This window comes from Triticum aestivum, chromosome 2D (assembly GCF_018294505.1).
Source record: "Triticum aestivum cultivar Chinese Spring chromosome 2D, IWGSC CS RefSeq v2.1, whole genome shotgun sequence".
Classification (NCBI taxonomy): Eukaryota; Viridiplantae; Streptophyta; class Magnoliopsida; order Poales; family Poaceae; genus Triticum; species Triticum aestivum.
In genome coordinates this window covers 14,805,749-14,877,837 of record NC_057799.1, presented here as the reverse complement: position 1 = coordinate 14,877,837, position 72,089 = coordinate 14,805,749, and the positions used below count along the sequence as shown (strand labels likewise).

Here is a 72,089-nt window from a genome sequence, read left to right as displayed (position 1 = left end):
ATCTTGGCGAAGCCCTGCCGAGATCCCCGCTACATCCACCACCACGCCGTCGTGCTGCTGGATCTCCATCAACCTCTCCTTCCCCCTTGCTGGATCAAGAAGGAGGAGACGTCGCTGCTCCGTACGTGTGTTGAACACGGAGGTGCCGTCCGTTCGGCGCTCGGTCATCGGTGATTTGGATCACGACGAGTACGACTCCATCAACCCCGTTCATTAGAACGCTTCCGCTCGCAATCTACAAGGGTATGTAGATGCACTCCTTTCCCCTCGTTGCTAGTATACTCCATAGATGGATCTTGGTGATGCGTAGGAAATTTTAAAATTCTGCTACGATTCCCAACACGCGGTCCAATGAGTGTTGAGGCTCGCGGTGGGTATCGTTATTTTCTTACCTTCACAGATGATTTGAGCAGATATGGGTATATCTACTTGATGAAACATAAGTCTGAAACATTTGAAAAGGTTCAATGAATTTCAGAGTGAAGTGGAGAATCATCGTAACAAGAAAATAAAGTTTCTACGATCTGATCGCGGAGGCGAATATTTGAGTTACGAGTTTGGCCTTCATCTAAAACAATGTGGAATAAGTTTCACAACTCACGCCACCTGGAACACCACAGTGTAAGGGTGTGTCCGAACGTCATAATCGTACTTTATTAGATATGGTGCGATCCATGATGTCTCTTACCGATTTACCACTATCGTTTTGGGATTATGCATTAGAGACAACTGCATTCACGTTAAATAGGGCACCATCTAAATCAGTTGAGACGACACCATATGAACTGTGGTTTGGCAAGAAACCCAAGTTGTCGTTTCTGAAAGTTTGGGGCTACGATGCTTATCTGAAAAAGCTTCAACCTGATAAGCTTGAACCCAAATCGGAGAAATGTGTCTGCATAGGATACCCAAAAGAAATTGTTGGGTACACCTTCTATCACAGATCCGAAGGCAAGATATTCGTTGATAAGAATGGATCCTTTCTAGAGAAGGAGTTTCTCTCGGAAGAAGTGAGTGGGAGGAAGTAGAACTTGATGAGGTAATTGTACCTTCTCTCAAATTGGAAAATGATTCATCACAGAAATCAGTTCCAGTGATGCCTACACCAACTAGAGAGGAAGCTAATGATAATGATCATGAAACTTCAGATCAAGTTACTACCGAACCTTGTAGGTCAACCGGAGCACGTTTCGCACCAGAGTGGTACGGTAATCCTGTTCTAGAAGTCATGTTACTAGACCATGACGAACCTACAAACTATGTGGAAGCGATGATGAGCCCAGATTCCGGTAAATGGCTTGAGGCCATGAAATCTGAGATAGGATCCATGCATGAGAAAGTGTGGACTTTGGTGGACTTGTCCGATGATCGGCAAGCCATTAAGAATAAATGGATCTTCAAGAGGAAGACGGACGCTGATGGTAGTGTTACTATCTACAAAGCTCGACTTGTTGCAAAAGGTTTTCGACAAGTTCAAGGTGTTGACTACGATGAGATTTTCTCATTCGTAGCGATGCTTAAGTCTGTCCGAATCATGTTAGCAATTGCCACATTTTATGAAATCCGGCAAATGGATGTCAAAACTGCATTCCTTAATGGATTTCTTAAAGAAGAGTTGTATATTATGCAACTAGGAAGTTTTGTCGATCCTAAAGGTGCTAACAAAGTATGCAAACTCCAGCGATCCATCTATGGACTGGTGCAAGCACTACTAGGAAAAGGCCTGCTAGTGGCGCACCTGTTTTGCCTACTAATGGCGCACTACAGGTGAGCCACTAGCATCACGCCATTAGATTTTTTTACTAATGGCGCACCACAGGTGCGCCATTAGTATACCAGATACTAATGGCGCACCAGGTAGTGCGCCATTAGTATACCATACGGTGCGCCATTAGTATGCCTCCCAGGGGGCCATATTTAACCATGTGCTCTAGCTTACTAATGGCGCACTTGTTGATGATGCGCCACTAGTGTGCATTTTGCAGTGCGCCACTAAAGTGTTGGGTGGTGCGCCACTAGTATGAATATTAGGGATTTTTTTTCTTTTCTGATATTTGCACAGGTTACAAAACATATTACTGCACAGAATATAGACAGCACAACATATAAACAGCAGAGTTATCGAATACAATAGAAGATTAGTCTCCGAATACAATTCATCATATTAGTCTTCGAATTCAAAAGACCGAACAAAGTTAGAACATTACAAGTCTCGAAACCGCGAGTAGCGAGTTTGTCTTCACATTACAAGTCGATATCGATCATCTAAACTACCATCACATAGAAGAGAGCTGCGGTCATCACGATTAGCATCATCGCGATGAAACTGGTCTTCATCCAGTTCCTCCTCCGCTCCCTCCTCTCTCCCGCTAGATAGCGCGCGTATCTAGCTTCCGCCTCCGCCCTAGTGGTGTACCCTTTGTAACTGTTACCGCTGAAACGGTGAACCTGTCTCCGACACTCCTCCCAGTCGTCGTAGACTCCGGGAACCTTACCCTTGTACACGACATACGATGGCATCTCTATGCACTAGCCAAACAAAACGTTAGTAGCAATTCACAGACAATACATAAGCAATATATAAGTATGCAACAAAAGGATCGGAAGAGAAAAGCAACACATTAATAGCACGATTCATGGTCCTACTAATAAATAGCATCGATTACATATAAGTTGAACGACTGTCCAAACCAAAGAGACATACAAGTTCATTAAAGTTTAATATTACAACATGAGCCAATCGACATTTCAGAACTACATAGCATCACTACTTTCGACTCGACTCAGGGACCGGAGCGTGGATGAAGCCGCCGTCTTTCGTGATGGTCATGAAATCGCGGGCGTTGTCAGCCTGCATTTGTAGCGTTGTTTCTATCTCACTGTTGGACGGTTGATGTCTGAGATAGAACTGCCCCGAGGTACGAAGGACATCTTGATGGATGATTTCCGCAAACTCCGACTGGATGCGAAAGAATTCTTGTCTGATGTCCGCGTCCTGGATTGCCGACAAGCGTGCGGCCCAATCTTTGAGATTATTTGGTAGCAGAAGGTGATTATGGTCCCGTACGATCGCCCGCATGTGATGGAGGGCGTAGTAGGCATCCTTCTGACCGCCAGGCGGCTGCTTGACGCAGGGGAACGTCGTATTGTGGGTGAAGATGTGCTTGCCGTACCTACGAACTGGCCTGCTGAAGGTGCCTCCAGATCTGGCGTAGCCGGGGAGAACATCATCAAGAACTTTCTTGATATTTGTGTAGTCTTTCTTCGACTGACGGTCCGGGTCGAAATACGTGGCCATGGAATATTTCGGGCTTAAGAGGATGAGTGTGCAATGTGTGTCACTGCACAAAACACGGAATGTTAGAAAAAAAAGAACGATCGAAATCTAAGAAATCATATGTTACGGGGCGGTGAGGGGATGACTTACTCGGGAAAGTAAGGCACGAGGAAGTTATCCTTATCTGGGTTTGCCAGAATGACGCCTTCGAGGTATGAACTCGCGACTTGCCGGTCCCCAGCGCTGCCCAAGATCTTGGCACGCATGTAGAAGGGGTCGACTATCACGATGTCCGGGGTCTTGTCTCTAATGATCCGCATCTCCATACTCAGCGAAAATAGCCGAACGAAGGTGTAGTGCAGCGGATGAAGGTTAAACATAGCGAAGATGTCATCAAACCGCAGGACGATCGTACCCCCGATGGCGCTATCCACAAAGCCCTTGCCCTCTGGCACCTTGGCCACGAAAACCGGGTATGCCACATCATTCTCGGAGAGACGCCGCTTCTCCAAAGAAAGAACACTGTCATGCAGACTCCGCATAGCACCGGTTGCAGCATTGAGCAGATTAGTCGGTAGCATCGGCCTACCCGCCACATGCACCCTCCTCGAGATATCCTTAGGTGAAGGTGGCCCGTCCTGAGCACGGATCGTACTCGGTGCCGGCTGGCTCGCACCGCCCTTGTTATTCTTTCGTTTCCGTCCCTTCTTCCTCATCTGCTGTAATGGGATCGAGTTCTGCTCAGAGACCGCCTTCTTGAGTGTGTTGGGGCTGATAATATTCCGCACCTCGGCTATCTGAGGCTCGGTGAAGGCGGCAGCTGGAGGCGTCTCCTGAGAACTGAACGCCAGACGACGCCTGTTGCAATTGGGTTTCTCCGCGGTACCAGCTAGATCGCGGTCGTCTTTTTCAGGGTTGGGTTCTTGAGAAGGAGGCCCGAAGAATTCGTCACCGTACCCATGTTCGGCAAAGTACTTATCGACGTTGGTAAATGTACCGTCGTCGTTGTCGTCGTCGTCCGGATCCTGTGCCATATGCATGTCCGGATCCTGTGCCATAGGGATGTCCGGCATGTCCGGTAGCGTTGCGGCGGTCTTGCCATGGCTTGGCGCCGGCACGACTGGCGGTGTTGTCTGTGGGGTAGTGTCCCCCGCCCCCAAACGAATCTGGCTCTTCGGCCAAAGCAGGGGCCAGCTTAGGCATGTGCTGAGGGTCATCACATCATCTTCGTCGGCCCCAGCGGGTCGAATCGGAGGTAACAACTCGTCGCAGCCTGGCAGCACCCGAACCAGTTCAACCCTATACACGGTGGGTGGCATCGGATTACCGTGGAACACGGGGTTGCCCGGTTGAACGATTCTGCCCTTGGCGACATCGATCAACTCGCCGCCCACGAAGTGCAGGAGAGTGCATGGAACGTCGGCGGCGCCCTGCGAAAACATGTAGGGCGTCAGGGATGCCCAGTCAAAGGCAAGGAGATGAAGTCATCGGCCGAGAGGCTTAGTTACCGTGATGGCATCGAGCTCGGCTAATGTCGAGGCACCGCCAACGGCGGGCGTGCAACTGACGGAGGGGCCGCTTGCTGCCGAGGTGCCGGCCGGCGTACACCCGGGTGCATTAAGCTCCAATGCCCGTGCCGGCGCCGGAGACACCAATACCGCCTCCGCCGGAGACACCAATGGCGCCGCCTGCGCGTTGTGCGAGTTGCTGGCCGTGAAGCTGGGAACCGGGGGCGGCCCCTGTTGGCCGCCCGCAATCCACGTCTGCAGCCCCTGAATCAAGGTAGGCACAATGGCGGTGAGCGTCGTTCCCAGTTGTTGTTGCACTTGCTCTTGGACAATCTCCGGAATCCGCGCCACTTGTGCCTTGAGTTCTTGAACCTCGCGCGACTGGCTTTCCGAGCTGGTCTTTTTCTCCTTTCGCCCACCAGCGTTATAGTATGACGACCATTTTGTGGACAAGCCTTTGCCGGCCACACGACCAGCTGACGACGGCTTACTGAGCTTATCCTTGTTTTTCATTATGTTCAACGCCCTATTTAGAGTGCTGTCCCAAGGGGAGCTCTGAGACGACCCCGCGCTACTGCTTTCAGTCTCCTGCGGAAGGAATGTGAACCATTTAGAAATTTGGCTTCATTAATTAGAATGCAACCATATGGAGCTAATTACGCGGGGGTGTATTCCTTACCAGAACACGCTCAAGCGCCTTGGTCTTCGGATCCGTGGTAAGCTCCTTTGTTACCGGGTCCTCCTTGTACCGGGCCCTGACATAGTTCCTGGTCTGCTTCTCACGGTATTTCTCGAAGCGGGGCGGTAGGCCTTGCTCGGCACGCTCCGCGTCCTCCTTGTCCCATATAGGTTCCGCCACTCTGTAACCGCCGGGACCGAGTTTGTGGACCCCTAAGTTCAAGTCCCGCATCTCTTTCCCCCACTGACTTGATTCCTCGGATGCGCCGCTCTCGCACTTGATCTTGAACTCCTTGTAGTCATCTTCGCTGATCGAAGGATTTTTCGCCTTGATCTTCTCATAACTATCACCTTTGTTAATCATTCTCTTCACCGCGCTTCTCCAAGTAGACAGGGCCGTGCTCATCTTCGTGAGGGCGGCACTGTTCACTTTATTCCCTGAGAGGCGTGTGTTTGCAAAGTCAGCGGGGAACTTGTATCGTTCGTGCAGCTTCGTGAAGAGGAGGTTGCGCAAATTCCCTCGGTCCTTATGCCTTAGGTTCTCGGTGTTGATCGAGACGGTGCTCCGGAGAATGCACCCGAGCTGAACCGAGTACCCCTTGACTAATTCTTTGGGCGCCGTTGGATCCCCGTCGCAGTTCACTTCAGTAAATTCCTCCTTGACGGTGCCGAGCACGTTCGGGCGCCGGTCCTTCCGTTGCCTCTTCGGTTGGCTGCCATCTGTGCGTGCGCTGCCATCATCAGTGGTGGCATCCTCGGCGGCACCATCAGTGGTGTCATCCCCGACGCCACTAGGGGTTGTGTAGTCAGGATCGGTGTCTTCCGCGGCGTCCTCATAGCGGTGAGGTTCTTCCTCCATCTCCTGGGACAGCTCCCAGAATGCCTTGCCGCCCGAACCGCCGGCCTCATCGTTGTGGGCCATGTTTCGCTCTAAATAGGAAAAAGTTTGGTCAAAAAGTTGGTTATTGTCAAGGAACAAGATCTCTAAGTTGACCAAATAACCTAATTCTCGAGGAATTCGCTGTTAGTGTGTTGTTGCTAAGGTCCAAGTCCCTTCCTAACCCCCTTCTTCTTGTCTCCTCTCACTATCTCTCTCACACACATGGCAAGCAAGGGTGTCTGAGTGTGTGAAAAAATACTAAACTAATCCAAGGGCTGAAAATTGATCATCTGTTTCAGATTGCAGTTTTCTTTCTTGGGGCTTTGGTGTGCGGTACAAAACTGAATTTTGGAAATCTACAGAATGAACAAGCTAAGGGCTAAGCTTTCATCATTTAGGTTTTTATCGACACCGAGGCACCCTAAAAGCCAAGGTTTTATCATTTAGGGTTTGACTCTTGGCTAACCAACCTCACCTCCTCCTCCTCCTCCTCCTCCTCCTCCTCCTCCTCCTCCTCCTCTTCTTCTTCGTCGTCTTCCTCTGATTAAATGGATTTCCAGGATGTAGGTGGATTCATGTGTATATATACACCTACACTAACTACTAGCCAGCCAGTGTGTTTAGACTAGATCGGGGGGTATTGTCTTCTGTTGTGTCATTTTCATAGTTTCTTTCTGATCACAGTGGATGAGGAGCTTGATTGGTTACTTTAATGGCAGTCAGGGCCAGGTAGGGGAGGTGGGCAGGCAGGACAGGAGCGAGGTCAACGGCCCATGGATGGCTCACACGTGGCCGCCCCCAGCTCCAATCGTGAGATTACGCAGGCAAATAAACAAAGAGGATCCTACTTAATTAAGTACTAAGATACCCCGGCCCATGCATTAGTCGCAAGTACCCCATATGTCCTATTTTTAGCAAAGTCATGCTAAAATTCACGGAAAATTTCAGCATGACCTTTGCTGAAAATAGGACATATGGAGTACCCGAATTTGCCGGAACGGAAGTTAATCGACATTCCGGCAAACTCAAGGGCCTCTCGGGGTACCTGCAAAATCATTATCCAATGAAGGAATTGCGCCGCACACTGCTGCCTCACACTGCTGCCAAAATCATTATCGACATGCTGGTACTGTGTTTCTCAAAAAACATCTTGCCAACTAGTAGACCATCATTTGTCAGGCCAAATTGAGGCCAAACAGAAAAGCACAGTAGACTGCGGAATCAAGATGATATTTCAGAACAAGTATAAATGCTCACTGCACATCAACATCGCAAGTCATAACAGATAAACAACAACACTAAACTTCCCCAAGTTGCAGGCTATACTGATCTTCATGGTGTAGATAAAGTAAAAAATGTATATCTAGCTAAACAACATACAAACATAAGAAGAAGAAAATACTGAATAGCAGTCACATGCTTCAGCAAGTCCATGAGTACAAGGCAATTAATAACATTCGATACTACAAAATGGACAAAGCAGCACACCATCTATGCTATCACATTACAATTGGGAAAAGGAGTGACAAAACATACCCTCAATGGCTTCCTTGGGAGTCTTGAAACCAAGGCCAACACTCTTCCAGAACCTGTTGCCCTCCTTGCCAGGCTTATTATTCCCCTTTGTGGTCTTCTTTGAGCTATAATTGCAAATCAAGTCATGATCACCAATTCAGGACACACATTTTACCATCTTACTTATATAATGAAAAAACAACAGTTCCTCGTACCAGAGGAACACCTTAGGCTGCTTCAGGAAAGCCTTCTCAGTCTGCAAAAACCAGCAAAACTGTTTAGGACATGTTGTTTGACAAAGCCTGAGAATACCTAAGCATCCCAACCATTTTGTCTAATATGGCTACCTTGTGACCAAGAAATATAGAGCCAGTAGCGTGGCAAGCTTATCCAAGAACTTTAGCTTATTGACACATGGGCAATGGGGATTAGAGGGTGACAGTGAGCAGAACAATAGCCTAACTTTCACAAGTTAATATAAAAAATCCATCTACGACAGAAACTGAAAGTCCGCCTGCAGAACATTGAAATTAGCAAATGCAAGGAGCAGTGATCAAACGTATATATGCCACTACGCTACTATTTTGGAATGTCCAGTCTCAGTCACTTGAAGTAACAAGAACAAGAACAAGAAGAGCAAGCAGGAGCATATTATGGGGCGGCTACTACTCGAACTTCTTGATGAGTGAGAGGTCGTTGAGCATCTTGTCGACATCAACAATGTCGCCAACTTGCCGACAGGCAACTAGATGTCATCACTTGAGCAAAAAAAATTAAGCCACTAAGCAACATTGAAACGGTAAGCACAGTTAGCAAGGAGAGCAGAGCACAAAGGCAGCAGCTCCCAGGCTCCCAGCTGATTTTACTCCAAGAGATCACATACTAATTAGCAACCATAGCCACTAATTAAGCAACAACGTCAACATGCTACCATAACAACAGTTAATAAATAGAGCAGCACACAGGAGGCAGTAAAGGTAATAAGTAATAACTCATGGCTGATTCGATTGCAAGTGACCACAACAACAGTTCAGTTACTAGTTCATCAACGGTTGAGGAAGAATATAGTCACCTCGCCAGCGCAATCCAGACTCTAGCAAGCTAGGGATGGTCGCACACTCACAGATCCACCACCTGCGCAAGAAAACCACGGGATATACCATCAGAAACAGAAGTGAAAATCCGAAGACGCAAATATGTATGTCACCATAGATCAAACAAGCAGCTGTAGCGACACAACGGGGCGGCGGCGGCGAGCTCCTACATCTAACCCTAGGTCGCCGCCCCGTGGGGCATGGGGATGAGCGGGGAAGAGAGGGAGGGAGGGAGAGAGACTAACCAGAGGCCGCGCGGGGAGGCTCGCGCCGCCGTCGAGGAGTGCGTTCGACGAGGCTAGCCGCCGTCGAGGGGCAGTTCCGACGAGGCAGCCGCCGCCGGGAGCGAGAGAGAGATTTGGGGGCGGCGGCGGTCTGGTGGGGTTCGGGGGCGTCGGGGGCGGTGAGGGTCGGCGTCGGGGGCGGTGGGGCGACGAGCAGCGAGGCGCCGGGGCGTTGGGGCAGTGGTGGTCGGGTGCAGGGCGCGGGGCGGCGGCGCAGTACGGGTCGGGTCGGGGCGGGGCAGTGGGCAGGTGAGAGATAGAAAGGGGACTGGGGATTTTAGTGGGGGGAAGGGTTAGCAATGGCGCACCCCCGAGCGGTGCGCCATTAGAAATTTTTTTTGATAGCAATGGCGCATCGACACGCGGTGCGCCATTAGTAATCTTTTTTTATAGCAATGGCGCATCCCAGAGAGGTGCGCCATTAGTAATCTTTTTTTTGGATAGCAATGGCGCACCCCAGAGAGGTGCGCCATTAGTAATCTTTTTTTGTATAGCAATGGCGCTCAGGGGGGAGGGAGGGGGAACCGAGCGAGGAGACAGGGGAGGGTGTGGGGGGTCGTCGGCGGCGGTGGAGCGGGCCCGGGGGAGGGTGCGGGGGGTGCTCGGCGGCGGTGGAGCGGGCCAGGGAGGGTGCGGGGGGTCGGCGGGGAGGTGCGGTGGGTGCTCGGCGGCGGTGGAGCGGGGGAGGGTGCGGGGGTCGGCGGTGGCGGTGGAGCGGGGGAGGGTGGGGGGGTGCTCGGCGGCGAGGGGGGTCTGGCGAGAGGGGATAGCGATCGAGATGGAGGGGGATCGAGATCGAGTGTCCTCATGAATATTCAATATTTTTTCATATTGAATATGAAAAAATATCATCAAATTTGAAAAAATATTCATGAATTCAAAAAGTGCCCATGAAATTTAAAAATATTCATGAGTTCAAAAAATATTAACAAATTCAATACTTTTTGTGAGTTAGAAATTTAATACCATAATAAACATAAATAAATATTCATGAGGACACTAGAACAGAAGAAATATCATTTCAATATGTCGAAATACAATCGAGAAATGAAGGCTACAATTTAAATACAATCGATCTTAGCTAGCTATCTGTTCACAATCTTCTTGCCCTTATTTTTCATAAATGAAGTTCTTCTCTTGAACGGACGTCCTTTAGGTAGGGTGGTCCTGCTTCTTCTTGTGGTGTATGCTGGTACTTCATCGTCGTCGCCATGTTCCATCTTCGGGTCGCCGTACTTGTCGAAGTCTTGCTCATTGGCGACTCCATCCATTCCGATGATCTTCCTTTTGCCTCTCCTCACGACAACACGACTGGGCTTTGACGGGTCGGTAATGAAGAAGCATTGGTCCACTTAGGAAGCCAGTACCCATGGCTCATTTTTCGCGGTGACGTTTGCGCCCGCGGTCTTGGATTTGGCTTCGGGTATAACCATGGTGGTGAAATACCGGTCTTCTTTTAGGACGCTCTTGGCCCATCTGACACGGAACATCGGGACCTTCTCTCCAGCGTAGCTCAGCTCCCAGATCTCCTCGATCCTTCCGTAGTATCTGTCCTTGTCGTTACCGGTGTAGGATTCCATCGTTACCCCGGAGTTCTGATAACCATCGCTCTTCATGTCCTTTCCCTCGGTGTAGAATGTGTAGCCGTTGATATCGTACGCCTCATACGTCATCAGGTTGTGCTCGGCGCCCTGTGACAAGGCGAATATGAGTTGTTCTTCCGCGGAAGAATCCTCATGTAAAGGGTACGACAAAAGCTTCTGCTTGAACCAACGCGTGAAACATGAGTTGTGCTCTTTGATTATATCTCCGTCCGTCCTCTGTTGGCCTCGGTCATTGTACGTCTTCTCAATAAAGGTTTTGTGCTCTACCACCCAAGGATCGACCACGTCTATGTGTTGTAGCGCGACTAGGTTTGCTCTTTCAAAGTCGGCGAGTCGACCCTCGAAGTCGACATGCATTTCGCGGCGACCCTCACGGTGACCCCATCCAGCGAGCCTGCCGAGGTGCCTGTTGACGGGCAGACCAACGGGGTTCTCGATGCCTAGATAATTCGTGCAGTAGGAGATGCACTCTTCGGTCAGAAAGCCCCTGGCTATGCTTCCCTCTGGACGTGACATGTTGCGAACGTATCCTTTGATGACACCATTCATCCTTTCGAACGGCATCATGCTGTGCAGGAACGTCGGCCCGAGTTGGATGATATCCTCCACGATATGGACCAGCAGATGCACCATAACGTCGAAGAATGCGGGCGGGAAGTACATCTCAAGCTCGCATAGTATCACCACGATCTCTTCCTGTAGCCTTCTGAGTTGCCTCACGCCAACCGACTTCCGAGAGATGACGTCGAAAAAGTTGCATAGGCCAAATAGCGTTTCACGGACGTGCGCGTCCATGATCCCACGGATTGCAACTGGAAGTATCTGCGTCATCAGCACGTGACAGTCGTGAGACTTCATCCCGCTGAACTTCTGCTTCGCTGAGTCTAGGTATCTGCTTATCTTCCCCGCGTAACCGTAAGGAAGTTTTACTCCTACGAGGCAGGTGAAAAACTGATCGATCTCCTCCTGACTTAGAGTGAAGCACGCGGGAGGGAAGTCATTTCCGGTCTTCTTGGCCTTTTTGCCTTTGCGACGACTTTCCGTGTCCTGCTTCGCCTCATCATCATCATCATTAGCGTGAAGCTCCTCCCTGATGCCCATTGATTTCAAGTCTGCCCTTGCTTTCGGCCCATCTTTGGTCCTCTCTGGCATGTTGAGCAGGGTACCAAGCAGACTCTCGCACACGTTCTTCGTGATATGCATGACATCAAGGCTGTGAGGCACACGGTGGATCTTCCAGTACGGCAAGTCCCAGAAAACAGACCTCGTTTTCCATACCTTCAGCAGCGGCTCTTGCGCCTTTCGCTTCTTTCCCGGCTCTGGCGCCTTTTGCTTCTTTCCCGGCAGTGGGCAATCTTTCCAATTTTTCAACAGCTCGTCTATTTCCTCGCCGCTCCTCGTACGCGGGCGTCTTCGGGTTTCGGTTTCACCATCGAACAGATCCTTGCGTTTCCTCCATGAGTCATCATCGCGAAGCCACCTTCGATGTCCCATGAACACGGTTTTCGAAGACCCGGGATCTCTATCTAGCTGGCGATACGTTGTGTCATCCATGCACCTGACGCATCCAGAAAATCCGTGGACCACCTGCCCCGCGACATATCCGTAACCGAGATAGTCGTGCACCGTCGTGAGCAGTGCGGCTCTCATAGGGAAATATTCTTTCTCTGCGGCGTCCCACGTATTGGCTGGCGTTTTCCACAGCGTGTCTAGCTCCTCTTTCAGCAGCCCCAGATACAGATTGATGTCGTTCCCTGGTTGTTTCGGCCCTTCAATTAGCATACTCATGTGAATGTACTTCCTCTTCATGCACAACCAGGGGGAAGGTTGTACATCCACACAAACACAGGCCAGGTGCTATGTGTGCTTCTCTGGCTGCCAAACGGATTGACTCCATCGGTGCTCGCGCCCAGCACGATGTTCCTTGGATCGTTCCCAAATTCTGGGTGTTCGAAGTTCAACGCTTGCCACTGGCTCCCATCCTTAGGGTGACTCAGCATCTTGTCTTTTTTATTTATCTCCGGATCATTTGCGTCATCTTCTCGCTTCTTCTCCTCCCTATCCGCGTGCCAACGCAAGAGCTTTGCTACCTTAGGGTCCGCGAAATACCGCTGCAGACGAGGAGTGATCGGAAAGTACCACACCACTTTTCGAGGAGCTTTCTTCCTCTTCTTGTATCGAGTGACGCCGCACACCGGACATATGGTAGACTCCGCGTGCTCGTCCCGATAAATGATGCAATTGTTCATGCACACATGGTATTTCACGTGCGGTAAATCCAGAGGACACACGATTTTCTTCGCCTCCTCGAAACTGGTCGGGCACTTGTTCCCCTTGGGAAGACGTTCGTGCCAGAATGACATGTTCTCGTCGAAGCATGCGTCGGTCATTTTGTGTTTTACCTTCATCTCCAGAGCCATGAGCGTTACTTTCAGGCGGGTATCCTCGGGCCTGCATCCTTCATACAATGGAGTAACCGCGTCTATCTCCAGTTGATCCAGCTTGGCTTTCTCTCGGGCGGCAGCTCTTGCGTTATCCGTCTGCTTGAGAAGCAGCTCTTGAATATGAGGGTCCTGCACCCAGCCCATCGATGGTCCATCGTCGTCTGCTCCGGCATCTTCATCTTCATGATCATGCCCTTCGTCTGCTCCGGCATCTTCCTCATCATCATGTCCGGCATCTTCTACATGATGACTGTGTACTGCATCTACTTCGTGATCATGTCCTGGAGATTCTTCGTCTTCTCGCCCGCCCTCGCCGCGGTTGTCTTGCTGCCCTTCCTCATTTCTTGCCCGGCCCCCATGGACGACTTCATAATCATCTTCATCACCTTGCCACCGATAGCCATCCATGAAACCACGCAAGAGCAGGTGGTCCCGCACCTGTACGGAATCCGGGTCCATAAGGCTCCTCAGCTTGCATCTTCGACACGGACATCTTATCTCCGTCTCGTTCTTTTGAAGCATCTCGGCCTTCGCGGAGCTCAAAAACCTATTCACGATGCCTTCGGTCATCGTGCGGACCATGGTCGCCTGCGGGGTAGAGCAAAACGATATTTTAGAACCAAGAAAAAATTTGGCATGACTTTGCCTAAAAATAGGACCAAAAAGAATGCATAGTGCCAAAATTCTCGCCGAAACGGAAATGAATCAACATTCCGGCAAAATATTGGCAACTATCGCATTTCAAATACCGGTACCTGCAAACACAAACATATATGCAACACCACAACAATGCAACACCACAAACATACATAGATCTAGCTAGGCCATAAAAAGTGCATGTGCACGTTGTTGGAGGGAGAAAAAAGTAGATCTACAACATAAAGAAAGCTTTTCCCTTACTTACCTATCAAAAAAAGGTAATTTAACCACTTAATTTGGATGAATCTATGGTGCAAATGAGGTGAGGAGGAGGAGGCAGCCGAGACAAGCTTGGAGGAGGAGGTGGAGAGAATGAAGTGGGGAAAGTGAGTGTGTAGGTGGCTGTCCAAAATATCTAGCTGGTCCCAGGTTACTAATGGCGCACCACCCACAAATGCGCCATTAGTAACCCTGGTTACTAATGGCGCACCAGCTGACGATGCGCCATTAGTAGTTTTGCAAAAAAAAATGATAGTACTGGCGCATGGGGTGACTGGTGCGCCATTACTAGTTAAAACTAGTAATGGCGCACTGTGCCCCGGTGCGCCATTAGTATTTTTGGAAAAAAGAAAAAAAAATTAGTAGTGGCGCACCATGGTTGTGGTGCGCCATTAGTGTGACACTAATGGCGCACCGCATGTCTGGTGCGCCATTAGTGTCCATATTATCTATAGCCCTTTTTCTAGTAGTGAAGTATCTCGGAGTTGGAATATACGCTTTGATGAGTTGATCAAAGCATATAATTTTATACAGACATTTGCAATGAAGCCTGTATTTATAAGAAAGTGAGTGGGAGCACTACAGCCTTTCTGATAAGTATATGTGAATGACATATTATTGATCGGAAATGATGTAGAATTTTATGGAAAGCATAAAGGAGTGTTTGGAAGGAGTTTTTCAAAGAAAGACCTCGGTGAAGCTGCTTACATATTGAGCATCAAGATCTATAGAGATAGATCAAGACGCTTGATATATTTTTTCAATGAGTACATACCTTGACAAGATTTTGAAGTAGTTCAAAATGGAACAGTCAAAGAAGGAGTTCTTGCCTGTGTTGTAAGGTGTGAAGTTGAGTAAAGACTCAAAACCCGACTACGGCAGAAAATAGAAAGAGAATGAAAAGTCATTCCCTATGTCTCAGTCATAGGATCTATAAAGTATGCTATATTATGTACCAGACCTATTGTGTACCTCACCATGAGTTTGGCAAGAGGGTACAATAGTGATCCAGGAGTGGATCACTGGACAGCGGTCAAAATTATCCTTAGTGGAATAAGGATGTGTTTCTCGATTATGGAGGTGACAAAAAGTTCATCGTAAAGGGTTACGTCAATGCAAATTTTGACACTGATCCGGATGACTCTAAGTCTCAATCAGGATACATATTCAAAGCGGGAGCAATTAGCTAGAGTAGCTCCGTGCAGAGCATTGTAGACATAGAAAATTTGCAAAATACATACGGTTCTGAATGTGGCAGACCCGTTGACTAAACTTCTCTCACAAGCAAAACATGATCACACCTTAGTACACTTTGGGTTTTAATCACATAGCGATGTGAACTAGATTATTGACTCAAGTAAACCTTTTGGGTGTTAGTCACATAGAGATGTGAACTAATCACATAAAGATGTGAACTATTGGTGTTAAATCACATGACGATGTGAACTAGATTATTGACTCTAGTGCAAGTGAGAGACTGAAGGAAATATGCCCTAGAGGCAATAATAAAGTTGTTATTTATATTTTCTTATATCATGATAAATGTTTATTATTCATGCTAGAATTGTATTAACCGGAAACTTAGTACATGTGTGAATACATAGACAAAACAGAGTGTCCCTAGTATGCCTCTACTTGACTAGCTCGTTAATCAAACATGGTTAAAGTTTCCTGACCATGGACATGTCTTGTCATTTGATGAACGGGATCACATCATTAGAGAATGATGTGATGGACAAGACCCATCCGTTAGCTTAGCATTATGATCGTATAGTTTTATTGCTATTGCTTTCTTCATGACTTATACATATTCCTCTGACTATGAGATTATGCAACTCCCGAATACCGGAGGAACACCTTGTGTGCTATCAAACGTCACAACGTAACTGGGTGATTATAAAGATGATCTACAGGTCTCTCCGAAGGTGTTTGTTGGGTTGGCATAGATCGAGATTAGGATTTGTCACTCCGAGCATCGGAGAGGTATCTCTGGGCCCTCTCGGTAATGCACATCACTATAAGCCTTGCAAGCAATGTGACTAATGAGTTAGTTACGGGATGGTGCATTACGGAACGAGTAAAGAGACTTACCGGTAACGAGATTGAACTAGGTATGAAGATACCGACGATCGAATCTCGGGCAAGTAACATATCGATGACAAAGGGAATGACGTATATTGTTATGCGGCTTGACCGATAAAGATCTTCATAGAATATGTAGGAGCCAATATGAGCATCCAGGTTCCGCTATTGGTTATTGGCCGGAGATGTGTCTCAGTCATGTCTACATAGTTTTCGAACCCGTAGGGTCCGCATGCTTAATGTTCGATGACGATTTATATTATGAGTTATGTGATTTGATGACCGAAGTTTGTTTGGAGTCCCGGATGAGATCACGGACATGACGAGGAGTCTCGAAATGGTCGAGAGGTAAAGATTCGTATATTGGAAGGCTATATTCGAACATCGGAATGGTTCCGAATGATTCGGGTATTTTTCGGAGTACCGGAGAGTTACGGGAATTCGCCGGGGGAAGTTAATGGGCCTTATTGGGCTTTAGTGGAGAGAGGGAAGAAGGGCCACAAGGTGGCATGCGCCTCCCCCCTGCCCAAACCTAATTGGACAAGGGGTGCCCCCCCTCCCCCCCCCCACTTTCCTTCTCCCTCTCCCTGCTTTCCTTCTTTCCCACTCCGAAAAGGAAAGGGAATCCTACTAGGACTTGGGAGTCCTAGTAGGACTCCCTACACTTGGCGCGCCCCTAGGAGGGCCGGCCTCTCTCCCTCCTTTATATACGTGGGCAGGGGGCACCCCAAAGGCACTCCAAGATTTGTCTTAGCAGTGTGCGGTGCCCCCATCCACGGTTTAACACCTCAGTCATATCGTCGTAGTGCTTAAGCGAAGCCCTGCGCCGGTAACTTCATCATCTCCGTCGCCACGCCGTCGTGCTGACGGAACTTCCCTCGTCCTCAAATGGATCAAGAGCTCGAGGGACGTCATCGTGTTGAACGTGTGCTGAACATGAAGGTGCTGTACGTTCGGTACTTGGATCGGTTGGATCGTGAAGACGTTCGACTACATCAACTGTGTTACTAAACGTTTCCGCTTTCGGTCTACAAGGGTACGTGGACACACTTTCCCCGCTCGTTGCTATGCATCTCCTAGATAGATCTTGCGTGATCGTAGAAAACTTTTTGAAACACTACGTTCCCCAACATTGGCGACCCCAGTATTACGACAGATCTGGGCAGGGGGCAGCATTATGCTATGCTCCCCATCCATGAGCGGGACAAAATGGCACTTTTCTGTCCTAGCCTCGTCCACCCCGCCCTAGGACGGCGAGAAACCAACGCCTGTGGAGGATCAGCGCTCCACAGTGTCACATCTGGCTAGGGTTGAAGAAGCACGAAGAGCAGAGGGGTGGAGGAAGAAGACGAACCCGCCGCCTCCATCAGTCGCACAGGGCTTTAGTTACCTGACGACTCTGGCTGGTGGCGGCTAAAAATAGGAGCATTGAGGAGGTGGCTTGGCGATGGAAGATGGAGGCATCGCCCGTGTCGCCCACGAAGAGCGACGCCAACGTAGGACACATAGGTATGACAATCTTTGTAGGTGTCTTCAACGTTGATGTAGCACTTCCCAGAACGGAAGAAACACTAAGGATGTGTTTGCCTCAACCAGGCCCATTGGATGCAACTTTTTTCGGTGTTGAACTATTTGATTGTGTGCAAAAAATACTGGGCCTACACCATACGGTTCTTAAAGCATCTATGGGCCTATATTTGTGGGAATGACCAAGTCGACCGTTTCCAGCAAGCCCGGCCCGACCGATGCTCTCGAGAGCACATGGGTGGCTCTGGCAATACGTGGGTGTAGGTGGTCTGCAGGTATTTTCCTCTAATCACCTTCTTAATGTGCTTCATCCCTTCTACACAACCGTGCTTCGGTTCGAGATAAGTTGTACAAAAAAAGATGCACCTTAATGTTCTAATACCATTTAGGTGATCGAATCATAGTTTCGTTACTGTATATGTTGAATTTCATTTTCATTTTTGCATCCTTTTTCGACGAATTTTGACAAATTCGTGGCACATGGTCGACCGTTAAAAGTTTCCTTTCACAAGTAGCTTCACCTTGTTGTTTGACATGATTTTCGTATTGTGCGTGTTCAGATTCACAAATTATAGATGAGTAGATCTATATGTAACACTAGTCTCTTCTAATCAACACAATTTGTTTCTATTCGAAATAAATTGTACAAGAATAATATGCACATTGATGTTTATTGAGTATAAATGTTCAATTTCATGTTTTTTGAAGCTATTTTGAATGAATTTTGATAAATACATCGCGCACAGTTGACCGTTTGAATTTCTCTTTGACCAATAGCTTCATCTCTTCGTTCCACACGACTTTCGTGTTATACGTATTCTATTTCGACGGCCGTAGACAAATATATATACATATCACTAGTCCCTTCTAATCTTTGCAATGTACTGTACAACAATGACGCGAACTTACGTATGTGTTGTTCATGTGAGCGTGTGCATGTGTGTGTTGTCCATGCGAACATGTGGGTGTGCTGGCACGTATGCGTGTGTTGTCCATGGAAACATGTGTATGTTTTGTCACGTGTGCTTTCTAATGTAACCTCTATGTTTAATTGTAGTTGTTAACTCCTAATTAAAATGTATGTATACAAACAGACATCAGGAAGAAATTCTTTTCGGGGTGCAGGCAACCCATATGCAGGTAACCAAACAACATGCGAACGTCATATATTATCATGTATCTCCTCAATCAGACTCTACTCAGTCTGTCTTGTTTTTTCATGCAACATTTGAAAATTCATGCAAATAATCAAACGCATCATTAACTACGGAGAGCAAGAGAGGTCAGGGATCGGAGGGAAGCTTCGGAGATGGCTCGGCTGGCGTGACGATCGTGAACAGCTAACTAGAAAAAATACTTCCTCTGTTATGAAGTACTCCCTGACTGACGTACGTGCACTTGGTCCTAATACAAGCCTAGTCAGCACAGGTAACCAAAACTATCCTGAAGCGACACAAGCAAGCGCGGCATATCGGGAGGGACAAACTCCTTTTCAGGTACGGTTGGGTGGCTGCTGCATCATTCATTTAATTAGCTCATGATTATTCCAGTCAACTAGATTAACTTAATTTTATGTTTGTTAAACACTGGTGTTGTCGGAACAGACAAAACAAAAATCAAGGACTGGTTTATTTGGTGATGGTGTGAATCCAAACCCTTTTCCTTGGAGTATTACCATATCGTATGGGCTTATATATCTTATCTGTAGTGGCCTGCATCTACATACAGAAAGCGACTCTAGGTGAACTATAAGGTTTCGGTTGAGTGCATATACTGGCTTCCTTGTTCTTGTTCCATGAATTCTCCCTCGAGGCATGGTCAATGCTCAACATTCTTAGTCAGAAAGAGAGGAAACTGGCTATTCTTCGTCTTTGTTGTGCTCCTTTGAGATGAATAAGCAAAAGAATTATAACCGAATACTGTTTGACCATGAATTGCGCCCCTGGCCTATTAGGATCCGCCCGTTCCATCACGTACATACTAAAGCAATTTACGATGATGCAAAATTGCAATTTCAGGTTTATTTACACAACGAGAAATGAACCTGATATTCCATGTGTGTCCCCCGTTTCAAATTATAAAATGTTCTAACTTTTTCTGAATCAGATGTATAGGACACGCTTTAGTGTGTTTGTTCACTCATTTTAGTCTGTATGTAGTTCATATTGAAATAAGTATTTTTCTAGTTACCTCATAACTACAAGACCATGACGATGGGAATATGATTTAAAAAATGCAACAAATGACATCGATTTTATCACACAATCCACTTAACGTTGGATGTATTAAATTTTGTCACTTAATCTTGGTCGTCTTCGATGGAAAGCCTTCTATATTTAGCATGATACGATATGATCCCCTGGTGAACAATGAAACATATATTCTAGTTACGATATGATACCAAATATAACCTGCTCATCCTTATTCTTTCCTAGCAACTTTGGCACAGCTGGATGCGGGCCCCAGGAGTCCCTAGGTACTCTTTTCTCGACTCGCTCTATCCATGCCCTAAGTTATGTGCCTCCCCTAGTTCACCATGATTCTTTTTTTGCGAGGGTAAAAGAGTTTTATTCCAGAATTGAAGGGCTACAATTGAGAGGCAAAAGATCCTCCACACACGGTGGTCCTCTACCTAGCCATACAGCAGTAGTACTCTCCATACGATACAAAGCCAACCACAAGCGCCGCCCGTACACGAAATTAAGAGGTGGTTGCCTGAAAGGTATCTACCAGGTTAGTAACTTCTGACTTAACCTTTACTCGACCGTCTCTCTATAGTGCTTTGATGGTTATAAAAGTTGAAATTGTTCCCTTGGGGTATGCAGACCACATTTCGAGTCGCTTATTAAGCTTACTGGTGTCGACACCATATTCCGAGTGAGATATCCTATTCTAGAATTCGAATACGCAAAAGGCATGAATATCTTTTCACTGATAGAAGGAAAATTTTAGATTTAGCCAACGCTACACAACCACTACACATAAGAGGCAACACACTGTGAATGCAACCAAAGAGTGGATCGAAGAGGTTTCTTGGCCCAAAAAAGTAAACTCGAAGACCGTACCAGAAGGAAAACCATTCCCTTTGTGTCTACTCTTGCCCAGAAATGCACCTCCATTTGGATGATATGCACGAGGTGATCCTCCTAAGGGCGCTCACCATTGAAGACACAATTGTTTTGATGTTTCCACAGCCACGGTGAAGGAAGTTTGTCTTTTCTCGAGGCTGGTAGGAGCTAATTGGGTTGAAGTAGCCACTAGTCGAGAAAATCCTCATCTCATCGTGGTAATGTAGCGGTAGAGTGGCACCAAGAGAGCACCTCATGCCACACTGAAGGGTCGTGTTGCAGTTGTAGGTGGTCCGCTATCCCTACCATCTATGGGGGCAGCAACGGGGTGGCAGCAGGAGTGTTCGTGGCACATGCGGTAGTGATTGGTCGATGACGAAGGCCGGCCCCGTCTGATCTAGCCTACATGGGTGGCAACAATCACCATAGATCTGGGGTTGTGGTGCCTGGCCGTGGAATGGCGGCGAAAGTGGCATATTAGAGGTGGACACAAGGTGTGCGACAGTCATGCGTCAACGTGTGTGTGGCACATGGATACTCGATTTTGTGCACGATGAAGATGGATACAAGGCATGCGGTAGAAATTGGATGATGCGAGTGCGGGCGACGGGTGGTGTGGCCTGACGAGGCCTCCTTGTAAATTTTGCCAACATGAATGATCAACGCCATGTCGTGAGCTTCGCAGGATGACTTCGGTCAAGACGGGACAGGGATGTCGAATGGCACCATGTGGGCTCTTGGCGGCACTAGCGCCTTCATGTTTGTATGTTGCATCCAATCACTGACATGCTCCGTTTTACCCCTCGTATTTGTGGTATGTCCGGTTGAGTGGCGATGTCTACATCAGGTATGTGAGTGTGTATGACCACCGAGGCATGACAATCAGACTTGTAGCAATGACATCTTCATCTAAAGTGAGGGTGACAATACATTGTGACTTAAGTTTGGTGGTGCTCTTAAGCGTATGGTCTTGTACCCCAGCTTGAAAACTCTAGGTCTGACCTGTATTGGTGGTGTTCCACTATTCCCTTGTTGGAGGCATTCTCTAGAGTTTGCACATACTTCTTCAGGGAAACCCATGATGTAGCTTCCCGTGGAAGGATCTGGCGACGGCGACGAAAGCACATTGTTCCCTTCTTGAAGGCCTCTTTGTGCACATTTCTTGCCATCTGGGTGTTGTCCTTAGTAGTGGTTCATGTCAATGGTGGTTGTTACATGTTGCAATTCACTTTGACGGGACTTCTGAATGTCATGTTTTTTGTCTTCTTCCTTTTTTGTGTGGGTTTACGTTTATGCATGAATACTACTCATGCAGGGTGTGTGCTTAAGGTATTTGTATTACTTCAATGCGGCATTACGAGTTAATACAACATTGCTCTTTTTTGAGAAAAAAATATGAAGGAGAAGGAGCTGATTAAGGGTGTACCAAGGCAAATCTTCTCATTAAATCATCTCAGAAATGGACAAAGATCATGGGAACTAAAAAAACAAGAAATATTCACACAAGCACGCTTCCCAAGCTTAGCTAGAACAACCGTACGTGTATTACTGTTGATAGTGTTATTGGTAAGCTGTACCCCACGTAATCCTAAGAAGCTCGTCCAGGTAGTCGGCGCCGAGGTCCTCCAGCTCCACGACGGGACCCTCCTGCATGGCCATCGTCTTGTTCTTCCTCATCCTCGCCGTCGCCGCGTCGTTCGCTATCTCGACCTTGCTGCGCCTTCTTCTCTTGGAGTGGCGCCGTTTGAGCGCCAGAACGGGCGATCCGTCCATGCCAGTGGACGTGGCCCCCAGGGCATGGAGCGACTCCTGGACGCGCTCCATAGGGAAGTTGAGTGCGGTGGCCGTGCCTCGCGAGGAGAGCGCCGCCTGGTCGTAGGCCATGGCGGCGGCCTCGGCGGTGCCGAAGGTGCCCAGCCAGACCCGCGCGCCGCCCCGCGTCGAGTCCCGGATCTCCGCCGCGAACCGACCCCACGGCCGCGCGCGCACGCCGATGTACGACGGCGCAGCTGACGCTGCTCGCTTCTTGGGCCAAGGACTCGTTTCCGCGCCAACCGTCTCGCCGCTGCTCATGTCGGAGGGAAACGAGTCCCAGGACGATAAGGAGGAGGAGGAGCTGGAGGAGGGATTACTATTAGCAGCGGCGCCCATGCGTCCGGCCTGGAAATGATTCCAAGAAGCTGGAGCGGCGCCGGCCCCGGCGGCCAAGCCTGCTGAGTTCTTCAGCCTTGTTTCAGCCATCTCATCGCTGCTCAAGTCGTGGGATGGAAACGAGTCCAGCGATGAGATTGAGGAGCAGGAGGGGTCGGTGCAGCCGGCGCAGTAGTACATATCGCCGTGATTGAGGAGCAGCCGGGATGGAAATGAGAGTCAAGTCGTGTGTTGTCAGCCCGGCCGGTGGAAATGGTGGTGTGCTTCCTCTCCTCTGTGGGCTAGCTAATCCGATGGGTAAATACTATATATAGATCGAGCTGACGAGCCTTGGGGTCTGAGAAATTAGAGGGAATTTTGTGTTGACAAATAGGAATACCAGGACGGTGCCACTTCCGCCATCGATCCACTGACTGACGTAGGGCGGCTGAGTAAGACAAGCCTCATGGGCGTCACCTCCTAGCGTTGACGAAGCTCCCACGAAGGTGCTGGAACATATATCCCGCTAAACCGTTTTGTTTGCTGGTGGACACAGGCTGAATCCAGTGCCTGCAAACTATTCTAAATTCTAAATTCTGCAAGAGAATTTTGCCCCTAATCATGATCGTGCAAACTATTATTGGGCGGTGCCACGGAGCCAGAGCGTTTGTGTGTCTACAACTGTGGTGTATCCGACCTTGTGGACATTAGGTTAATGTCTTCTCAGATTTGTTCATATGTATTTGATGAGTTTATGTTAGTGTTTTCTATCGCTTTTGCTGGTGTGATCCGTTGTGACTTCAGAGTTGTGCTTTGGCATTCTATTGAAGATCTTGTGGTTTGACATGTACTTTTAGGTGATATCCCCGCTCCAAGTATATTAAATGCTCATGGCTTCCCATCCTGTTCGATGGGCGACTCAAGGGTTTCTGGAACCTACGAAGGTAGTCAAGTTCGTGCAGGTGTACGAGGGGCGGTGTCGTTGCTTCAATCTGACTGCACTCTCTTTACTAAAGCCTTGGCGGTATTTCATGTTGCAAAGATTGATACCATGGAGAAGACGATTTTGAGAAATTTCACTGTAATTTCTAGTTATAAGACTTACTTTGTAATTTCTTGAATCTATGATGCCAAGCAATGTACCTGTGATTTTCTTGAAATTTAAATAAATGTATAGATCATTCTCCAAAAAAAGAAAAAAGAGACTAGGTCAAGCAGTCATCATTGTAGTTTTCTTTACATAGATGCCTTCCTGTTGAGTAATGCCAATATAGTTTTGCCAATTCCACAACTACTTTACTGAGGTCGCTCTCACTTCAGCTATACCAACGGCTCACGAAGCAACCACCCTCGCGTGGATTAACCAAGACTAAGACCTCCTGGAAATTAGACAAGACGAGGTCGACGAGAACCGGAGAAGCTTCGGAGATGGCTCGGGGTGATGTGGACAGCCGCCACCGGCAGCCTCCCAACTTTTCGCTCTGACGACACACCCTATTTCCCGGCCGCCCCTAGTCGAGCCAGTGCCGTCACCGATGGCGTAAACCACCCTGGAGAAAACAAATGATGCTAGTACCATCTCTCTCAGGTTCACCAAGACAATGCTATACTGAATCGATACATTCTCATCAGCTGCTGATGGATTATTAATTCCAGCGGTCAACTAGAAGAACTTTGGAATTTGTTAAGCCCCAAGTGTAGACCCAATATAGATAAACTAAAATCAAGGACTCTACTACGTTATTATATATGGAAGTACAAATTTTGCCCTGCCTATTATGGGCTTGTATATATCCTACTTGCTCAACTGGTATGGCATCTATGTAGAGCTGTTGGTCAGCTATAAAAGTTTGGTTGACTGCACATATATATTGACTTCCTTGTTCTTGCTCCATGAATTCTCTCTCTAGGTATAGTCAATCTCAATGTTCTTAGTCAGAAAAAGAAGAAACTCTCCTTCTTCGTCTTGGTCATGCTCCTTTGACACAAAGAACAAAAACTGTCTGACCAACAAATTAAAAAATACGGCATGAATCGTCCTATTATGGCTTTATCCCTTATAATTCTAATTGATTGCTAAAGTAAAAGAAAAACATGCACCCCTAGCCGTATTAGGCTCCTCCCACGTCCATCGTATACATAGTAAAGCAATTTGCATGCTGCGAATCAATTTGTGGTTAGATGGTTAGGAGCACGGTGGTATCCCCAGTCCACAAGAGTTCAAGTCCTAGAAGTGATATTGGTGCTTGCATTATTCCTGAATTTATTTCAGGATTCCGGTGATGTTCGTTCGGTGGGAGGAGACGTTCCCGTCAACTATGCCGGCTCAGTCTCTCGGAGGTGCTAATAGGGGTAGGATGTGCATGCGTGTGTTCATAAAGGCGAGTGTATGTGAGCGACTTCGATTGTATTGTGTTGAAAAAAAGCAATTTGCAATGCTACAAAATTGCAATTCTAGGTTTATGACTGATAAACAAACAAAAGTGACATGGGTATTTTTTTCAAGATTGCACATGTGTAAACGATGGATTGATAATGTAACTAATATAAGTCACCATTCAGGACTTTGTTCTACAGTTCCGTCGAGGGCGTCAAGGGTTTTGTCGTGCTGCCACCATTTCCTTGCTCCCTTTCCCCTCGGTGCCCCGGAGGTCGCCATCAATAAGCCTGTATGCCCGCCGGTGAGGGTGGCAACAAGGTTTCAACCGCTCTGCAGCTGGAGCAGAGGGTTTTCAATTTGGCTATGGCGTCCAAGCGGCAGGGGCCTCCGCAGATGTTGGTCAATCTCCTTAGTCAAGCCAGTGAAGAGGCGGCGATGGGAGTGGGTCTTTGTGTGTGGGTTGCCTTGTCATCCATAAGTGTCGCATCTAAAGGAGGTGTCTGGTGTTAAGCGTGATAGGCATCTAACTACGACATCCACATCGAGGTCTGACAAGTCTTGTATGCTCAATTGTTTTCTTTTGTTTTGTGATCGCCTTTGTTCATGCTCAACATGCTTGAGAGTGGGTTGGAGTCCTCGATTGTCAGCAAGAGGTGATAGGGTTCCCCTTCCCGAGATAGCAACATGGCAGAGGTGACGAGTAACTAGGCCAATCCACAATAGTGGGGCTCTCTGTGGATGCTTGTCGCCCTGCTCAACCTCTCTGCATCACATTCTTGATCGACCTCTTCCTCCAGCGTATCCTTTTTGGCATGGTCGTCCATAGGCATCAGGAGAGTAGCTGACGAGGTGTGTTCATCGAGTCACGGTGATCATGTGCAGTTATTCTGCATGGCGGCCACGAGGCATGTACCACTCCTAGTTATAGGGTGAGCGCCTACTTTGAGCTAGTCCTGGTCATATCCCAGGTCGGGCTTTAACCTAAGATCTCAAACCCGAGCCTAGATCAGCCCAAAAATTCAAGTAGTGTCATTTTTTTTATTAAAATCATTAGTTCAATCATTTCAGAATATATACATAATTGTGCCTATGTTTTTACCTTAAAAATCCTAGTGTTAGGTGTTTGGTTATCTATCGAGTTTTCGGGCTCACGTTGTGGGCCAAAAACTAGTACATGGGCCTGCCTCGACCATCGCTCTTTCAGGCTGCCGATGCCCAAGCCTATTTCAAGCCTACACTACGAGGTGGTCGACGAGGGAAAAGTGAAATCACCAATTGAGGAGTACTCCATCCAAAGATCACTCCCACCTCCCTAGATTATGACAAGTGACGCGCTGCATGTGCGCCACTTGCCGCAACCTGTAAGTTTCCCTTTTTTCGTAGATTCATTTATTCAAAATATTTTATCTCCTAAACTGTATGTCAAAATCTCGAACCGTTTTCACCGTTGAATTCTTGGCGTCAAAATCTTCAAAACTAGATCCCGTGTTGATAGGTTTTGACACACTTTTTTTCATGAAAAAGGAACCAGGAGCACGTTTCTTTTTCCCTTTACGAAAGTCCGACGGCCGTGCCTTTCGCGGAAGCAAAAACGTGTCTCTCACGAGAGGTAAAAAAAAGAAAATGCGTTTTTTCGTTTCCGAGAGGCAGGGCCGTGCCTCTCGCGGAAGCAAAACCATGCCTCTCACGGAAGAAAAAAAAGGAAAAACGTGTTTTTTCCGTTTACGAGAGGCACGGCCGTGCCTCTCGCGGGAGCAAAACAATGCCTCTCGTGGAAGCAAAACCGTGTCCTTAAGGAAGCAAAAAAAATGCATTTTTCCGTGCAAAACAAAATGATTTTTTTGTCAAAAAGCTAAGAAAAAACTGTGAAAAGCCAAAAGGTTCAAAAAATTAATCTAATAAACCAAAAACGCGTGCGAAAAAAAACAAAATCCAAAGAAAACGCCCAGAATGCGACACGTGGCAGCGGCTCAGAGCGCAAGTGACATGCTGTCAGCCCACCGCAAGTGATCATTACGAGGCTCCCGAAGAAGCGCTCGTCAACTAGTTGCTCTCGGGAAAAAGCAAGGCTTGGTGTGTTGGTTCCCTGAAGCAAGCAGGCATCAGCGAGATCAACTTCAAAGTGGGTTGGCTGCTGCTTTGTAGATGTATTTCTTTATTCTACGATGCCCAAGCGTGTAGGTTGTCGTCAAGTTGCACTTTGATTTTCTTTCAGTTTGTTTGCTTGCTTCGTGCAAAGTGTTATAGCTTATATATAGGGTTGTTTGTTCATCGTCCTTGTACATATCTTTCGGCCTTTTGGGACTATTGACTTTGAAAAGTTGGGCGTTTATCACGTGTAATTAGTTCACCAATTAACTGCACAAAACCCAGGTGCTCCAACTTGAAATGGCACCGCCTCAAAGCTAGCTGCAACCCTACAACCGACGTACTCCGTACGTACTGCTACCTCGGGACGGAGGGAATAGTAACTAAGTAGTGTTACACGTGATCCTGAGAAGCTCATCCAGGTAGTCGACGCCGATGTCCTCCAGCTCCACGATGAACTGCTGCTGCTTGGCTATGACCTTGCTCCTCCTCACGCATGTCGCCGCGTCTTTCGCTATCTCGGCCTTGCTGCGCCTTCTTCTCTTGGAGTGGCGCCATTTGAGCGCCAGCACGGGCGATCCGCCTATGCCTGTCATGGTAGTGCCAAGTGCCTGGAGCGACTCCTGGACGCGCTCCAGAGGGAAATCGAGCGCCGTGGCCGCGCCCCGTGACGAGAGCGCCGCCTTGTTGTAGGCCATGGCGGCGGCCTCGGCCGTGGCAAACGTGCCCAACCACACCCGCGCGCCGCCCCGCGTCGAGTCCCGGATCTCCGCCGCAAACCGTCCCCACGGCCGCGCGCGCACGCCGATGAACGCCGAGGCTGCTGGCCTCTTGGGCTGACTCCTTATTTCCTCGTCGATCATCTCGCCGCCGCTCAAGTCGGATAGAAACGAGTCAATGGACGACAAGGAGGTGGAGGAGCAGGAGGGGTCGGCCGCGGCGCCCATGCCGCCGCCGCTGTAGTAGCACATATCACCGTGGTTGTCCATGTCTCTGTTGTCAGCCCGGCCGGTACCACGTGGAAACGGTGGGTGTCAGTTGGCGCGCTCCCTGTGGGGTGGGGGTTAGATGTAGGCTATGGCTGAGGGTGCTTTTGTTCACAAGCTGTGCACGCGGATGGGTTAATATAGGGCAGCTGATGGAGCGTGTGGGTTTGACAAGAGGAAATGAAACTTTGTGCTCACAAATAGGAGTAGTAGTGTATGTATAATGGAATAGTACGTAGGGCGGCGGTGTGGCAGTGCCACCATCGATATCGATCAGGTCTAAAAATGACAAGTTGGGCTTAGCAGTACGTGAGATGGGAGTCGTTTTCATGGCAGAAAGGGCCTTCATTTTGGGCTTGTGTAAAGGGGGGAGAAGGCTCACGTAGGGCGGCTGGGTGGGCGTCACCATCGGAATATCCTGCTAATTTGGAGCTCCTGGGTCGTAGATACGGCCAGAGGTCGACAACCAGAGAAGCTTCGCAGATGGCTCGGGGATGGTGTGATACTTACAGGCCGCCGCCGGCAGCCTCCCTCCCGACTTTTCGCTCCGACGACCGCCCAGATTGAGCTGGCTAGTGCAGTCACCTCACCGGTAGTAAAACCATTCAGATTAAAATCAAGGGCTGCGTGGTGTTGTAGTGTCTGGTGAATGTTAGTTAGTTCACCAACTTAACTTTGATGCTGAATTTGATGCCATCTATGTAGAAGTAAACCAGAAAAAGTTCAGTGTTACCCTTCTGAAAATGTAATAAAAGGTTTCAGGGTTGTCCACCACAGATTGACTTCCTCGTTCTTGCTCCTTGAATTCTCCTTCTTTCTACGCATGGTCAATGCTCAACGTTCTCGGTCGGAAACAGAACAAGTCAACCCCTCTTCTTCATCTTGGTCCTTCTGCCTCCGTTTCAGGGGGAAAAAGTCTTGGTCATTTTCCTTTAGTATTAAAGTATCTAGGACGAAGAAACAAAAACAAATACGAACATGCGTTGTATTTAATATAGTACCGTATGGATCACCACGATACTACCTCCGTCCTGGTTTATATGTCCCCTTGTAGTTTGTGCCAAATTTTGACTAAAGATTTAACTAACAAAATGTTAATGCATGTCAACAAAAATTATATCGTTGGATTCGTATTTGAACATAGTTTTCAATAATATAATTTTTTGTAACATGCATGAACATTTTGTTAGTTCAATTTATGATCAAAATTTGGCAAGAAATACAATGTGGACCAATAAACCAGGACGGAGGTAGTAGATTTCTTTAACACCAAAATACATGAACCTGATATTTCACGAATTCGTCTCCTCTAGTTTCGCCGCAAGCAGCAAACGAAAGCACAATCATGGGAAGTGCTTTTAAACATGAAATGAGCAGTATAGATTTTGTTTTGCGCCCGAACCCATCCCACTCCGTATACAAAGTAGAAAATTTTAGTTCTAGCTAGGTTGTGGTGCTGGTAGGTAAAGTTGTACTAATTCAGCACTTTGGCGGGTCTATGCGGGACGCCGCTCTGCACCCCTAGTACTAGCTCTCACTTCGACTGGAGATTATCATTTTTCAGTAATGGATATCCCAGTTACATCTCTACCTCTGCTTTTTAAACAGACAGACGAGCAAGATCAAGAACATCGCGAACAGATGAATCACACCAGTCCAAAAGAACAAGAAAACCGGCAGAAATAGCCCAAGCATCCAAACGATTTTCTCTCGGTTTACAGAACCTGGAGAAGGGTTTGCTGTGTCTATCATGATTCCTGAGTCCTCACAAATGACAAATGACAAACCTCTTACATACTATTGATATTACATACTGATGATGCTTCACGTCTTTAGGATGTCGTAGAATGTGGACGGGCGATTCCTTCTCTTCAGGCAGAGCTCCTAAAAGCAGGGGAAATGTTTTCAATTTACGAGGGTCCAGAAGCATACAAAGACAGTACAAAATACTTGATGAAAATAATGTTCACACTCGTACGGATGATGCCACTAAATACTGCTTTTCAGATTCCGTAGACATGCTAAATTTACCATGTTTCATAAATTACTGATTCTTCCCCAACATTTTTATCTACATTAGCGTCTTTTCCCGTTAAAAATGGCTCAGAGTAATCTACAGCTTCAGTGTATTTGTGTCACGATATAAACAAATGCCCCTAGACAGCATAGTGGTGTGAATAAAGTTTTCCCTGCGCCTAAACCTAACAGAGAAAATTGCCGTATGTTCAGAGATTCACTCAGGTTCATACAAGTTTAAAAGGCACATAGACTCCTACCGAATCAGAGCACATTCTAAGGTGGCAAATCAAAAATACAGAACATTTAGGATGAATGTGAACAGTACCTCTACTGCCGAAGCCACCCTCAGTAAGCTAGCCTCACCCCATGGACGGCCTATCAGTTGCAAGCCGATAGGAAGGCCTTGCTGGTCATGACCAACCTGAGTACAGGACAGGAGTAGCAGCACATATTAGCAAATAATACTTTCCCTGCATGTTTTTGAGCTATATTATACTACCAAAATTCTGAATGTTTTCCTATGATTATCTGTAAACCTTTCATTATGTTCGAAATAAGACCATTGTTTATGAATGTACGTCAATAATGCTAAAGTTATTATTCCATACACAATCTCATAACGTTAACTACAAGATACAATAAATATTCGTCATGAGTTGTGACACTACTTACCGGAACAGTTATGGCAGGAAAGCCAAGAAGATTCCCCGCAACAATGAATTGCATCAACTTAGCTGCAATAAAGAGACAGAATCAGAAACAGAAAAAGGTCTATTTGATCTATGTAGAAGTACCAACAATTGTACTTAGCAAGTTGGCACCAAAAGAGGCATATATAGTATGCTTTGCAAACTAGTGAACATACATATTGCATAGCTATTTTGTACTAGTATTAGATTCCAAAAAGGAAGAAATGCCCCCTGTATATTTGACTCCAACAAGGTTCTAAATAGCTTGTGATATTCCGTTACAGCTTTGTGCCGTCCCACCACAAAACCATTAAACCCGTGATTTAATAAGGAAATAGCTAGTGATAGCTCAGCTTTAGCCTTTTTAGGATCTTCGCGGCTAAGGCGTGAAAATTGTGTTTATGACCTCAATCTCCCCTACAAATTTCACATATAGAGTTGTTCTTATTTGTTTTTCTTACAAACTTTTGTCTCAATACAAGACAAAGACAACAGTTGCTGTGTCAAATAACAATTGTTTCACATCAAGATTTCAGTAGTTTTTATGCATGATGTTAGCATGGTTCAGAGCTGAGTTTGTAATAAGTTGTAAATCCACATGTTGAACGGCTAATGAAATGCATAACATAATATAGTGAGAAGAATCTACCTGATACAATATAATCAGACTCTCCTTTCAGAGCACTTGGTGGTATTCTTGATGCAGTAATGCTGGGAAAAACAACACATCTCCTTAGTTGATATAACTGGTGCAACCTGGTAAAATTAGGTATGCGGCATTCTAGGGAGCAAAGATAAACAGAGTTATATCAGTTGCTCCGTGTAATCCCAAATGTGAATTAGTATTGTCAATTCAGTAATTCACACATAGTATCTCGCATTTAAGTCAGAAACCATCGAGACCTCCCAATTGGCACGTTCAGTCCTGATTAAGCTACTTGGCCCTCACACGCCTCTCCCGGCTCCCGCATAGGCCAGACCAACAAACCGAGTGTCCCTTTCGTTCACTCAGTTTTTTCTTTTTTTTAAACAGCTTGATCGTTCCATCAGTTCATCGGTCAACATATGCTCAAAAAAAGTTGATCGGTCAACAGTTGACCAGTTGACCTGGTTGACCATAACTAGTTACTAGTTAACCGTTGATTTTCCCAAAAAATCGTGAACCTGGAAGAATCATAAAATCCAAAAAAGTTTACAAATTTCGAACCCTTTGAAAAAGTTCATAAAATGTGAAAGACTTCAGGATTTTCAAAAATCTGAAAAAGTTCGTGAATTTTAGATATGTTCACAAATTTTTAAAAATCCTGAATATCAAAATATCCATGAATTTCAAAAATGTTCGCAAATTTCAAAAAAGTTCATGAAATTTGGAAATGTTCCCAAAATTGGAAAAAAATTCATGAATTCAAAAAATTTCATGTATTCATACAAGTTCAAAAAATGAAAGAATTTCGTAAATTTGAAAAACCTGACGAAATTTGAAAAAGGTTCTCAAATTTGATGAAACTTCATGGCGTTGAAAAGTTCATATTTTGAAAAAACTTCACAAAAAGGAAAAAGAGCTCACTAATTCGAAAAAATCTTAAATTGAAAAAGGTTCACAGAATTTTGAGAAAAGTTCATGAATTTGAAAAGGTTCTCGCGTATGAAAACAATGAAAAACGGATAAAACCAACAAAAACCACTCTCGAAAATTAAAAAAACCAGCTGGAAGCTTCCAAAGCTTCCCAAAACCGGCCTGGGAATCATCACAAAAACCGGGAGCGGACGGAGCTTCTCGCTGGTCTTAGTTGAGCTGGCCCATTTATATAGTACAGAAGGGGTGGGGCGCCCCTATATTTCGCCTGCAGCGAGTCCACCTTCCAATTCGCTCAAGGGGCGAGCGAGATGGGCCGTCCCACACGCGGCAGACCACAGCCTCACTTTTCTATTTCTTTTTTATATTTTCTGTTTCCTTTTTTTGCTTTAATTTTTTAGTTTTTATACTTTCAAATATTCTAAATGTATATGTTACAAAAACACTCCACCAAAAAATATATGAGAAATGCTAAATAAATATTTGAAAAATGTCGAACAAGCATTCAAAAAATGTGGAATGTATATAGGAAAAATATTGTTCATGTATTAAAAATTGATGAATTTTTTTATCATGTACATAAAAATGTTAATCAAGCATTTGAAAGAAAATGTTGAACAAGTATTTGAAAAGTGTTAATCAGGCATTTGGGAAATGTTAAATGTGTATAGAAAAAATGTTGACCATGTATTAGTAAAATGCTGAAAAAATTACATAAAAATGTTAATCAAGCATTTGAAAAAAATGTTGAACAAGTATGTAAAAAAAGTTAATCAAACATTTGAAAAATGTTAAATCTGTGTGTGTAGAAAAAATATTGACCATGTATTAAAAAAAGATGAAATTTCTTGAGCATGTATATAAAAATATCAATCAAGCATTTAAAAAATATTGAACAAGTGTTTCAAAAAATGTTAATCAAGCGTTTGGCAAATGTTAAATGTGTATAAAAAATGTTGATCATGTCATAAGAAAATGTAATCTTTTTATTTCAGAACTTTTATTTAACTTTAAAAAAATATAATCTACTAAAAATATTGACCATTTATTAAAAAAATGTTAATCTTTTATTTGAAAAATATTAATTAAGCATTTGAAAATATTAAAAATTTGTATGCATAAAATATTGACCATGTATTACCAAAATATTTAATTTTATTGAAAAAATGTTATACGTGTATTAGAAAATTTTTGTTGAAATATATAAAAAATGTAGAATAATAACCAAAAGACCAAAGAAAACCAGAAAATAAAGAAAACGAAAAAAATGAAGAACCAAAATGCCAAAAAATGATGAAAAAAATCAGAGAAGTGCCGACACCAGAGACCAACGACTAGGCGCCTCTCTCTTGTCCCAACAATTAGAAAACTAGGTCGCTTAGAATCACTAACCATCTACTCAAAGCTAGAAGGCAGAATTTTCCTCATGCACTAGCCTCTTTGACTAGACAAAAACAAGTACCAAGGAGGAAGCATGCATATACACTATTATCAAAGCGGACTAAGATGATATAAAATGTCTATGAACCTATATATTGTAATAGACTTTAAAATATTTTACCCGGTTGTAGGGGTTGCTATGACGTCAACCTTCCTGAAAGCTTCCATGTGATAGTACATCATCCTTCTCCTATATAAGCCATGGATACGGTAAGTACACAACTGGCAGAACGTCTGCCGTGGGGAAAAGAAATATATACTTGATAGTCGCCAGTTCATATCCCAGACTTAATTACATTTGTCATACAACAACCATGTGTCATGTGATTTATAACAACACCTCAATGTCCACGATTTGTGCAACAGCAAGCAGATATAGGAATTTTCAGTAACTCAGTATATGTGACAAACTAGGATGCCCAAATGGACTTCCCTAAAAATCATTTATGGAGTCTAGTCAAGACATGGTAGCTTTTAAAGAAAAGAATAAGAAATTTGAGTTAGCAGCACCTTCTGATAGCAAATAAGGATAAAATTGAAGCTACACAACTTCTAGCAGCTACTGATGTATTGTTACTTAGTAAAAAAAATGTCCACACAATTAATACACAATAAGTCAATAAGTATGCCCCATCACCTGGCATTACTTATGCTCTGTAATGCATGTCCTTTTTGTACTTGTCTATAATCTCCAATTTGTTTTCAAAGTAAAATGATAAAGAAAGAACTAACTAAAATAAGACATATATAGGATATGTCATATTAGAATAATTCAGTTAGATGGAATTGTAACTGAATTTGTAATTTAGTAATAACTAGGGTTATTACTAGAAATAATAGGTATTGTCAAATTAAATCCAACTAAAATGCACTAGATAAGGTCCTGTGGAAACCTGTGGGATCATTAGATACATTCGTTTCTTATTAGCTTAATTGGTCATCTTTCTGTGTTACCTGGAAAAATTCTTACAATCTAAATAGGTTTTATTTTATTATTCTTATCTACAATCACAGTCAACATGGTTCTAAAAGAATTTCCAAGCTCTGAATAAGACTGCATGACGAAAAAACCTCCTTCATACTCATGAACAAGTCCTGTAATGGATAAATGGATCAGCCACATTTATACTCATATTCACCTCAGACGTTGAGAAGCAACATAATCTGCTGAAGTGAATGACCCAATAAGTGCCAAACTTCCTCGAGTATCTAACGTCATTTCAGTTCACCTCCTGGAAGATAGTATAGTGAGATTGATAGTACGGAATAGTAAAGACTAGATAAAAATAATATTTCCAGTCTCTCAAGGACCAAAAATTTCATGTTCTATGAAAGAAAAAAATTTGATAACTCATGCTAATAGCAGTATGGAGAATCCGATATTTGTGATGATAGATATAGATAGGTACCCTTCTTGGTAATGAGCATTCAGCTGGCAGAATCCTTCTGAGCCAATAGTGACAAGATGGGCAGTACGCATCTCCAAAAGCTCTGGTAATATTATCTCTTCTATCTTGAAAAATGTTAAACAATACTAGTCAGCTGAGATGTCAAAAAACAACAAAATATGCATATATGTAGTAGATCCCACGTCATCAGAAAAGGCATCTCGTCATAATCATTTAGCAGGTGGGAAAAATTAAGCTTAACTATTAGTGCTTGTTGGATGCCTAAAAGCTCTATATGATACTCCCTCCATCCGAAAAAGCTTGTCCCAAACTTGTCACTCAAATCGATGTATCTAGCACTAATTTGGTGCTAGATACATCCATTTGAGAGACAAGTTTTTTCGGACGGGGGGAGTACAAATCAGTTAAAACTTACAGGAATTGCTAATAATAGTAAGATGGACATTTTTCTATTAACACTTCACAATTGTTTTGACACAACCATCAACAGAACTATGCTAGTAGTTATTGGTGAGCACAGAAGCATTCACCTTACACATGGAAATCTTATTAATGAGAAAATGTCTTCATCTAAAGAAGAGATTGTACATTCAAAGGTACAACACCTAAGAGCATCTCCAACAACCGCCCAACGCGCCGCGCGGTAAAAACCAGTTTGCAGCGCGCCCATCGCCTGGTTTGGCGCGACAGGTAGCGCTGGCTCCAGCAGCCACGGTAAAATGTAGCGCGCGCTCTCGCACAAACACTCTGGACTACGGTGCATATGCATTATACATAGATATTTCACACAATACATAGATAAAACGATACATCGCATAGATAGATAAAGAACTATGGTGCAACTAGATAAAAAAACTACGGTGCAACTAGATAAACTACGGTACAACTAGAACCTACTCCGAGTCGTCCTCATCATCATCATCATCATCCTCGGAGGTGTTGTCCGAGGTATTGAGCCAAATGTCATCCCAACGTTCATTGTCTGTCCCGAAGAACGACTTCCCACCGGCGTTGATGACATCGCACTGCGATATGGCCAATGCCTTGCGCCGACGCCTGTCTGCACGCTCCGTGCGGCGCCTTGCCGTCCTCTCCGCCCAGAAGGCGTTCTCGGCGGCGACATCCTCCGGGTGGCGCCGGCGCCACTCCGCCGTGGCTTGCTCATCCTCCTCGGCGGTGAGGAGGCGGCGCTGCAGCCAACGGTGGTCCTCACGGTCCTGGTCTGTTATCAGACGAGGCGGAGGGGCGACGGTCTGCGCCTGCTCGTGCGTGTAGACGTCGTGGAAGTTCATATGCGCGCGAGGCCTCCCTAGGCACCACGCCGCTGCGTCGTACGCGCGGGCGGCCTCGTGCACGGTCTCCCATGTGCCGAGGCCGAGGCGGAAGTCGCCGGACCGGATCTCTGCGTAGTAGGCGCCGGAGGGGCGCAGGTGGATGCCGCGGTAGCCCGATGATCCCCGGCGGCACGGCGGCACGGTGGTGGCGGGGCACTGAAGCGGTGAGGAAGCAGAGGAAGCGGCGAGAAAGCAGTGGAAGCGGCGAGAAAGCAATGGAAGCGGCGAGGAGGCGGGAGAAATGCGCGTGTGTCAGTGTGGAGCACCGCGTGGCGAGCGCCACAATTTATAGGCGCGCCGGAAGCGATGCGCCAAATCTACCGCGCGACGACAGCTTTCTCCCGCGCGCGCGCAAACGTTTACCGTGCGTGCTTGTTTCCCGCGTCCGCTAGCGCTAAATGGGCATTTTACCACGTGCGCGCGTCTTTTGGCGTGGCTGTTGGAGATGCTCTAAACAGTTGGTATAAATAGTCATAAGAGTAATGCAATAATATAAGATGTGTTGCGGTAGAAATGGCCATACCTGACATCCGAAGGTGTTGCGCAGGAGGCTAAGTGCATCCTCACATGTATTTGAGATCTCAATATCCGAAACATCATGAAACCACTGAAAAGGCCAAGTTTATATAAGAAAAATTACATATGTACAAAGATAACATTTCATGTTAAAAATTGTACCTCTGTATATTTTCCCACTTTCACAGATTGCAGGATATCGTTGTTCTCAGAGGACACCAAGTTAGGAACACACGGGGGCAACTGTACAACAAAAAAGGGAAAGAGATGTAGAAGTTGTGAACCTGATGGGATGCAATAAGGTTAGATTTAGATCATAAGCTATGATCCATCCTGGGTAATAATGGAGAAGGTTAACATATGAATGTTGCTATATTATGATTACCGTGCTGTGGAGCTTCAAATTTTACATTCCATTTCAGAAAAAATAATCGCATTCTTCTTTCACACAATTCATTAATGCTGACATTTGTACTGCTTCACATTTAAAAAAAACTGACTAGTGTAGTGCAATAAGGTAGAAGTGACATGAAAGACATTTTAGAGTTTGTTCAACATGCATTTCAATGTTTCTGGTATTTAATAGATGGGAAGTGTTAAAACAGGAAATATCTTACAGGTCTCAGAGTAAGCTTATCCATAGGTCTACAACCTGCAAGTGCAGAATACCTGAAATGCCATACGACTAGGTGTAACACTGTAAGTAGTAAATAGATGAAGCACAAGTAGAGAGTGTTCACTGTTGAGTATTCATAAATGTCAAGTATTCAGTTTTACCCACTACCCATGAGGTAGTTAAATTTATGTCTCATATCATTAACGTAAATAAGAGAGTTGACAAACTTCGACGTTGTGAACAAGATGGCTCAACAGGTTTATGCAACCTCACGATCTCATTTAGCAAGCCAAACTACTTACACTAGCATAGAATCCTCCACCGATGCTGTAAGAGGTGAAGCAACTTCAGCAGTCCCACAACCGCAAAGCACCCTGCAAATAAGATATATAATTATGCATACTCACAATCTATCTATTATTTATATACTAAAACAAAAGGTAAATGCCAACAAATTCGTCCACATAGGCTAAAAATATATGCTCTGTAGATTTAGATTATAATGGTTGATATTAAAAGGTGTAAAGTTACTGAGAACAACATCATATACGAATTTTGTCACCCGACACGTACAAGATGCAACCACAAATAACATGTATGTATTAGTATCCAGTAGGTATCCAGTACGAGCACAACAAACCAATCAGAAAAACATGCATATTTGTATCCGATACGAGCCTCTCAAACCAATCATAGCTAGCAGTTTGGGTTGGCTTTGGGCACTCAAATGCAGGAGGAGAGAAAAATAGAAAAATGACGTTGGTATGGCTTTGGGCACTCAAATGTAGTTTGGGCCCAAGCAATACGGTTTGAGCAGGCTAATGGGCACGTGCAACACCATATGGGTTGAGAAACATGCTGGGCATTTGAGTGTATGGGAGCATAGTGCAAATGACATTGCAAATATTAAACTAAAATAAATCTATTAAAGATGACTAAGCCATGTAATTTACATGGGCTGTAACAAGATCAAATAAAACACAAATATCTATTATTAATCCTAATGGCAAGTCAAACAAATCCAATGATCAAAACGTATTCCATTCATATTATCCTAATTTGAAAAAACACGTAACACTCATGTAAAAAATAGCCACGCAAATGTGCAGGGCAACACAAATCTTTGGCCCTTAGTAGTATATGTAAATTTTTTTTGCATTGGTCATGTAAAATTAATATCACTTTCTTCCAATTATACTAATACTTTATAATTTATATACAAACACATTTTTATTAAAAGTAATTGCCAAAGTTATGCATCGAAGATCATGTCAAAATCTAAAACGACAAATGTAACAAAACATAGGGAAAAACTGAATAAAAAAATCAATGCACTTTTATATGAAACTCAAAATAATAAATAAGGAAAATAGATTTTGTGAAACACCCCGTAGAGTCAATAAATAACTATTTGATAATAACATTTAAATAGAAATTAGCACTTGGCTTCATTATATGAAATTAAACAAGTTGGCGTTTTGATTTACATCAGATGACATGAAATATTTAGCGACTGGGTTAACAAGCTCAAGATATTTTCTGAACTTTTGTTTTAATATATGAAAAATATCTGGTTTGATCAAACTAAAACAATATCATTTTATCCATCATGGATATTTTTCACAGTACTGTCACATATAATTCATGCAAGCATGAGTGGTCTGTTGAAGTGTATATGTGGGTTTTCTAGCCCTTTTCATCAGTTCAGACCTTCAGTTGTGTTGCCTAGTGCATGAAGTTTAACATGGTATCAGAGTAACAAAGCAAGTGCTAGTAGTACATATCAAGTAGGAACTTCTCTTAGTTACCCAGTCATATCTGTGCGCCCGAATGTTGTCTTCAAACCAACAATGCCACATAGGGAGGATGGTATTCGAACTGAGCCTGTAAGAAAGAAAAGGTCCCAATTAGAGACTAGTGCCGAAAAGAATGTAGTGTCAATGAATGTCACATCTCTATATGTACAAACCTCCGGCGTCTGTTCCAATCGCTGCTGAGCATAACCCTGATGAGACAAGTGCAGCTGGACCAGATGAAGAAGCACCAGTATATCTATCGATTGAATGTGGATTTCTTACTGTCCTGCAATAAATAATTATGAAATTACGAAGATAAAGTAGCAAACATCAGAACATAAGTAGACTCGATGAACAATATTGGATGACTGCAAATTCCAATTCTTTTTTCCATTTCTTTTGATAATGTGATGGTTTCTGATGATACTGCTAGAGCACAATGTTTGTAGGCATCCGAGAGTTCTGATTCCTTGTCAAGCTTTACAATTACTCAGCTGAGTTTGCTTCTAGGAAATAGCTAACAAATATTATAGTTACCCTTTTCCTTTACAAAACTTTAGGCAAAGCGAAAGAATCTCCTAGACGTTTTTGGATATTCATGTTTGCAGCATTTCAAAAAACAGGGACAAAAGATATTTAACCTGGTAACACTCGAGTTCCACCAGGTCAACATAGGTGAAAACATGACTTAAGTTTTAACAGCTCCAATAAAATGCATGTGTCCATAGACTCCATGCAAGCAAGCATTTCGAACAGAACTAGCAGCCGCTCAATTATTAACCGTACCCATAGTTTGGATTGTTTCCGGTGACCCCAATGCCTAGCTCGTGCATATTTGCTTTCCCAATAAAAATCACTCCACATTTCCGTAAACGAGCAACTAAGACTGCGTCTTTCTCCACAGGGCGGATTTTGTCGAAAAATGTGGTAGCACCTGAATTCAAAAAGAGGAACATAATATAGAATGTGCTTCTCGGACACAGCAAAAAAAAGGCTACTTCAGTCGAGTGAGCTAACTCTTTGATGGATATGGGAAGCAGTCAATGTCATCCTTAATGGCGAAAAAGATCCCATCCAAAACGGAAATTTGACTTCCTGGGCACAAGAAGCAACACATATCAGAAAACAGGACAGAGATGAATGGAGTCTCCACCTGATGATGCCTGTTCATTTCAACAATGATGAGATAAAGCAGCAAAGTTTGAATGGGGGTAAACCTTGCTCAAATCTCTTTGTGGAGGCATCAGCTTGCTTCCTCAGGTCATCAGCGTCAAAATAGATCAGCATTGGCATCGGAGGCTTCTTATTGTTCCACTCTTCCACGCCCGCAATGACATGCTCCGCAACCTACCCAACGGCCAAGGTTAACACCACAAATGCAAGGAGAGCAAGCAAGCAATGCTCTGTACAAAGACTACAAGTACTACATTCCAGTGAGCTACTCACAGCTGACGGTGTTGTGATCCTGGACCGGTACGCATGCGCAAAGTCACGGATCTTCCAGTAGAGAAAGGGATTTTTCTCATCGGCCGATGCGAAACGCCCGGACGGGTCATACGGAGCGAAGCACTGCAGTGCTTCCTCCACTCTCTCCACAGGGTCCCTGTCCTCCCCCAGGGTGACAACCCCTTGCTCCGGCTCTGGCAAATCAAATTAGAAGCAGCAGCAATTAACAATATACTCCCTCGATCCAAATTAATTAACGCAGCCTTAGAACAACTTTTGTGCTAAAGCTGTGTCAATTAATTTGGATCGGAAGGAGTAGCTTTTTTCTTTTGTTCAGTTATGGATATAACTTTCACATGACCAGTAAAGCTGAAGTAGGAAATTGTCTTCTGTTTCCAGTCAAAAAGTATGCAAAAACAAGGTGGTGCTTGAAAATATCAGCAGTGACATCTGAGTAACTGAATTGAGTAAAGTATTTTTTAGACGGAACTGGGCAAATTATTCGGGTGGACGTGGTTGTGATTCTGCAGCAAACGTTTATATTTGTGCCTTTAGACAGTTCCAGGAGAACTTTTTTTTTTTGCAAAAAGTTTCAGTAGAACCTGACTGAATGAAAGAAGTAGAACATCTATCTCAACCATACAAAATTCAAGAGGGTACGACTGATTTTGCTTGTACACACAGAGAGACCGAGGGTATGAGTGTGGTCCGTACCTTGCGGCGGGTACTCCGGGAAGAACATGGGCCGGTCGGGGATCACCGTGTGCTGCAGCATCTGCTCGCTCGTCCCCCAGCCCAACAAAACCAGAGTTGTGCTGAGTGCACTGGAAGCAAAATGATGTCAAACAAAACAGAAACGGCCAAGGGAGGACCTGCGTCATGTTGTTCTGCTTCTTGAGGATGGAGGTGACGAGGGGGCCGAGGAGCGGGGACTCGAGGAGCCAGACGAAGGCCCTGAGCGAGAACCCCGTGAGGCGCGGCGCCCGCACCACCAGCGGCTCGTACCGCGCGGCGGAGACGTCCACCTCCTCCACCGGCGCCATCGCCTTCACCTTCCCGCCCATCTCCTCCGTTTCCCTCTCTCCGGCGCAGGGGCGGAGGCAGGGTGAATGCCAGGCAGCAAACGCGCGGCCGCGGCGGGAGGTGGCCGTGGGGGTTGGTGATGATGACGACGACCACGACCACGACGGAGAAGGAATGGAAGGATGGCGAGCAAATAATGGGCGTTGTCGTTGCCCCTTGCCAGCCGGGGTACGTACGTGTATACGTACTTCAGTACTAAGTAGGACTGCACACGTAAATGTGCCAGCGATTCATTTCAGTGGGCTCGGCGACAGGACGATAAATTTTGCCTCAGGACCGCTCTACGTTAGGGCATCAGCCAAATTAATTGTTTTCCCCGTATTCTAGGTTAGGGCAGCTCTAATGCGGATCATCAAAACAGATACTATCATCAAACGTGTCCACGGAAAGCTGTTGGGGCTTGTTCCAGTTAAGATAGCCCGGTCATAAAATAAGCGTTCTTACTGTCCCGCTAATTATGCTCGCACGGCTGTTAGTACAGCTTGTTGGTTACAGCGAGAACCGCCTTTTATCTTAGATCTTGTATCAGCAGATTGTAACTCTATTGCTTTGGAATAAACTCTTTTACGCCTGTAGAAAAAGGAAAGCTATTGGGGCACTGGCCATCCAACCAAATTCACCAAATACCGGGGCACTGGCTATGTTGTAGTATCTGGTGAACGTGCTTTAGTCGCACACACAGTTGAAGTTGATGCTGAATTGAAAGGCCTCTATGCAAATGTGAACTCCTGGTGAACTAGAAAGGTTCAGGGTTCAGGGTTCACCAAATATCTTTCTATGTATGGCCAATGCTCAAACGTTCTCGGTCAGAAAGAGAAGAAGCCAACCCCTATTCTTTGTCTGGGTTGTTCACTTCTAGGATGAAGAAACAAAACAAAACAATATTAAAACAGTTTTCTGTTACCAACAGATTTAATAGTATTAAACTGATGCTCCGACCAGTTTCATTCAAAAGTCGGACAATATTTTGACAAATACTGTAGTACCGTGAATCACCATGGTAGACTCCCTTTAGTTATGCCCTATCAGGCTCCGGCCATGTCAATCTCAGAGATACCAAAGCCATTGTCCTACTGTAGCACTGCTACACATAAGAACATGAAACTGACGTTTCACGAATTCATCTCTTTTAGTTTCTTCGCAGGGACAAACGAAACCACAGAACGATAGGAAGTGCTTAAACATGAAATGAGCGGTATAGATTTTGTTTTGCGTCACATATTCATTTTGGACCTATCATCAAGATTTTTTTTACTGAGATACGAATTCATGATTCACTCACTTTGTCAGTAACAGATATCTCGGTTACATCTCTGTCACCACTTTCTCGACGGCAGAGACGAGCCAGATCAAGAACATTATGAACAGATGAATCACAAGAAGAAGAAAACCGGCAGAGATATCCCAAACCTCCAAACATTTTTTTTTATATACTACCTCACTTACTTATTGCTGCTACAATATCTCTGGTAAATTTATTTTCTCAGTTTTTTATAAACTGGAGAAGGGTTTGCTGTGTCTATCCTGAGTCCTGACAAATGACAAACCTCTGACATACTATTGATATTGCATACTGATGATGTTTCAGGTCTTCAGGATGTCGTAAAATGTCGATGGCCGATTTCTTCTCTTCAGGCAGAGCTCCTGAAAGCAGGGGAAAATAAGGTCACGTTTTTAATTCATGATGAGGGTCCAGAAGGAGACAAACACAGCACAAAAGACTTGGTGAAAATAATGCTGGCACTCATAATGGTGATGATGCCAAATTTATAATATTTCATAAATTACTATTTCTTCCCTAACATTTTTATTTGCCTTGGCATATTTTCCCGTTAAAAATCACTCAAAGTAATTTGCAGCTTAAGTGAACTTATGCCGTGATATAAATAAATGCCGGTAAACAACATAGTGGTGTAAATAAAGTCTCCCCGATGCCTAATGCTAACGGATCAAAATTGCTGAATGTTCAGAGATTCACTCGGGTTCATACAGAATGCAGCCTTAAAAAGCACATGGACTCCTATTAAATATGAGCACATTCTCAATTGGCAAACCACAAATACAGAACCTTTATGATGAATGCAAACAGTACCTCTACTGCCAAAGCCACCCTCAATAAGCTAGCCTCGCCCCACGGACGGCCTATCAGTTGCAAGCCGATAGGAAGGCCTTGCTTGTCATGACCAACCTGGGTACCGGACAGGAGTAGCAGAACATATTAGCAATTAATATTACCTGCATGTTTTTGAGCTATATTGTAACACAATCCTGAATGTTTCCTATAATTGTTACTAACTACTCCCTCTGTAAAGAAATATAAGAGCGTTTAGATTACTACTTTAGTGATCTAAACACTCTTATATTTGTTTACGAAGGGAGTAGAAGATACAATTAATACTCGTCATGAGTTGTGACACCACTTACAGGAACACTAATGGCAGGCAAGCCAAGAAGGTTCCCGGCAAAAATGAATTGCATCAGCTTGGCTGCAATAAAGAGATTGAATCAGGAACAGAAAAGGTGTAATTGATCTCTGTAGAACAAAGTACCAACAATTGTACTTGGCAGGTTGGCGTCAAAACAGGCATTAATATAGCTTGCTTAGCAAACTGCTAAACTCATATAAACTATGCAAACAACTCGTGCACTTCCATATTGCATAGCTACTTTATACTATTGGATTCCAAATAGGAAGGAAATGCCCCCTGTATCTCTCATTCCAACAAGGTTCTAAATAGCTTGTGATATTCTGTTATAGCTTTGTGCGTTCCCACCGCAAAAGCATGATATCCATGATCTAAATAAGGAAATAGCTAGTGGTAGCTCAGCCATATCTTTTAAGTATCTTCGCCGCTAAGGCGTGAAAACCGCGTTTAAAACTTCAATCTCCCCTACAAATTTCACATGTAGAGCTTCATTATTTTATTTTTCTTATTACAAACTTCTTTCTCAAGACAAGCCGATGACAGCAGTTGTTGTGTCAACAAAGAAAGTAAGAATTGTTTCACATCAACATTTCAGCAGGTTTTATCCAAGATGTTAGCATGGTTCAAAGTTGAGTTTGAGATAAGATGCAGATCCACATGTTCAAAAGCTAATGAAAATGCACAACATAATATAGTGAAGAATCTACCTGATACAACATAATCAGACTCTCCTTTCAGAGCACTTGGTGGTATTTTTGGCGCGGTCATGCTGGAAAAAACAGCACATCTCCTTAGTTGTTATATCCACAGATAATACATATGATAAGCACGAGTACACCATAATTTCTTGAAAACTGGTGCAAACAGGTAAAATTAGGTATGCAGCATTCTTGGGAGCATACATAAACAGAGTTATGTCAGCCGCTCCATGTAATCCCAAATGTCAATTAGTATTGCCAATTTGGTAATTTACATTTAAGTCAGAAAACAACATGCTTGTGTAGCCCTATATACCCTGAAACTATTAGAAAAATATGTGTCGCCTAGAACTATAACCATCTACTGGCAGCTAGAAAGCAGAACTTTCCTCATGCATTAGCCTCTTTGACTAGACAAAAACAAGTACGAATGAGGAAGCATGCATACACACCATTAGCAGAAACGAGTACGATGATATAAAACATCTATGGACAGACTGTAATAAACTTCAAAATCTTTTACCCGGTTGTAGGGGTTGCTATGACGTCAACCTTCTTGAAAGCTTCCATGTGATAGTACATTATCCTTCTCCTATAAAAGCCATAGATACCGTAAGCACACAACTGCCAGAACATCTGATGTGGGAGAAAGAAATACACACTTGGCAGTTCATAGTTCAGATTTCAGACTTGATTGTATTTGTCACACAACAACTATGTGGCATGTGATTTATAGTAACACCTCAATTTCCATGATTTGTGCAACAGCCAGCACATCTAGGAAATTTCAGTAACTCAGTCTGTGACAAACTAGGAGTCTAGTCAAAACCACCACAGATTTTAAGAAAATAGCAGCGCTTTCTGGTAGCAGATAATGATGAAACAGGAGCTGCACAACTTTCTATAATTATTGAATTATTATAACTTGGTATAAATGTCCACACAATTTCTACACTATAAGTATGCACCATCACCTGGCGTTAGGTATGCTCTGTAATGCAAGTCCTATTTGTTTACTTATCTCTAATCCCCTATTTGTTTGCAAACTATAATGCTAAAGAAAGAACTCCTAAATAGAATATGACATATATGTAGGATGTCATATTATAACAATCAGAATTGAATTTTCATATTTAATAATAACTAGGGTTGTTACTAGAAATAACTGATATTATCGAATCAATCTAAATAAGATGCTTGTGGAAACCTGTGGGATCATAAGAATAGACATGTTTCCTTTCTTATTAGCTTGATTGGTCATCTTTCCGTGTTAACTGAAACAATCTTACAATCTAAATAGGTTTTACTTTATCTTTCCTATCTACAATCACATTCAAGGTTGTTCCCATAACCAAATAAAACTGCAGAACGAAAAAACCTACTTCATATGAATGAATTGTTGTAATGGAAACATAAATTCGTCAGCTACATTTATACTCATATTCACCTCAGACATTGAGAAGCAACATAATCTGCTGAAGTGAATGACTTGAAAAGTGCCAAACTTGCTCGAGTATCTAAGGTCATTTCAGTTCGCTTCCTGGAAGATAGTAGCATTGTGAGATCGATAATACAACATTGTAAAGAGTAGCTAAAAAGAATTAATTCCAGTCTCTCGGGGACCAGCAATTTCAAGTTCTATCTCGTCTTGAAAGGAAAAAAAATTATATAACTCATGCTGAGAGCAATATTGATAATCTGATGGTGATATTTGTGTGAATACATATAGATAGATAGATAGGTACCCTGCTTGGTAATGAGCATTCATGTCGGAGAATGCTTCTGAGCCAATAGAGACAAGATGGGCTGTACGCATCTCCTCAAGCTCTGGTAAGATTATCTCTTCTATCTTGAAAAATATTAAACAATACTTTTCAGCTGAGATGTCAAAAAACAATAGAACATGCATCTATAGTAGATACCACGCTAACAGAAAAGGCATCTCGCCATAATCATTTAGCAGCTGGGAAAAAATAAGCTTAACTAATACTGCTTGTTGAATAGCTAGAAGCTCCAAATGATGCTCATCGATAATCAGTTACATCTTACAGGAGTTGTCAAGATGGACATTTTTCTAATTATTAACACTTAATCGTTTTGACGTAACCATCAACAGAACTATGGTCGCAGTTATTGGAGAGCACAGAGGCATACACCTTACACATGGAAAATCTGATTAACGATCAATTTCTTTCATCTAAAGAAGAGATTGTACATTCAAAGTTGCGAGACCTAGATAGGTGTGACAACAAGATGTGTTTGCGATATAAATGGCTATACCTGACATCCAAAGGTGCTGCATAGGAGGTTAAGTGCATCTTCACATGTATTTGAGACCTCATTATCAGGGACATCATGAAACCACTGCAGAAGCCAATTTTATCTAAGAAAAGGCACATGTGTACAAAAATAATATTTCACGTGAAAATTTGTACCTCTGTATATTTTCCCACTTTCACTGATTGCAGGATCTTGCTATTCTCGGAGGACACCAAGTTAGGAACACACAGCGGGGACTGTACAGAGGAAAAGGGAAAGAGATGCAGAAGCTATGATGCTGATAGGATGCAATAAGGCCAGCTTTAGATCATAGGTTATGACCCATCGTGGGTAATAATGGAGAAGATTAACATGTGACTGTTACTGTATTGTCATTACCGTACTGTTTGGAGTCTAAAATTTAACATTTCATTTTAGAAAAACAATCACAATGTTTTTTTCCTACAATTCAGTAATGACTGACATCCATACTGTTTCCAATTTAAGAATTAAAAAAACTGACTAGTATAGTGCAATGACGTAGAAGTGATACTAAAGATATTTTAGGGGTTTTTTAACAGACATTCAATGCTTCTGGTATTTACCAGATGGGAAGTGCTAAAAGAAGAAATATCTTACAGGTCTCAGAGTAAGTTTGTCCATAGGTCTAGAGCCTGCTAGTGCAGAATACCTGAAATGCCGTAAGACATGGTGTAAGACTGTAAGTAGTAAATACATAACTTACAAGCAGAGGGTATTGACTGTTCAGTGTTCATAAATGACAAGTATTCAGTTGTACCTACCCAACCAGATAGTCAGATATATAACTTATATCATTAAGGGAAATAAGAGAGTTGACAAACTTCCAACTTTAACAAAGATAGCTAAACAGACTCATGCAACCTCACGGTCTCATCTAGCAAGCCAAAATGCTTACAATAGCACAGAATCCTCCACTGATGATGTAAGAGGTGAAGCAACTTCAACTGTCCCAGCATCACAAACGACCCTGTAAATAAGATATAAAATTATGCGTACTCACAATCTATTATATTATTATGAAAACAAAAGGCAACCAAGCCATATTGGGTCGTAATTACTATCTTGCTAGGTTTAGTTGTAATAGCTGTTCGGAATCCACAAAGCATCTTGACCGACGGTCAGAATTTTTGAACATGTCCTTCAGTTTATTCGAGACTTGAGCAAAACTCAGATTGGAGAAGAATATGGTCCCTGGGTTCCCTTTATTGGAACTATGTTCCTTCTTATTTTTGTTTCGAATTGATGGCGCTCTTTATATTTGTAAATTAAATTTAAACCAAAATCCTGAACAGGGTACCAGTAAATCTGGTAACCGGTGTTTCCCTGGTTTAAGAACATATGGAGTGTTAAAGAAAGGCTACGCGCGCTTGCTTAAATGGCTTAAAAAGGTTATCCTAATCCAAGTAAATTATGAAGCCCAAAAGAAATGTAACCGTAAAATCACAGAACTACAGGTATTTTGCAGACTATTCAAAACCATGGATTTATGCATCTATTGCACATAGCTAGCAAGAAGCTTTCGCATAGCAAAACCCCATATTTAAAGTTGAACCGTCACATGCAACAATGTTGATCAACACATTGCAACCCGTACACCCTTGCTGAAACCTACATTACAGGTAGGTACTAGGCCAAGAGGCTGACAGGTGGGCCAGTTACAGTCCAGACTTAAAACTGGAGCCTTGTGACAGTTTACAAGAGTATTTGTAGTTTCACAAAGTTTACTCTATGTTATAAACTGGAGTTGGTGAGGCGCGGCCCATCTCCCATCTTTGTTTATCACCTTGTTAAAAGTCTCTTAAAAAACAAATTAACTAACTGAAAGACATGAATCTCCCCCACAAACTGACTTAACGAAAATGGAGCATCACAGGAATAAGAGTGCAGAGGCGTGAACCGAGTGACACTGGCCTATGTGGGACTCGGATGAGCGTGAAGGCATAGCTGAGGTGCGGAGCAGCCTTAGATGGTGACAGTGACAGTGACTTGATTGGATATATACTTTTATCTGTAGCAAAGCAAATGCAGGAACTTCTCTTAGTTACCCAGTCATATCTGTGCGCCCGAATGTTGTCTTCAAACCAACAATGCCACATAGGGAGGATGGTATTCGAACTGAGCCTATAAGAAAGAAAAGGTCCCAATTAGAGACTAGTACTGAAAAGAATGTAGTGTCAATGAGTGTCACAGCTTTATATGTACAAACCTCCGCCGTCTGTTCCAATCGCTCCTGAGCATAACCCTGATGAGACAAGTGCAGCTGGACCAGATGAAGAACCACCAGTATATCTATCGATTGAATGTGGATTTCTTACTGTCCTGCAATAAATAATTAGGAAAATGTGAAGATGAAGTGACAAACATCAGAAAATAAGTAGGCTAGATAAACAATATAGGATGACTTCAAATTGCAAATTCATTTTCCATTTCCTTTTCATAATGTGATGATTTCTGATGATACTGCTAGAACATAATGTTTGTAGCATCTGAGAGTTCTGATTCGCTGTCAAGCTTTGCAATTACTCAACTGAGTTTGCTTCTAGGAAATAGCTCACAAATATGTTCCCCTTTTCAATTGCAAGACTTTAAGCAAGGTAAAAGAATGATCTAGATGTTGTTAGACATTCATGTTTGCAGCGTGTCAAAAAAAAAGGAGTGCAAAATGTTAACCAGGTAACACTCAAGTTACACCAGGTCAACATAGATGAGAACATGATAAATTTTAACACCATCAATAAAACCCATGTGTCCCTAGACTGTAGACTCCATGTAAGTAAGCATTTCGGACAGAATTAGCAGCCACTCAATTATTAACCATACCCATAGTTTGTATCGTTTCCAGTGACCCCAAGGCCTAGCTCGTGCATATTTGCTTTCCCAATAAAGATCACTCCACATTTCTGTAAACGAGAAACACAGACAACGTCTTTCTCCACAGGGCGGATTTCGTCAAAAAATGTGGTGGCACCTGAATTCAAATAGAGGAACATAATATAAAATTTACATCTCGGACACGGTAAAAAAATGGCTACTAGAGTCGAGTGAACTAACTCTTTGATGGATATGGGAGGCAGTCAATGTCATCCTTAACGGCGGAAAAGATCCCGTCCAGAACGGAAATTGGACTTCCTCGGCACAAGAAGCAACACATATCAAGAAAATAGGATAGAGGTAAATGGACTTCCACCTGATGTCTTTGTTTTAACAATCATGATGAACTAAAGCAGCAAGGTTGGGTTGGGTGTAGACCTTGCTCAAATCTCTTTGTAGAAGCATCGGCTTGCTTCCTCAGGTCGTTGGCGTTAAAATGGATCAGCATTGGCATTGGAGGCTTCTTATTGTTCCACTCCTCCACGCCCGCTATGATAAGCTCTGCAACCTACGCAGCGGTCAAGGTTTAACACCACAGATGCAAGGAGAGCAAGCAGCGTTGTTCTGTACATTCCAGTGAGCTACTCACAGCTAACGGCGTCGTGATCCCAAACCGGTACGCATACGCAAAGTCACGGATCTTCCAGTAGAGGAAGGGATTTTTCTCGTCGGCCGATGTGAAACGCCCCGACGGGTCATACGGGGCGAGGCAACTCAGTGCTTCCTCAACTCTGTCTACAGGTCCCTGTCTTCCCCCATAAGAGAAAATAGCCATAAGTATTGTGACATAACGTATAATAACAACCCACAATGCAATAAATATCGATATAGAAGCATGATGCAAAATGGACGTATCACGCCCCTCCACCGCCATGGAGGCCATGGACCATAGGGGAAACCCTTCTCCCATCTAGGGGGAGGTCAAGGAAGATGAAGAAGGAGGGGGGCTCTCTCCCCCTCTCTCCCGGTGGCACCGGAACGCCGCCGGGGCCATCATCGTGCCGGCGATTTGCACCAACAATTTCGCCGCCATCGTCACCAAATCTCTCGCCCTCTATGCAGCAGTGTAACCTATCTTTTACCCACTGTAATCTCTACTTAAACATGGTGTTCAACGCTATATATTATTTCCCAATGATGTATGGATATCCTATGATGTTTGAGTAGATCCATTTTGTCCTATGGGTTGATTGATGGTCGTGATTGGTTTGAGTTGCATGTTTTATTATTGGTGTTGTCCTATGGTGCTCTTCGTGTCGCACAAGCATGAGGGATCCCCTCTGTAGGGTTTGCAATATGTTCATGGTTTGCTTATTGTCTACGTTCTCTAAGTGATAGAAACACAAACATGGATAAGTGGGTTATGGCATATGGGAATAAAGAGGACTTGATACCTTATAATGCTATTGTTGGGTTTTAGCTTAATGCTCTTTAGTAGTTGCGGATGCTTGCTAGAGTTCCAATCATAAGTGCATATGATCCAAGAAGAGAAATACGTTAGCTTATGTCTCTCCCTCATATAAAATTGCAATAATGATTACCAGTCTAGTTATCGATTGCCTAGGGACAAATAACTTTCTTGTGACAAAAAGCTCTCTACTAAAACTAACTTAGTTGTTTCTTTATCTAATCAGCCTCTAGCTTTTATTTACGTTTTCTTTATTATCTTGCAAACCTATCAAACAACACCTACAAAGTACTTCTAGCTTCATATTTGTTCTAGGTAAAGCGAACGTTAAGTGCATGTAGAGTTGTATCGGTGGTCGATAGAACTTGAAGGAATAAAAATCCTACCTTTAGCCCCTCATTGGGTTCGACACTCTTATTTATCGAGAAAGGCTACAACTGATCCCCTATACTTGTGGGTTATCAAGACCTTTTCCTGGCGCCATTGCCGGGAGCAATAGCGTGGGGTGAATATTCTCGTGTGTCTAGGATGAAGGCTTCACACCTTCCCTTTTCATATAAATTTAATGATAATCAAACCTTGGCGTCTTATGCTAATGGTATTTATGATTACTATGATGTGGAACGAATAGAAGAATTCATTGCTTAAGGGTGCTTATGAAATCGAATCTTTGTTTGAAAAATATTAAGCTTTTGATGATGATGTTTATAGGCCTGGAAATTTTGCTATACTTAAATATTGCTATGAGAATTATGAATACAATGCCGATATTGATGCATTTATTGAGAAAGTCTCCGCTGTCCAAGGAGAGACTAATATTTTGCAGGAATCTATGGAAGAAGAAATTGATGAAACTGTGAGCTCATTAGATGAAAAAGATGACGAGGAGAGCGAAGAATAAAAGGAGGAAGAGCGGATTGATCACCCGTTCCCACCTTCTAATGAGGGAAACTCTTCAACTCATACATTGTTTAATTTTCCTTCATGCTTACCGAAGGATAATTGCTATGATTCGTTTGAAATATCCCTTTTTGCTGAACTTGATGCTAGCTATGCTTGTGGCCATGATGACAATATGAATTATGCTTATGGAGATGAACTTGCTATAGGTCCTTATGTTAAGAATAAAATTGTTTCTATTGCACCCACGCATGATAGTCCTATTATCTTTTTGAATTCTCCCAACTACACTATATCGGAGAAGTTTGCGCTTATTAAGGACTATATTGATGGGTTGCGTTCTAATATTGCACATGATGATTTTGATAAATATAATATGCATGTGCTTGCTGCTTCTACTTGCAATTATTATGAAAGAGGAACTACATCTCCACCTCTCTATGTTTCCAATACGATAAAATTGCAAGAAACTATTAATACTATGCATTGGCCTTTACTTTGTGTGCATGAATTGTACTTTTATGACATGCCGATGCATAGGAAGAGAGTTAGACTTCGTCATTACATGATGTATGTTACTTTGTGCCCACTACTAAACTACAAATCATTGTTAATTAAATTTGGCTTTGATATACCTTGGGATCCGGGTGGATCCATAACTTGAGCACTATATGCCTAGCTTAATGGATTTAAAGAAAGTGTTGCCAGGGAGACAACCCAGGAGTTTTAGAGAGTCATTTATTTCTGTTGAGTGATTTTATAAAGTTTAGAAACAAAAAAATAAAGAGGGGAACCTAAAACATTTTCAAAAAGAAAAGTGAAAGTGAGAGAGACGAGCATTGTTAAAGTGGGAGCATGCCTTGAACTTTGTTCATGCCCATGGAAACTTTGTGAATCTTAATTACAGAAACTTTTCAACAGAAATATTTATCCCCTTTTATAAATCCATTGTATTCTAAAAATGATGTGCCAAGATTTGCCTTTAGGATGATTAGATTTCTTGTTTGGTTTGCGTGGTGCAAAAATAGAAACTTTGGTTGTAGTGCGTGTTTTTACATTTTTGACTCGAAAGTTAAACGCTTCTAAAACTTCTTGAACAGTAGTTCTATACAAAAAAATTGTCCTAATTTTTCAGAATATTTGGATTTACATAAGTATGGTAGATGTTCAGATTGCTACAGACTGTCATGTTTAAGACAGATTCTGTTTTTGATGCATTGTTTTGCTAGTTTTAATGAAACTATTGATTTTATCGGTGGTATAAGACATAGAGAAGTTATAATATAGTAGCTACACGCGAAAACAAAATATGAATGGGTTTGGAATAGTACTTAAAGTGGTGATTTGTTTTATTATACTAACGGATCTCACGAGGGTTTTGTTAAGTTTTGTGTGATTGAAGTTTTCAAGTTTTGGGTGATATCACGATGAGGAATAAGGAGTGGCAACAGCTTGAGCTTGGGGATGCCCGAGGCACCCCAAGTTAATATTCAAGGACTCCCAAGCAACTAAGCTCGGGGATGCCCCGGAAGGCATCCCCTCTTTCTTCTAACGACCATCGGTAATTTTATTTGGAGCTATATCTTTATTCGTCACATGATATGCGTAAATCTTCGAGCGTTGTGTGCTTTGTATTTTTCTTTTAATAAATGCACGATGCTGGTATGAGATAGTCCTTGTTTGATTTATAGAATGCTCTTTGCACTTCACTTATATCTTTTGAGTATGGATTTATAGAACGCTTCATGTGCTTCACTTATATCATTTGAAGTTTGGATTGCCTGTAGAATGCTCTTTCGCGCCACTTATATTTGTTAGAGCATGGGCATATCTTTTGTAGAAAGAATTAAACTCTCATGCTTCACTTATATCTATTTAGAGAGTCATCAGGAATTGGTCATTCACATGGTTAGTCATAAATCTTACATAAAACTTGTAGATCACTTAATATGATATGTTCGATTCCTTGCAATAGTTTTGCAATATAAAGATGCTGATATTAGAGTCATGCTAGTGAGTAATTGTGGATTGGTAAGAATACTTGTGTTAAATTTTGTGATTCCAGTAGCATGCACGTATGGTGAACCATTATGTAACGAAGTCGGAGCATGATTTATTTTTTGATTGTCTACCTTATGAGTGGAGGTCGGCGAAGAGCGATGGTCTTTTCCTACCAATCTATCCCCCTAGGAGCATGCGCGTAGTACATTGTTTCGATAGCTAATAGACTTTTGCAATAAGTATGTGAGTTCATTATGACTAATGTTGAGTCCATGGATTATACACACTCTCACCCTTGCACCATTGCTAGCCTCTATAGTACCGCGCAACTTTCGTCGGTGCAATAAACCCACCATATACCTTCCTCAAAACAGCCACCATACCTACCTATTATGGCATTTCCATAGCCATTCCGAGATATATTGCCATGCAACTTCCATCATCATCATATACATGACTTGAGCATTCATTGTCATATTGCTTTGCATGACTGAAAGATAGCTAGCATGATATTTTCATGGCTTGTCCGTTTTTTGATATCTTTGCTATGCTAGATTATTGCACATCCCAGTATGATACATCTCCATTGTATCTACTTTTCCAAATACTTTTGCCCTTGTTTTGGACTCTAACTTGCATGATTTGAATGGAACTAACCCGGACTGACGCTGTTTTCAACAGAACTCCCATGGTGTTATTTTTGTGCAGAAATAAAATTCTCGGAATGACCTGAAAATCCACGGAGCAACTTTTCAGAATTAATAAAAAATATTGGCGAAAGAATCAACGCCAGGGGGCCCACACCCTGTCCACGAGGGTGGGGGGCGCGCCCCCTCCACTGGGCGCGCCCTCCTGCCTCGTGGGCCCCCTGGACGTCCACCGACCTCAACTCCAACTCCATATATTTGCTTTCACGGAGAAAAAAATCAAAGAGAAAGTTTCATCACATTTTACGATACGGAGCCGCTGCCAAGCCCTAATCTCTCTCGGAAGGGCTGATCTAGAGTCCGTTCGGGGCTCCGGAGAGGGGGATTCGTCACCGTCATCATCATCAACCATCCTCCATCACCAATTTCATGATGCTCACCGCCGTGCGTGAGTAATTCCATCGTAGGCTTGCTGGACGGTGATGGGTTGGATGAGATTTACCATGTAATCAAGTTAGTTTTGTTAGGGTTTGATCCCTAGTATCCACTATGTTCTGAGATTGATGTTGCTATGACTTTGCTATGCTTAATGCTTGTCACTAGGGCTCGAGTGCCATGATTTCAGATCTGAACCTATTATGTTTTCATGAATATATATGAGTTCTTGATCCTATCTTGCAAGTCTATAGTCACCTATTATGTGTTATGATCCGACAACCCCGAAGGGACAATAATCGGGATACTTCTCGGTGATGACCGTAGTTTGAGGAGTTCATGTATTCACTATGTGTTAATGCTTTGGTCCGGTACTCTATTAAAAGGAGGCCTTAATATCCCTTAGTTTCCATTAGGACCCCGCTGCCACGGGAGGGTAGGACAAAAGATGTCATGCAAGTTCTTTTCCATAAGCATGTATGACTATATTCGGAATACATGCCTACATTACATAGATGAACTGGAGCTAGTTCTGTGTCACCCTATGTTATAACTATTACATGAGGAATCGCATCCGACATAATTATCCATCACTAATCCAATGCCTACGAGCTTTTCACATATTGTGCTTTGCTTATTTACTTTATCGTTGCTACTGTTACAATTACTACAAAACTGCTATTGTTACTTTTCCCACCGTTACCGTTACTCCCATACTACTTTGCTATTAAATACTTTGCTGCAGATACTAAGTTATCCAGGTGTGGTTGAATTGACAACTCAACTGCTAATACTTGAGAATATTCTTTGGCTCCCCTTGTGTTGAATCAATAAATTTGGGTTGAATGCTCTACCCTCGAAAACTGTTGCGATCCCCTATACTTGTGGGTTATCAAGACTATTTTCTGGCACCGTTGCCGGGGAGCATAGCTCTATTCTTTGAGTCACTTGGGATTTATATCTGCTGATCACTATGAGGAACTTGAAAGACGAAAGAACTAAGATTTATCCCTCAACTACGAGGGGTGGTAAGGAACTGCCATCTAGCTCTGCACTTGATTCTCCTGCTGTTATGAGTAAGCTTGCGATACCTAAACCTGCTTCTGCTATGAATTCTGATATGTCGCGTGTTATTGATGATGCCACTTCTGCTATGCATGATACTTATGATGAAACTACTTCTATGCTTGATACTACTGTGCCATTAGGTGAATTTCTTGATGAACAACTTGCTAGGGTTAGAGAGAATGAAATTATTGAAACTGATATTATTGAGGATAGTGATGATGAAGGATCTCCCCCTAAGTATGAATTGCCTGTTGTTCCTGAGGGTTATGTTATGGATGAAGAAACTACTAGAGATATTCTTGCTTGCAATGATAGATCTAATCTTAAGAAGTTATTAGCTAAACTGAAATAGAAATCTCTAAATGCTAGAATGAAATATGACCCTGCTTTTGCTACTTCACCTATCTTCGTTACTGATAAGGATTATGAATTCTCTGTTGATCCTGAGATAATTACCTTCGTTGAATCTGATCCTTTTTATGGCTATGAATCTAAAACTATTGTGGCACATCTTACTAAGTTAAATGATATAGCCACCCTGTTCACGAATGATGAGAAATCTCGCTACTACTATATCCTTAAGATATTTCCGTTCTCATTAAAGGGTGATGCTAAAAATTGGTTTAATTCTCTTGATCCTGGTTGTGTGCGTAGTCCCCAGGATATGATTTATTACTTCTCTGCTAAATATTTCCCCGCTCATAAGAAGCAAGCTACTTTAAGGGAAATATATAATTTTGTGCAAATTGAAGAAGAGAGTCTCCCACAAGCTTGGGGGAGGCTTCTCCGATTACTTAATGCTTTGCCTGATCATCCTCTTAAGAAAAATGAAATACTTGATATCTTTTATAATGGACTAATCGATGCTTCCAAGGACAACTTGGATAGTTGTGCTGGTTGTGTTTTCAGGGAAAGAACAGTCGATCAAGCTGAATTGCTATTGAATAATATGTTGACTAATGAAAATAATTGGACTCTTTCTGAGCCAATTCCTGAGCCAATTGAGCCAACTCCTAAACCAACTCCGAAGAAGAGAGGTGTTCTATTTCTCAGTCCTGAAGATATGCAAGAGGCAAAGAAATCTATAAAAGAAAAAGGTATTAAAGCTGAAGATGTTAAGAATTTACCTCCTGTTGAAGAAATACATGGTCTTAATATACCACCTATCGAAGAAACACATGGTCTTGATAACCCAACACAGGTAGTAAAGGTAAATTCTCTCTATAGATATGATAAAGTTGAAATCCCGTCTACTAAGTTTGCTAGCCAATGCTTGGATGAATCTAATGACTTTATGGCTAGACAAGAAAATTTCAATGCTTATGTTGGTAGAGAATTAAAGAGTAATGCTTACATGATTGGACGCTTGAGTGATTATATGGCTAGAGTTAAAGGTGAACTTAAACTCATTAGTAAATATGCTTCCATGGTTACCACTCAAGCAAAACAAGTACTTAAAGCTCAAAGTGATTTGCTCGATGAATTAAATAATAAACATGATTTTGCTGTTAGAGTGGCTACTAGAACGGGTAAAATGACTCAGGAACCATTGTATCCTGAAGGCCACCCTAAGAGAATTGAGCAAGACTCTCAGAGAAATAATTTAGATGCACCTAGTTCTTCTAAAAGAAAGAAAAAGAAAAATGATAGGACTTTGCATGCTTCTAGTGAACCTGTTGTAGACACACCTGAGAATCCCAATGATATTTCTATTTCTGATGGTGAAACACAATCTGGTGATGAACATGAACCTAGTGATAATGTTAATGATAATGTTCATGATGATGCTCAACCTAGTAATAATAATGATGTAGAGATTGAACCTGCCGTTGATCTTGATAGTCCACAATCAAAGAATCAACGTTATGGTAAGAGAGATTTTGTTGCTAGGAAGCACGGTAAATAAAGAGAACCATGGGTTCAGAAACCCATGCCTTTTCCTCCTCAGCCATCCAAGAAAAAGGATGATGAGGATTTTGAGCGCTTTGCTGAAATGATTAGACCTATCTTCTTACGTATGCGCTTAACTGATATGCTTAAAGTGAACCCTTATGCTAAATACATGAAAGATATTATTACAAATAAAAGAAAGATACCGGAAGCTGAAATTTCCACCATGCTTGCTAATTATACTTTTAAGGGTGGAATACCAAAGAAACTTGGAGATCCAGGAGTACCAACTATACCATGCTCCATTAAAAGAAACTATGTTAAGACTGCTTTATGTGATCTTGGAGCCGGTGTTAGTGTTATGCCTCTCTCTTTATATCGTAGACTTGAATTGAATAAGTTGACACCTACTAAAATATCTTTGCAAATGGTCGATAAATCAACTGCTATACCTGTCGGTATTTGTGAGGATGTGCCTGTTGTGGCTGCAAATGTTACTATTTTAACGGACTTTGTTATTCTTAACATTCCCGAGGACGATAGTATGTCGATTATCCTTGGTAGGCCCTTTTTTAATACTGCAGGGGCTGTTATTGATTGCAACAAAGGCAATGTCACTTTTCATATTGATACGTCTCCAACGTATCTATAATGTTTGATTGTTCCATGCTATTATATTACTTGTTTTGGATGTTTATGGGCTTTACTTTACATATTTATATCATTTTTGGGAGTAACCTACTAACCGGAGGCCCAACCCGTATTGCTGTTTTTTGCCTATTTCAGTATTTCGAAGAAAAGGAATATCAAACGGAGTCCAAACAGAATCAAACCTTTGGGAGCGTGATTTTTGGAACGAATGTGATCTAGAGGACTTGGAGTGCACGTCAAGAAGCAATCGAGGCGGCCACGAGGGTGGAGGGCGCGCCCTCCCTTACTGGGCGCGCCCCCTGTCTCGTGGGCCCCTCGGGCGTCCACCGACCTACTTCTTCCTCCTATATATACCCACGTACCCCGAAAACATCAGAGGCGACCACGAAAAACTATTTCCACCACCGTAACCTTCTGTATCCGCGAGATCCCATCTTGGAGCCTTCGCCGGCGCTCCGCCGAGGGGGAATCGACCACGGAGGGCTTCTACATCAACACCATAGCCCTTCCGATGAGTTGTGAGTAGTTTACCACAGACCTTCGGGTCCATAGTTATTAGCTAGATGGCTTCTTCTCTCTCTTTGAATCTCAATACAAAGTTCTCCTCGATCTTCTTGGAGATCTATTCGATGTAACTCTTTTTGCGGTGTGTTTGTCGAGATCCGGTGAATTGTGGGTCTATGATCAAGTTTATCTATGAGAAATATTTGAATCTCCTCTGAATTCTTTTATGTGTGATTAAGTTATCTTTGCAAGTCTCTTCGAATTAACAGTTTGGTTTGGCCTACTAGATTGATCTTTCTTGCAATGGGAGAAGTGCTTAGCTTTGGGTTCAATCTTGCGGTGTCCTTTCTCAGTGACAGCAGGGGCAGCAAGGAACATATTGTATTGTTGCCATCGAGGATAAAAAGATGGGGTTTATATCATATTGCATGAGTTTATCCCTCTACATCATGTCATCTTTCTTAATGCGTTACTCTGTTCTTTATGAACTTAATACTCTAGATGCATGCTGGATAGCGGTCGATGTGTGGAGTAATAGTAGTAGATGCAGAATCGTTTCGGTCTACTTGTCACGGACATGATGCCTATATACATGATCATACCTAGATAATGTCATAATTATTCGCTTTTCTATCAATTGCTCGATAGTAATTTGTTCACCCACCGTAATACTTATGCTATAGTGAAACCTATGGCCCCCGGGTCTATCTTTTATCATATAAGTTTGCTATGTACTTTTATTCGCATCTTTAATTTTCCAATCTATATTATAAAATACCAAAAATATATTTATCTTATCATATTATCTCTATCAGATCTCACTTCCGCAAGTGGCCATGAAGGGATTGACAACCCCTTTATTGCGTTGGTTGCGAGTTCTTTGTTTGTTTGTGTAGGTGCGTGGGACTTTTGAGGAGCCTCCTACTGGATTGATACCTTGGTTCTCAAAAACTGAGGGAAATACTTACGCTACTGTGCTGCATCACCCTTTCCTCTTCAAGGAAAACCAACGCAAGCTCAAGACGTAGCACATATTAATGGTAATGAGCATACGGGACACTTTCCGAGGAAACAACCTCAAGTTCATAGCATCAATTCTATTGGAAAAATTTCAACTATTATTATTGGAGGTTTCGAATTTCCTCTTCCTACTGTCAAGAAGAAATATGATAATTTTATTATTGGGGATGTTCATATCCCCGTTGAGGTAACCTAGTGTTATTCGAAATTTCTCCGGTTCCATGTTATTCGGAATGAGTTTGTTAACAAGACTTGATCAACCTTGTTAGTGGATCCTTTTGATGAGCATGAGATGGATGAAGTTAGAAGGCACAACCTTCTGTACCCTCCTTTTATTTTTTGTCATTTAGATTACATAAAGTAAAAATAGTATTTTTCTGTTTGTTTTCTGAATTACCCATGCAATAAAAAAATATCCCGAAAATAAAAGTTCTCCAAATGCCCTCCAAATTTAGTATGATTTTTTCTGGAATATTTTAGAATATTTGGCACTGAGAACACAGCAGGGGGAGCTGGCACCTGGCCATGAGGGTCCAGGGCGCGCCCCCCTGCCTCGTGGGCCCATGGTGGCCCCCTCCACTTATTCTGCACCCACACACTTCTTCTTCCTCCCAAAAAAATCACCATCCAGCTCAAGCACGAGTTCTAGCTCATTTTGCTGCGATTTTCAATCTCCTTGCTCAAAGCTCCATTCACAAAACTGCTTTGGGAGATTGTTCTTTGGTATGTGACTCCTCCAATGGTCCAATTAATTAGTTTTTGTTCTAGTGCTTTATTCATTGCAAATTTTTGCTGCCTAGGTGACCCTGTTCTTGAGCTTGCATGTCAAATTTATATGGTCCCAAGTAATTCTAATGCATGATATAGGCTCTAGGCACTTGTGGGAGTAGTTGCTATCAGTTTTGTTGAGTTTGATTCACTTTTATTTTGAGTTACTAAAAATGTCAGAAATTTTTCAGAGGAAGAAATATGTCCAGGAAAATGTACCAAGGTGGTTCTTCAAGAAAGAAAGGACACAGGTTCGCAACTCGTGAACCGGACGATGAACCACCAAGGGAAGCTGACGTGCGGCCTTGTGAATGGCCGTCAAAAGAGTTTATGGTTAATGCACGCATCAAGGATGAATTTGATGCATATGTGCGTAATGCCGATCTTGAGGACTTCATGCAAGATAAGTGTCCTCAGTACTACTATTTGACTGATTCATTTATGAGAAGGCTTAAATTTTCATCTTCGCATAATTCTCCAAGTGTCCTGTTTGATATTTATGATAAATCATATACCATGGACCTAGAAGATTTCACTACTGCTTGCAAACTCCCGCAGTGGGGCAATGTTAATGAACCCCGTAAATCTGAATATAAAGATTTTCTTGCTAGTATCACTGTGGGAGAATCTAGAGAAATATCACAAGCTACCATAGGGAGCATTCATTTCCCTGCTATACATTATTTTGCTCTCTTCATTGGTAGATGCATTAACGGTAAGGATGAAGCATGTCACATGTATGTTCCTGATCTTTGTGTTCTCAAGAGTGCTGTATTAGGTGATAAACAATACAACTTGGGGGCAATTGTTGCATGTAGGATGCATAATAATGGTTTAGTTGGAGATTTGTTTGGAGGGATTTATGCGACCCGTGTGGCTAATTATCTTGGTATACATGTACATGAAGATGATAGGGAGTTGCCTCCCACTTATTTAGATTATAATGCTATGGTTAGTCATCATTTTCTTGGAAGGAATGAACAATTCCTCCAGTATCGACTAATCTTTGACAAATGTCACGCTGTCCATATTACTCTCCCGGCTCCTGCCCTCTTTGATTATCAGGCAAAAGGAAGATATGTTATCACCAGGGAGGAGGCAACCGAGTACGAGAGGAGGACGGAGGCAGCTCGCCGCCATGCTGCAGCTCAGGAGGCAATGGCTGCTGCATCTCAGTACGACCCCAGTTACAACTTCGGATATCAGTCAGGCTACCCATGGCCATAGACCAACTTAGGCCAAAAGCCTAAGCTTGGGGGAGTACGTATTTCTCACCGACATTACATTCATGTTCACACACTCATTCTAGTTGTCGGTGCTCATACGTTTTCATTGTACTATCCATGCTAGTTTAATTTCTCTTTCTAGCTTTCTTCTTGGGTGTTTGATAAACCTTAAGAAAAACAAAAAAATTAGTTAGTTTACTCTCCATGCTTGTAGTAGTAATTAAAAGAAAACCCAAAAAGATTTCTCGTTCTTCTTTTGCTTGTTGGGAGCTTTCCCGTGTAAATAGTTTTATTTCTTTTCTTTCTTTTGGGGGTCGGGAGGAGAAGACCATAATGAAAATGCTTAGTGGCTCTCATTTGCACAATTGTGGATTTAACCAAGAGCCCACATTGCCTTGTCTTCTCCCTTGAATTGAATGCTTGCAGATTTCAGCTTAGTCCAATGCACGTGCACTATTATTATTATACACACCGTTCGGTCGTGCAAGTGAAAGGAAATAATGACGATATATGATGAACTGATTGAGATGAGAGAAGCTGGTATGAACTCGACCTATCTTGTTTTAGTAAATATGATTAATTCATCGTTCCTGATTCAACCTATTATGAATAAACATGTTTGCAATGACAGTTAGAGATTATAGTTGCTTATGCCATGCTTAATTAGCTAGGAGTTTATAATGGTTTACCTTGCGAGCCAACATGCTATTAAAATGGTTGTCATATGGTATGATAGGGTGGTATCCTCCTTTGAATGATTCGAGTGACTCGACTTGGCACATGTTCACGCATGTATTTGAAACAAAATCAACATAGCCTTCATGATATTTATGTTCATGGTGGATTATATCCTACTCATGCTTGCACTCGGTGTTGATTAATTTTAATGCATGTTCATGACTGTTCTCGCTCTCTCAGTTGGTCGCTTCCCAGTCTCTTGCTAGCCTTCACCTTGTACTAAGCGGGAATACTGCTTGTGCATCCAAACTCCTTAAACCCCAAAGTTATTTCATATGAGTCCACCATACCTTCCTATATGTGGTATATACCTGCCGTTCCAAGTAAGTTTGTATGTGCCAAACTCCAAACCTTCAAATGAAATTCTGTTTTGTATGCTCGAGCAGCTCATGTATCAACTAGGGCTGTCTGTATCTTCCATGCTAGGTGGGTTATTCTCAAGAGGAGTGGACTCCGCTCCTCATTCACGAGAAAATGGCTGGTAACCGGGATGCCCAGTCCCATGATCAAAAGATCAACTCAAATCAAAATAATTAAACAAAACTCCCCCAGGATTGTTGCTAGTTGGAGGCACCCGTTGTTTCGGGCAAGCCATGGATTGATGCTTGTTGGTGGTGGGGGAGTATAAACTTTACCATTCTGTTTGGGAACCGCCTATAATGTGTGTAGCATGGAAGATATCAAGATCTCATAGTTGTTACGTTGACAGTGAAAGTATACCGCTCAAAATGTTATTCATCTCTATTTCAAAATCGAGCTCTGGCACCTCTACAAATCCCTGCTTCCCTCTGCGAAGGGCCTATCTATTTACTTTTATGTTGAGTCATCACCCTCTTATTAAAAGGCACCCGCTGGACAGCACCGCTGTCATTTGCATGCATTACTATTAGTTTATATTGGGTATGACTATGACTGGATCTCTTTTACCATGAATTACAATGTTTAGTCAGTCCTTGATCTTTCAAGGTGCTCTGCATTTATGTTTTGCGGTCTCAGAAAGGGCTAGCGTGATACCGTCTTGTTATATCATATTATGATTGTTTTGAGAAAGTGTTGTCATCCGAGATTTATTATTATTGCTCGCTAGTTGATTATGTCATTGATATGAGTAAACATGAGACCTAAGTGTTATTGTGAATATGGTTAGTTCATAATCTTTGCTGAAAACTTGAATGCTGGCTTTACATATTTACAACAACAAGAGCAAACAGAGTTTGTAAAAGTTTTTCTTTATCACTTTCCGCTTGTCAACTGAATTGCATGAGGACAAGCAAAGTTTAATCTTGGGGGAGTTGATACGTCTCTGTCGTATCTACTTTTCCAAACACTTTGGCCCTTGTTTTGGACTCTAACTTGCAAGATTTGAATGGAACTAACCCGGACTGACGCTGTTTTCAGCAGAACTGCCATGGTGTTATTTTTGTGCAGAAATAGAAGTTCTCGGAATGACCTGAAAATCCACGGAGCAACTTTTCAGAATTAATAAAAAATACTGGCGAAAGAATCAGCGTTAGGGGGCCCACACCCTATCAACGAGGGTGGGGGGCGCGCCCCCTCCCCCTGGGCGCGCCCCCTGCCTCGTGGGCCCCCTGTACGTCTACCGACCTCAACTCCAACTCCATATATTTGCTTTCGCAGAGAAAAAAATCAGAGAGAAAGTTTCATCGCGTTTTACGATACGGAGCCGCCGACAAGCCCTAATATCTCTCGGGAGGGCTGATCTGGAGTCCATTCGGGGCTCCGGAGAGGGGGATTCATCGCCGTCGTCATCATCCACCATCGTCCATCACCGATTTCATGATGCTCACGCCGTGCATGAGTAATTCCATCGGAGGCTTGCTGGACGGTGATGGGTTGGATGAGATTTACCATGTAATCAAGTTAGTTTTGTTAGGGTTTGATCCCTAGTATCCACTATGTTCTGAGATTGATGTTGCTATGACTTTGCTATTCTTAATGCTTGTCACAAGGGCCCGAGTGCCATGATTTCAGATCTGAACCTATTATGTTGTCATGAATATATGTGAGTTCTTGATCCTATCTTGCAAGTATATAGTCACCTATTATGTGTTATGATCCGACAACCCCGAAGTGACAATAATCGGCATACTTCTCGGTGATGACTGTAGTTTGAGGAGTTCATGTATTCACTAGGTGTTAATGCTTTGGTCTGGTACTCTATTAAAAGGAGGCCTTAATATCCATTAGTTTCCATTAGGACCCCGCTGCCATGGGTGGGTAGGACAAAAGATGTCATGCGAGTTCTTTTCCATAAGCACGTATGACTATATTCGGAATACATGCCTACATTACATTGATGAACTGGAGCTAGTTCTGTGTCACCCTATGTTATAACTATTACATGAGGAATCGCATCCGACATAATTATCCATCACTGATCCAATGCCTACGAGCTATTCACATATTGTGCTTTGCTTATTTACTTTACCGTTGCTACTTTTACAATTACTACAAAAATGTTATTGTTACTTTTGCCACCGTTACCGTTACTACCATACTACTTTGCTGCATATACTAAGTTATCCAGGTGTGGTTGAATTGACAACTCAACCTCTAATACTTGAGAATATTCTTTGGCTCCCCTTGTGTCAAATTAATAAATTTGGGTTGAATACTCTACCCTCGAAAACTGTTGCGATCCCCTATACTTGTGGGTTATCACGGTACACTGGCAGAGGCATTCATATAGAGTCATACATTTTGTTCTAAGTATCGAGTTGTAATTCTTGAGTTATAAGTAAATAAAGTGTGATGATTATCATTATTAGGGCATTGCCCCAGTGAGGAAAGGATGATTGAGATTGTGATTCCCCCACAAGTTGGGATGAGATTCCGGACAAAAATAAAAAAGGTGGTCAAAAGAAAGAGAGGGCCCCAAAAAACAAAAACAAAAACGAAAAAATGAGAGAAAAGGAGAGAAGGGGCAATGCTACTATCCTTTTACCACACTTGTGCTTCAAAGTAGCACCATGTTCTTCATAGAGAGGGTCTCCTATGTTGTCACTTTCATATACTAGTGGGAATTTTTCATCATAGAACTTCGCTTGTACATTTCGGTGACGGGCTTCCTCAAATGCCCGAGGTCTTAATGAGCAAGCAAGTTGGATGCACACCCACTTAGTTTTCAGTTTGAACTTTCATACACTTATAGCTCTAGTGCATCCGTTGCATGGCAATCCCTACTCACTTGCATCGATATCGATTGATGGGCATCTCATAGCCCATTAATTTGCCTAGTTGATGTGAGACTTTCTCCCTTTTTTGTCTTCTCCTCACAACCACCTTCTATTCCACCTATAGTGCTATATCCATGGCTCACACTCATGTATTGCGTGAAAGTTGAAAAGGCTTGAGAACATTAAAAGTATGAAACAACTGCTTGGCTTGTCATCGGGGTTGTGCATGATGAAATACTTTGTGTGGTGAAGATGGAGCATAGCCAGACTATATCATTTTGTAGGGAAAACTTTCTTTGGCCATGTTATTTTGAGAAGACAGGATTGCTTCATTAGCAAGCTTGAAGTATTATTGTCTTTATGTCAAATGATAGACTATTACTTAGAATCACTCATGTCTTAATATTCATGTAATGATTAGATTATATGATCAAGATTATGCTAGGTAGCAATCCACATAAAAAAATTATCATTTACCTACTCGAGGACGAGCAGGAATTAAGCTTGGGGATGCTAATACGTCTCCATCGTATCTATAATTTTTTATTGTTCCATGCTAATATTCTACAACTTTTACATACTTTTGGCAACTTTTTATACTATTTTCTTGGACTAACATATTGATCCAGTGCCCAGTGCCAGTTGCATGTTTGTTTTGCAGAAAATCCATATCAAAAGGAGTCCAAACGCGATAAAAACTTACTGAGATTTTTTTGGCATATATGTGATTTTTGGGAAAAAGAATCAACGCGAGACAATGCCCGAGGCGGCGACAAGGCAGGGGGGCGCGCCCCAACGGGTAGGGCACGCCCTGGGTCCTTGTGGCCACCCCGTAAGGTGGTTGGTTCCCTTCTTCCGCCGCAAGAAAGCTAATATCCGGATAAAAATCGTGTTAAAATTTCATCCCAATCGGAGTTACGGATCTCCGGAAATTTAAGAAACGGTGAAAGGCCAGAATCGGGGTGGGCAGAAACAGAAGGAAACAGAGAGATAGATCCAATCTTGGAGGGGCTCCCGCCCCTCCGCGCCATGGAGGCCATGGATCAGAGGGGAAACCGTTCTACTATCTAGGGGGGAGGTAGAGAAAGAAGAAGAAGGAGGGGCTCTCTCCCCCTCTCTCCCGGTGGCACCGGAATGCCGCCCGGGCCATCATCGTGACGGTGATCTACACCAATAACTTCTTCACCGTCATCACCAAATCTCTCCCCCTCTATGCAGCGGTGCAACCTCTCTTTTACCCGCTGCAATCTCTACTTAAACATGGTTCTCAATGCTATATATTATTTCCCAATGATGTATGGCTATCCTATGATGTTTGAGTAGATCCGTTTTGTCCTATGGGTTGATTGATGATCGTGATTGGTTTGAGTTGCATGTTTTATTATTGGTGTTTTCCTACGATGCTCTCCGTGTCGCGCAAGCGTGAGGGATCCCCTCTGTAGGGTTTGCAATATGTTCATGGTTTGCATATTGTCTGCGTTGTGTGAGTGATAGAAACACAAACACGGATAAATGGGTTATGGCGTATGGGAATAAAGAGGACTCGATACCTTATAATGCTATGGTTGGGTTTTACCTTAATGATCTTTAGTAGTTGCAGATGCTTGCTAGAGTTCCAGTTATAAGTGTATATGATCCAAGAAGAGAAAGTATGTTAGCTTATGCCTCTCCCTCATATGAAATTGCAATAATGATTGCCGGTCTAGTTATCGATTGCCTAGGGACAAATAAGTTTCTTGTGACAAAAAGCTCTCTACTAAAACTAACTTAGCTGTTTCTTTATCTAATCAGCCCCTAGCTTTTATTTACGTGCTCTTTATTATCTTGCAAACCTATCCAACAACACCTACAAAGTATTTCTAGTTTCATGTATACTTGTTCTAGGTAAAGCGAACATTAAGTGCGCGTAGAGTTGTATCGGTGGTCAATAGAACTTGAAGGGAATACAAATCCTAACTTTAGCTCCCCGTTCGATTTGACACTCTTATTTATCGAGAAAGGCTACAACTGGTCCCCTATACTTGTGGGTTATCAAGACGACTAAGGGGGGGGGGGGGGTCTTTAGTCGCGGTTGGAGCCACCAACCGGGACTAAAGACCCGTTCCTGCCACAACGCACTACGGTGGATGTTTAGTCCCACCTTGCTAGTTGAGGGGCGCCTCGACCTGTTTATAAGCCCCGGCGCGGGCACTGCATTGAACTCCTCTCTAATGCAGGCCTTCTGGGCCTACATCTGCTTCGATGCCCTGGTGGGCCTACAGGGCCTTACAGGCCTGCCTCCTGGCCCAACTACATGTTGGGTTTCTAGTCGTATGCATGCCGTTGTGGTCCAGTAGGCGAGCTTTTTTTAATCAATTTTTTCTTTTCTACTTTATTTATTTTATTTTATTTCTGAGTTGTTTTTTGCTTTATTTAGAGTTTGTTTGTGAATCTTTTTACTTTAGGTAAAAAAAATATAAATGTTCTGTTAGTGTCAGTAGTTTTCAAATTTGAATAGCTTAAATTTGAATTATTTGAAATTTGTGTGAATTACTAGTTTGTGAATAACTTTACTTTAAAAATAGATTTTTTAGTGATTATTTTTTTCTGTTTAATATTACTGTGTTTTATCATTATATTCAATTTGGTAATACTTAAGTTATTTAAAAAAATGAAATTCCTTTGTAACAGATGAGTTTTCGTCCGAAACCCTGATACTTCAAAAGAAATTGTCCATTTTGTATACGAAGTGCATCCTGTTTTTGTCGTAACCCTCTCAACTTTTTTGCACATGCTATGTGGATGAAATGATGATACCATGCCAACTTTCAACCTTTTCAGTGTTCATTTGTAGTGCTTTTCAATTTCAGGGTCATTTAGCTCAATAAAATCAGTAAATGCATGAAAAATACCAAATGAAGTCAGAGGGTTGAAAATTGATGACGTGGCTTTGAATGGTGCATACTGAACGCACAAAAGGTCTGGAGTTGAAATAAGTTTAAAAAAATGAAACGCCTTTGTAACAGATGAGTTTTTGTTCAAAACCCTGATACTTCGAAAGAGATTGTCCATTTTGTACACGAAGTGCATCCAGTTTTTGCCGTAACCCTCTCAACTTTTTTGCACATGCTATGTGGATGAAATGATGATACCATGCCAACTTTCAACCTTTTCAGTGTTCATTTGTAGTGCTTTTCAATTTCAGGGTCATTTAGCTCAATAAAATCAGTAAATGCATGAAAAATACCAAATGAAGTCAGAAAGGGTTGAAAATTGATGACGTGGCTTCGAATGGTGCATACTAAATGCACAAAAAGTCTGGACTTGAAATAAGTTTGAAAAAAGGAAATGCGTTTGTAACAGATGAGTTTTAGCCCAAAACCATGATACATCGAAAGAGATTGTCCATTTTGTACACGAAGTGCATCCTGTTTTTGCCATAACCCTCTCAACTTTTTTGCACATCTATGTTGGTGAAATGATGATACCATGCCAACTTTCAACCTTTTCAGAGTTCATTTATAGTGCTTTTCAATTTCAGGGTCATTTAACTCAAAAAAATCAGTAAATGCACGAAAAATAGCAAATGAAGTCAGGTAGGGTTGAAAATTGATGACGTGGCTGTGAATGGTGCATACTGAACACAGAAAATGTCTGAAGTTGAAATAAGTTAAAAAAATGAAATGCCTTTGTAACAGATGAGCTTTCGTCCGAAACCCTGATACTTTGAAAGAGATTGTCCATTTTGCAAACGAAGTGCATCCTGTTTTTGCCGTAACCCTCTCAATTTTTTTGCACATGCTATGTGGGTGAAATGATGACACCATGCCAACTTTCAACCTTTTCAGAGTTTATTTGTAGTGCTTTTCAATTTCAGGGTCATTTAGCTAAAAAAATCAGTAAATGCATGAAAAATAGCCAATGAAGTCAGAAAGGGTTGAAAGTTGATGAAATTTGTCCGAAGCACATAAGTACACGTTTCAAATGCCAAAACACATAAGAACCCTAACTATTACAATGATTCCCTCCGGTTTTTCCAAAGTGGGACTTTCCAGATATATAAGTCCAGAAACTCACTAGAGAAGAAAGCGATGACAGTGAAGCCTGTCACATCCCAGAGTGGGATCTTTGGATGTAAAACTTTTTCTTCGTGTGTGTCCCTTTGCGCCGTAACCATGGACAATCTTCATCATTTAACTAGATGCTCGGGTCAATATTCACTTTGAAGGGAGCAATTTCATGAAACTTTTCATAATCTTCTGACATGTCTGTCTTGTCATCCACTCCCACGATGTTTCTTTTCCCTGAAAGAACTATGTGGCGCTTTGTCTCATCGTATGATGTATTCGCTTCGTTATATTTTCTTTTTCTCGGCTTGGTAGACATGTCCTTCACATAGAAAACCTAACTACTTTGGCACAGCAGGATGCGGGCCCCAGGAGTCCCTAGGGACTCTTCTCTCGACTTGCTCAATCCATGCCCTAAGTGATGTACCTCTTCTAGTTCAACATGATTCATCCACAAGCTTCGCCAGTACACGAAATTAAGAGGTGGTTGCCCGAAAGGTATCTACCAGGTTAGTAACTTCTGAGTTAACCTTTACCCGACCGTCTCTCTACAGTCCTTTTGATGGTTATAAAAGTTCGAATTGTCCCCTCGGGGTACGCAGGCCGCATTTCGAGTCGCTTATTAAGCTTACTGTTGTCGGTGCCATATTCCAAGTGAGATATCTGATTTTGGAATTCAGATATGCAAAAGGCATGAATATCTTTTCACTGAAAGAAATAAAATTTTAGATTTAGCCGGCACTACACCACCACTACGCATAACAGGCAACACACTGTGAACGCAACCGAAGACTGGATCGAAGAGGTTTCTTGGCCCAAAAAAGTAAAGTCAAAGACCCTACCAGAAGGACAATCATTCCCTTTTGCATCTGCTCTTGCCCAGAAATGCACCTCCAATTGGATGATA

General features: G+C 43.0%; 3 protein-coding genes and 1 pseudogene across 3 annotated transcripts; all 4 read right to left on the bottom strand.

Moving 5' to 3' along the window:
• Positions 1-22,439: 22,439 nt before the first annotated feature.
• On the bottom strand, positions 22,440-23,234 carry LOC123055504 (ethylene-response factor C3-like; the record flags this gene model as incomplete). The annotated part of the gene is made up of 1 exon (XM_044479501.1): positions 22,440-23,234. A coding segment is annotated over one exon (795 nt), but the record flags the coding sequence as incomplete, so codon positions are not given.
• A 4,626-nt stretch (positions 23,235-27,860) lies between these two features.
• On the bottom strand, positions 27,861-28,466 carry LOC123048298 (ethylene-responsive transcription factor 1B-like). The gene has a single exon (XM_044471427.1). The coding sequence runs from the start codon at positions 28,464-28,466 to the stop codon at positions 27,861-27,863; it is 606 nt and encodes a 201-aa protein (XP_044327362.1).
• A 1,656-nt stretch (positions 28,467-30,122) lies between these two features.
• On the bottom strand, positions 30,123-42,537 carry LOC123051140 (fatty acid amide hydrolase-like; annotated as a pseudogene).
• A 1,434-nt stretch (positions 42,538-43,971) lies between these two features.
• Positions 43,972-51,458, bottom strand: LOC123055502 (fatty acid amide hydrolase). Its single transcript, XM_044479500.1, has 17 exons — positions 51,273-51,458; positions 51,062-51,191; positions 50,864-50,941; positions 50,633-50,780; positions 50,019-50,131; positions 49,858-49,933; positions 48,708-48,779; positions 48,410-48,461; positions 47,947-48,027; positions 47,792-47,875; positions 47,257-47,360; positions 46,959-47,051; positions 46,035-46,103; positions 45,521-45,582; positions 44,812-44,873; positions 44,480-44,575; positions 43,972-44,031 (listed from the first exon to the last, which is right to left on the bottom strand). The coding sequence occupies exons 1-17, from the start codon at positions 51,456-51,458 to the stop codon at positions 43,972-43,974; spliced, it is 1,566 nt and encodes a 521-aa protein (XP_044335435.1).
• Between the last annotated feature and the right edge of the window lie 20,631 nt (positions 51,459-72,089).

Bases quoted from the DNA above. Each gene is read 5' to 3' on its own strand.
- LOC123048298 (XM_044471427.1), bottom strand. From the start codon at position 28,466: ATGGACAACCACGGTGATATGTGCTACTACAGCGGCGGCGGCATGGGC.
- LOC123055502 (XM_044479500.1), bottom strand. From the start codon at position 51,458: ATGGCTATTTTCTCTTATGGGGGAAGACAGGGACCTGTAGACAGAGTT. The intron at 47,876-47,946 runs GTACAAATTTTC...TGGCTTCTGCAG, and splicing joins AAGTGGGAAAATATACAGAG to TGGTTTCATGATGTCCCTGA. The intron at 47,361-47,791 runs GTATAGCCATTT...ATATTTTTCAAG, and splicing joins GCAGCACCTTTGGATGTCAG to ATAGAAGAGATAATCTTACC.